Here is a 70,125-nt window from a genome sequence, read left to right as displayed (position 1 = left end):
ACAGATGGGGCTGAAGACTCTGTCTCCATCCCTCCACTTTGCGATCTATACCACCATATGGGTGGGGATTGATTGTATCCCAGGTATGGCATCCTGCAGCGAGCCAGTATGGAAGGCTGGTTAGCCAACGACGGGTAAGATCCCACCTTGACACCCGGGACGACCTAAGGCAGGCACAGTCACGATTACTTGGCAGAGTCGCTGTGGGCACTGGCTTACTTGATCATGAAGTCACGAGCTGCAACAATCATAGGACGTGCTGGGTGGGGTGTAAGGTGGAGGAGGAACAGGAGTCAGATATGTCAGCTCTGGCAGCAGAGGTGGTCTTGGAACGGGGCATGTCGCGTTTTATTTTATTTTACCTTTGTGGTATAGAAGCCCACTAACGCATGTACGTTTTTCGGTTTAGTGCATGACTTTGGAACAGCGTGGTCTCCGGCGGCTGATGGTAAACCCACCCATATTGGGCTTTGGTTTTGGACATACTGGTTTCGATTTCCCTTCCCAAAAGATTGGTTTCAGTTTGCTGATGCTTAAGGTTAGACGTTTCGACGTTGGTTGCACCAACGGCGTTCTTAGATTTGCTTATCATTTAATGCGCATGGTTTTGACCATTGCGCAAGGGGTGAGGTATTGAGGAGAATTAAAGGGATAAATAATAATAATAATAATAATAATTAGAAAACAAGGTTTTTCTTCACCATACTTGCAAACAATGATTGACATCCAGCTAAATGAGTGTGAAATACAGTGTTCAACAGATGGGTAGAAGCAGTCCCATCAAAAGGCCAAAGTGCGGCTATAGTAATCAAGTTTCTGACTAGAGAAGTCATGCCAAGGTTTGGAATTCCGTCACAAATTAGCTCGGGCGATAGGGCAGCGTTTATTCAGAAAACACTCAAACAAGTGATTTAACATCTGCATGTCAAATAAAGACTACATTACGCCCCAATCCTCAACCACAAGGTATGGTGGAAAGAGTGAATGGGACACTCAAGACAGAAAATGAACAACATTTGTGCAAGCACTAAATTGAATTGATGCACTACCACTGACACTAATGAGTTATCGCATGAAAACTAACAGAACGACGCTTCTAACCCCGCATGAAATGCTTAAGGGTCGACCCATGCCTTCACTTAACATTCGAGGGTCCCAAAAGGGACTTCCATTAGAGTAATTAGAAATAGAATTAAGGAAAATATGTTTGAACATCTAACTGTTGTACATAAGTTTGTAATTCCAGCAAGAGAAACACAAAGTTCCAGGGCCAGAGGAGGAGCCAGATGCAGACACGCCCGGAGCCGACCAACTACCCAAGGATGATGCAATCAGATTTCGGCAGGCACCGGATGGGTCGGTGGCCAGGGCGCTGGCAGGGTTACAGTCCCTCAGATTAGAGTTGGCAGAGAGCTCCGGCATTAATGACCCCTTCACAGGATGGATGGAGAGCCCAATGAGCGATGGGCGCTACAGGTGCAGCAGGTGCCATCCAAGCTTACCTGGGGATCGAGTATACACCGGAGAGTTTGGACGAGGGACCACCAGAGGGGCCCGACCTGATCCGGCTGGAGAACATGGAACAGACCCCTGCCCCACTGTCCAAGAGCCCCCACGCAATGCAGCGCACCAATACATGAAGATCATCCGGCCCCGGCGTCCTGTTTCCACCACCGTATGCTGAAACCCCACCACCACACCCCCCTCCCCCCCCCGCCTGTGACGTGCTAGTAACCTCTCCAGGTGGGCTGCCCCATTCCCGTCCCCGCCAACGGCACCACCCCCCTCCCATCTGATGCACCCACGTTGCCCGGACCAGGGATCTGCGTTCCGGTACCAGGGGCTGCGGCCCGTTCCCTTAAGGCTTGAGGGCGCCCCTGGCTGTATTCGCTTCTGTACGCTTCACTGTTTTTAGCCGCTCCCATATCTATGCCCGCGTCTACGCAACCGACGCCAGGAACGTAAATGTTGTTGTTTATATCGCTGTCCCACTAGATGGAGCTCGGGGATACACACGGGCGAGATTCCAGGGGCCTTGATTGCCCTTTTATCAGATGAGGTCCTGAGCGCAGTTGAATAAAAGGGTCTAATGCTCAGGTGGCGCCTTGCGTCCACCTGCCCGTGATGACGCTCAGGACTATTCCGTGGTTTCTTAGTTGTTCCCGTACCCCGGGCCTACCCTGGATACCCCATGCGTGTGATTGCTTATTGTTACACGACCAGTTAACTCCTCCTCACATCCTTCGTGTGTGGTCATCTAGGGATGGGTTGAGGGGGATTGCCATTCGTTGTGTACCTCATATCTTTCTATTATTATTATTATTATTTAGGGGCACGTTTCATGGTTACATTTCTTTCCTGTGATTGTTATTGTGTAGTGTTTGTGTGATTGTTGCATTTTTGTTTATATCATTATTGTTTACTGTTAGTTTTGTTGTTGCATTTTGTTGTTGTTGTTATGATTTGGTGTTGGTTTTGTTGTGTATCATCTGCTGCCAGTATTGTTGGTATTGTCTGCTCGTGATGTAAGGCCGGGGTGGATGCCATCCCCTAGGTGGGGTGTGTATGGCATACCCATGTCTGAAGCATGGGTAGCGTTTCTCCCACGTGGTTTCCCCATACACCCGGTCCAGCGAGTTGTTTTAGTCCCATGCTCATGGTTGTTTGTTTTTATGATCATTTTGCCTTCCTTCTGTTATTTCTAATGGTATTCCCGCGCTGGAGTCCTATCCCTCGTACCCCTAATGAGTAAAAGTCGTCTTGCGACGACTTGAGGGGGATATGTTGGGCAAAATAACCTGCTGAGTACATCACATGTACATTATAAATATAGCTAACTCCTACCCTAGCCTGATGAGCACATCACATGGCAGACACATTACAATATAGTCAACTCTTGCTCTAACCCAACGAACACAAACATGATAATATATAGTCACGTCAAGGCCGGAGCCGAAGGCCCCATTTCCCAGGCTGGCAGATGGTGGACACTCAGACAATGCACCAGTCATCCTCAAGAACGGGAGAGCCACATTAATTTATCACACAGGAGATACTTTGAAGCTCTCCCCCGTTAGAAGGAACCAAGAGAAACACCTGCCCATACCAAGGGCCTGAGAGCCACATTAAATTATCACACAAGAGACAGTTCGGGGGGGCACTCCCCGTTTTAATTTATAACACCGGAGACACGAGGAGCTCTCCCCCCGTTAGGAGGCATACACCAGGGCCTGGGAGCCAAGGCCAAGCAAAAACACACAGAACCACACACACCTCAAACGCACACACCTCATCGAGAGGAGGATACAGCATAAAACTGTATCACACAGGGACTCTTCACCTTCTTCTGAAGCAGACCTTCCACGGAGGCGAAGCTCTGGACGAACCATCAGCGCTGATTAGGGACTTAGACATATTCGATTTCTCACGCTTTATGACTCTGTATAACCGTTGCCACTTTACTTAATAAATCCAAGGTCCTCGTGCCGACAGACTTTATTACCTCTCCGTCTCATTTCATCTGGTCCAGTAACTAGACAGACCGTTTTTCCCCTCAGTATAGTGGTGGGAAATATCGGCCCGACCCGGCCCGCGTCGGGCTCGGGCTCGGGCTCGGGCAGAGAATCTAAACACTGACTGGAACTACTTAGCAGGTCTGTAGGGCTATATCAGGAGTTAATGCACGCACTGCAGCCAATCAGAATCAGAGTATTCCCCCAGACCGTGGTCTAAACAATATTATTCACGAGTTATAAACAACCCCTACAAATCAATATTAATGATAACCCTGTGGAAATTGCCATAAGTGAGAGATACAATTTCGCACGTTGAGCACACAGTTGTGTGACTCGTTTATTTAGTAAGAGAGAAACAGGAAATCAAAACGTGCTAATGGTGCGGCCACACCAGACGCGTATCTCGCGTAATTTTTACGCGAGATACGCGCGTAAAATGTTGCTTGACCATTTTGTGTCAAAAATGGTCACATACGCGCAATACGCGCCATACGCGCCTACGTCACTCGCCTAGATGAGTCCATGTCCATGCAAGTGAACGGAGCGTTCCCTCTTCGTCATAACTATCAAACCAAACATCCTTCAAATTCACCGAGCGAACATTACGAAAGTAAAATGCACATTTCTCGCTAAATTTTTTTCCATAAACGCATTTAATGGCGTAACTATGTTACTATTTCCACCCAGAATAAAGAAAGGTGTCGGCCATGGCTGCGCTGGAGTCCGAGGTAGGAAACCCAAACGCCGCCGTGTTTGGGTGATAGAGTTTAGATCGGGTTAGATTAAATAATCTCGGATATAAATAACAATAATCGTGTTAAATAACTTCACATGGTGTGTCTGGTGTGTTTCCAGCATTCGTAGTGTTGATCAGCAGAGAAATAGTCCGCCAAGACGTTGAGGTTGCTTAGTAACCAGAGACTCTGTCCATGCAAGTGAACGGAGCGTTCCCTCTTCGTCATAACTATCAAACCAAACATCCTTCACATTCACCGAGCGAACATTATGAAAGTAAAATGCACATTTCTCGCTAGAAATGTTTCCATAAAAGCATTTAATGGCATAACTATGTTACTATTTCCACACAGAATAAAGAAAGATGTCGGCCGTATGCTTCTGTCCAAGCTCACTACTCTCTGCCAGTGACGTCGGGTCAAGCTCAACGCTGATTGGGCAACGCGTGTCTCGTCAGACGCGTATCTCGCGTACTTCGCGAAAAAAGTTCAATTTTTTTAACTCTTGAAATGTACGCGATATACGCGATATACGCGCGTATAGCGCGTATTGCGCGTAAATATACGCACCACATACGCGCTATACGCGCGTAAAATGTTGCTTATACGCGTATTACGCGTGAAAGCGTATTACGCGTGAAACGCGTAATACGCGCGTAAACCAATGGTTCCCTATGGAAAAAATGGCGATTTTATACGCGAAGTACGCGAGATACGCGTCTGGTGTGGCCGCACCTTAAGGTAAACAAATCCCGCATGGGCTCTGACGTCATGAGACGCTCGTAATCCTTAAAAGGGACAGCGATCCCTGAACCACCAAGATAGTAAACGACATGCCTAACACAATTGAAAGAACAACACATAACAAAATACTGTAGATGAATTATGTTACCCTCACTACAACCCATTAAATACGGTATGATTTCTAGATGTCATGGCAACGTCCGCTCGCGACACTGGACTTGCGATCGAGGCATCGACGTGGACGTTCATTCACATAGCCAAAAACAAGAGAATAGATGGCTAGATCAAATAAACATCACGACATACAATTCTAAAAAGAACAGATGAAGCAGCTACCCTTTTTTCCTTCGCGGTTTGCCTACATAGCAGCGCACCTGCATTTAATATATCCGTGTATTGTCACAATTTCTCAGTATCAAAGGTGAAAGTAGAAACGGGTGGCCAAAAGCTGTCGTATTGTTAGTTATCACAGACAATTTTAAGTAGAAATGAGTGGCAAAAAGCTGTCATTTGTTAGTTATCACAGACAATTTTCAACAATGAATGATCTGTACGGAGCTCCATAAGGGACATTAGGGAGAACGCTCCCGGGCAGAACCTTAGTTTGGAAGTCATGCTTAGTGACACGAAAAATAGCCTACTTCCAATTGAAATACAAAATTTAGAAAATAGGCCTACGTGTCCCAGATCACGTTTCAATAGATTAAATAACGTGACAGTGACACGTATTTTCGTGAGACCATACCCGTACTTCCATGAGTATACTTAAAGGAAGTATACTATCCGCACTGTCTACTACGTTAATTTTTCAGATGTGAGTGCTGTTCCAAATCGAGTACTCCGTGGTGCACTAACCGGAAATTACGATCACGTTTGCCGCCGTGGCTCCTCCTCCGCAATAAACATCCCGCTTTGAACGGTGAACTCTTTACGCCTAGCAGCTATAAAAACTATAAAAACTACAAAATGACTCTATTAATGCAGACTATGTGGGAAATGCGCCGACTTTGGCTCAGCCTGGCTCCGCCTCTTTCGCTACGTAGCTAAGATGGCTGCCGTTGAGTACGGGGGGGAGTGTCCTTCGATCCACAATTCACGATTAGCCCGTTTTGAGTACGGTATCCGGGTCCTTGAAGTATACTTCTTTTCGCCGGATCTGAATTGGAACGTACTGCGTACTCAAATTTTGGCTAGTAAGTACGGACAGTACGGGTATTGGAACACGGCACTGTACTTACGTGACACAAACCAGCACCGCAAACGTTCTCTCCCGCTTGAGATGACGTCTTTCTTTATAGGTTCATGGGTCTGATTCGCCGATTACTCATGCTGATATCCCCGGAGATTCTCGGGCATCATCGACAATTTGGCTATAGATTGTCTCATTACACGCTAAATAATATAATTATAGCCTAATTATATATATAGCCTATACATATATGTAGGCAATATATATTGTCCCTAATGTTGCCTAGTAACGGGGACGCTGGCGAGTCTAACGCCGCTCTGTATGGCTTGTTTTTATTCAGTATTTCCAATTCTCACGATTGCATTGAACATTTTGTCGTTTTTTTTTGGTCTTTAGTAGTTTAGCTAAGTTTACTAGTTATATATAGTCACTTTTCGCTATTGTCAGTGCGCCAGTTTTCTTTATTTTTACGTGTTTTATACGTGAGGTCGTACAGTTGGTGGACGCTGTTGCCTTTTGAACGCTGTTGCTGCTGCTGCTCACCGGAACGTCATTCTGAACATTATTTTTTCGCGATTTTCTTTTTCTTTCTAGTCTTTTAACTTTTTATCAGTTTTCTTTTGCTTACTTTCAACACCTTCTGTCTGAAACCCTTCTGGACCTCGGGTCGGACTACAAAGTTAAGTTAAGTAACTGCGTCAGTTTTCTTGATTTATTTATTTATTTCTGAACGTTAAACGTCTGCGTGTTTTGTTTTGTGTTTTGTGCGTGGAGTCGTGCAGCTGTTGGTGGATGACACCTGCTGGCCGGCTAGACTGCTGTTAACCCCCGGCGCCGTCCAACTGGCTTCCCCGTCTCCAGCGTAGCTATAACCGGCTTGCTCCACTCCTCTGCCTCCGCTGTGCTGGCTCTGTGGCTTCACCATAATCGCCTGGATCTACCGCTGGCTTCTTCCGACTTCACAACCTGTGGATTTTAACCTGTTCCTCTGGATTGCGCTATGTTTGACTCTCACGTAACGAGTGCATCTCTGCCGCTCCGTTACTCGGTAACGGAGATGTTACGTCTACGGATCTTCTCAAGGACCCCACCACCTCAGCTTGCATCCCACCAGGACATTCTCAAACGACCAAAATACATCCACCGAGGCTCTGGACGGAATTTTCAGTACACTCACACCAGCAACAAAAACATCCGCTCCTTCTGGTCCACTGGGCCCCGCCCCCCTCCTCGCACAGCCCGTACGGTCAGTCCCGTCAATCACAGTGTACTGTCCCCTCTGCTCAAAGCAACCTGCTACACTCCACTCACCTGTCTGAAACTCTGTCTGCTGAACACCAGATCCCTCAGTAATAAGGCCCTTTTGATAAATGACTTTATTGTTGACCAGAGCCTAGATATTCTCTGCCTCACTGAGACCTGGCAACAACCAAATGACTTCTCCCATCTAAATGAAGCTGTCCCACCAGGTTTTTCGTTTATTAGTAAACCCCGGGTTAATGGGAGGGGGGGTGGCCTTGCTCTCCTCCATCGTGATAACATCAAAGTCACCACTGTCACAGTCCCCCTTCATTCCTCCTTTGAATGTCTAGCTGTAAAACTCTCAGGCCCCAAACCCACTATCATTGTCACCATTTACAGACCACCAAAACCCTCCGCCGTTTTCCTCAATGAATTCTCATCACTACTTACATCTGTATGTGCAATGTCCCCCACTGTTATCCTCCTTGGTGATTTCAACATCCACATTGACAACCCATCCTGTACTTTTGCTAATGACTTCACATCACTTCTGGACTGTCTTGGCATCACACAACATGTCAACCTCCCAACCCATAACAAAGGTCACATTCTGGATTTAATCTGCTGCACTGACATCACTCCCACTAACCTTGATGTCTTTGATTTCCCCATCTCCGACCACAAAGCTGTACTTTTTGACATTCATACCCAACTACACAAAACCAAGGAACAACGGACCATTTCCTTCAGAAACATCAAACTTATCAACACCACAGACCTCTCCACCCTGATCAGCTCCTACCCCAACCCTCCCCCAGCTTCCTCCCTGACTGACCTGGTGACTCACTACAATAACTGCCTCTCCTCCTCCCTCACCACCCTGGCCCCCCTGAAAACCCGCTCAGTCTCATTCACCCACACTGCTCCCTGGTTCACTCCTCATCTGCGCCAGCTCAAAGCCACTGGTCGTCGACTGGAGCGACTCTACAGTAAGACTCAACTCACTGTACACCGCCAAATGTATTCGGACCACCTCCATCACTACAAGAATGCCCTCACCACTGCCAAAACCTCCTACTACTCCAACCTCATCAACACTGGTAGAGGCAACAGCAGAGTCCTCTTCTCAACAGTCAGCCACTTACTTCAGCCTCCTAAATCTCTCCCTCCAGACATTTCCACCACCCAATGCACTGCGTTCCTTGACTTCTTCAGCTCTAAAATCAACACCATTCACCAACAACTGGCCTCATCTCGCACCCCCTCTGATGACCCACCCTGGATGATGACCTCTGGCCAACCTCTCATCAGCTCCCTCTCTGACTTCACCCTAGTAACAGAACAGACCGTTTCAGAACTCATCCGCAAAGCCAAAACCACCACCTGTCAGCTCGATCCTCTTCCCACCTCCCTTGTCAAAGCATGTCTTCCGTCCATCTCCCCCATGATCACCAACATTATTAACTCCTCCCTCACTACTGGTACTGTACCCCCCACTCTCAAGCTGGCTGCCATCACTCCCATCCTAAAAAAACCTGATGCTGACCCAACTGACCTTAACCATTACCGGCCCATCTCCAATCTCCCTTTCATCTCCAAAACACTTGAAAGGGTGGTTGCCGCACAACTACAGTCCCACCTCGACACTAACAATCTCCACGAACCGTTCCAATCTGGCTTCCGTCCAAAACACAGCACTGAAACAGCCCTAGTCAAAATCACCAACGACCTCCTCCTTGCAGCCGACTCTGGATTACTCACCATTCTCATCCTCCTCGATCTCAGCGCAGCATTCGACACCATCTCCCACCCTCTGCTCCTGGACCGCCTAGCTGGTATTGGGATCACTGGTGCTGCACTCTCCTGGTTTACATCCTACCTCACCGGCCGTCAACAATTTGTTCAACTAAGCAACCACAAGTCTGGGTGTTCAGGTGTCTCACTGGGCGTCCCCCAGGGGTCAGTCTTGGGTCCACTCCTCTTCACCACTTACCTCCTCCCGCTGGGCACACTCCTTCGTCACCACGGGGTCCATTTTCATTGCTACGCTGACGACACACAGGTCTACATCTCCACCAAACCCACCGCTGCCATCCCCCCCACCTCCCTCATCACGTGCCTGGAAGAGATCTGGAGGTGGTTGAGCAGGAACTTCCTGAAACTCAATGGAAACAAGACCGAGGCCCTGCTCATCGGATCCAAATCCACCCTCACTAAATCACAACACACCCCAGCTCCACTCATAATTATCGATGGATTCCCAGTACCCTTCTCCTCCAAAGTCAAGAGCCTCGGCGTCATCCTGGACAACACCCTCTCATTCGCACCCCATATTCACAACATCACCCAGACTGCATTCTTCCACCTCCGCAACATCGCCAGACTCCGCCCATCACTGACCCAATCCAGCGCTGAAATCCTAGTTCACTCATTTGTCACATCACGCATAGACTACTGCATCGCCCTCCTCACCGGACTCCCCACCAAACTTATCAACAGACCATTCAGATCATTCAGAACTCAGCCGCCCGGATCATCACCCGCACCAAATCATCTGACCACATCACCCCTGTCCTCATTCAACTTCACTGGCTCCCAGTACACTACCGCATCCAATACAAAACCCTACTCCTCACCTACAAAGCTCTCCACAACCTAGCCCCCAGTTATCTCTGCGACCTCCTCCAAGAATACACTCCCTCCCGCTCCCTCCGCTCAACCTCTGCTGGACTACTATGTATCCCCACATCACGACTCACTTCAATGGGTGCCCGGTCATTCAGCTGTTCAGCACCCAGGCTCTGGAACTCCCTCCCCCCACACATAAAACAGTCAGACACCATTTCAACCTTCAAGTCACAACTCAAAACTCACTTGTTCAAACTCGCACACAACGTCTAACTGATCACTGTTTTGATTGTTTTTTTTTTTATTTATTTCTTATTGCTTACGTTTATTTATTTATTTATTTATTTATTTATTTATTTTTTCCACAATGTCTTGCTTTTTAAAAAATGTATGATGACTATATGCTCTGTAAGGTGACTTTGGGTGTCTTGAAAGGCGCCTCTTGTGGTTTTGGCATAAACATAACTAGGGTGCACTGTACTATCTGCGCACACCCTTTCTGAAGCCTCTCTCTCGCTCTCTCTCTCTGTCCCTCCCTCTCTCTCTTTCTCTCTCTCTCGTACCGTTTTGTGGAGCACGTTCATTGTCTGACAACACTCCCATTCAGAAAGCATTGGTTTACATTTCGTTCTGTGTAGCACGCAAAAAGTCGAACTATCGTAGTCTGGAACACGCTTCAATAGATTAACGTTTGTGCGCATGAGCACGCAATCGCGTGATACCGGGTTGGTGAGCAGAAGAAGACTCACTACTGTGAGGTCAAGTAGAAGTATAGGCTATATGTTTGAACATTTGACATTTAAGGCTTAATAAAGGGGATAGCAAAATTGTAGGTCTGCACAGATCCAAGTAATGTAGACTTTACATTTTCCTAATCATACCTTTATTCACCCTTTGTGTTGTCAATTCATGCTGCTAAATGTTCAATATAATTAAGTATCAACACTGATACACTGCTATTTTCTTTTTTAATAAAACCAACTGAATCATATTGTGTAATGCAAGTAGATATATAATTAATGATAAAAAAAAATATTGCATACTGTCTGTTTACAACTTTTACACACCTCAAACAGCTCATGCATGTATAACAGTGGTTCTCAACCTGTGGGTAGACCCCCAGGCCAGGGGGGTCCACTCCCCACATGATTTTGGGGTTGTCAATTTAAGGACTTTCAATACCTAATACGTAGCCGATCTACAAGCTCACAATCCCTTGCAGATCTGCTCTGTGTATTTATGTATTTTTATTTATCTGTGAAACCATGTAAACTACATGTATTGCCTCAACTATTCAAATGTTTGTTTTGGGGGGGGTTCAAGGCCTGAAAAAGTTGCGAACCACTGATGTACAATACAGCCAGGTCAGGGGTATATGTATTTCCTATTTCATACATTATATGTACATTTATTGATTTTTCTTTTTCCATTACAGGTAACTGCTGCTGAGGTTGCTCATGTCTATCACACAGTCAAGCACAATTTGAGCTACAACTCCTCCGACTGTCAGTTCAAATTGACCTCCCAAACACTCCCTGACTCCGCTATTGCAAAGAAGATGTCCTGTGGGAGGACAAAGGCTGAGGCAGTGGTTACTGATGTCCTGGCACCAAAAGCAGTAGAAGATGTGCTCACCAAGTTGAAGGGAGATGGCAAGCCGCTCCAATTCTCTCTACAAACTGACGCCTCCAATAAGGGCAACCGCAAGATGTTCCCTTTAGCCGTTCAGTTTTTCACTCCCGAGGAGGGCATTGAAAAGAAGCTGATCGACTTTGTTGAAAATCCGGATGAGTCTTCCCAAGGTATAGTTGATTCCATCCAATGCTCTCTGGACAAAACAGGTCTAGCTTTGGATAATGTTTCTGCATTCAGTGCAGACAATGCAAACGTCAACTATGGCGTACACAATTCGGTCTTTACAAAATTAAAGCAGTCCAACAGCGAGATCCTCCGTGGCAACTGCCATGCGCATATTGTCCACAACACTATGAAGCATGCCTTGAACGAGCTGTCTGTTGATGTGGAGAATATTGTCCTCAAGGTGTATAGCCACTTTTCCATCTCTGCGAAAAGGAGAGACACACTGAAGGAGTTCTGTGCCTTCTGTGATGTGGAGTTCCAAGAAATTCTGCGCCATGTGACGACCAGATGGCTGTCACTCAACCCCGCAATCAACCGTCTGTTGGAGAACTGGAATGCGCTAAAGCCCTACTTCATCAGCTTGGGGGAGGAATGTCCAAGACACCTGCGAGCGTTGCTGAGGTTGCCAGAAGATGCGGCTGGGGTTGAAGAGGAGGAGGCTGATCTTGCTGAAGTGTATCTCCTCTTCTGCAGCAATGTCCTGACCCTTTTTGAAGAGGTGGTCAAAAAACTGGAGAGGGATGCCACCACATCAGCTGACCTCTATGCCATCATGGACTCTTTTCAGAAAAGACTAATTAAGAGAAGGGATGATAAGTTCTACGGCTACCTCATGAGGGGAAAAACGGTCTGACTAGTTACTGGACCAGATGAAATGAGACGGAGAGGTAATAAAGTCTGTCGGCACGAGGACCTTGGATTTATTAAGTAAAGTGGCAACGGTTATACAGAGTCATAAAGCGTGAGAGATCGAATATGTCTAAGTCCCTAATCAGCGCTGATGGTTCGTCCAGAGCTTCGCCTCCGTGGAAGGTCTGCTTCAGAAGATGAAGAGTCCCTGTGTGATACAGTCTTATGCTGTATCCTCCTCTCGATGAGGTGTGTGCGTTTGAGGTGTGTGTGGTTCTGTGTGTTTTTGCTTGACCTTGGCTCTCAGGCCCTGGTATATGCATGTGTATCTCTTGTGTTCCTCCTAACGGGGGAGAGCCCCTCGAAGTGTCTCCTGTGTGATAAATTAATGTGGCTCTCAGGCCCTGGTATATGCATGTGTATCTCTTGTGTTCCTCCTAACGGGGGAGAGCCCCTCGAAGTGTCTCCTGTGTGATAAATTAATGTGGCTCTCCCGTTCTTGAGGATGACTGGTGCATTGTCTGAGTGTCCACCATTTGCCTGGTTGGGAAATGGGGCCTTCGGCTCCGGCCTTGACCTGACTATATTATCATGTTTGTGTTATGTGTTCGTTGGGTTAGAGCAAGAGTTGACTATATTGTAATGTGCCTGCCATGTGATGTGCTCATCAGGCTAGGGTAGGAGTTAGCTATATTTGTAATGTACATGTGATGTACTCAGCAGGTTATTTTGCCCAACATATCCCCCTCAAGTCGTCGCAAGACGACTTTTACTCATTAGGGGTACGAGGGATAGGACTCCAGCGCGGGACTACCATTATAACACCATTAGAAATAACAGAAAGAAGGCAAAATGATCATAAAAACAAACAACCATGAGCATGGGACTAAAACAACTCGCTGGACCGGGTGTATGGGGAACCACGTGGGAGAAACGCTACCCCTGCTTCAGACATGGGTATGCCATACACACCCCACCTAGGGGGTGGCATCCACCCCGGCCTTACATCGCGAGCAGACAATACCAACAATACTGGCAGCAGATGATACACAACAAAACCAACACCAAACCATAACAACAACAACAAAATGCAACAATAAAACTAACAGTGAACAATAACGATATAAACAAAAATGCAACAATCACACAAACACTACACAATAACAATCACAGGAAAGAAATGCAACCATGAAACGTGTCCCTAAATAATAATAATAATATCAGAAAGATATGAGGTACACAACGAATGGCAATCCCCCTCAACCCATCCCTAGATGACCACACACTAAGGATGTGAGGAGGAGTTAACTGAGCCCTGTTTCAGGTAGCTGGTTTTGAGGCAACCCCGAGTTTGTTCGCTCTGAGTTAGTGGAAACTCTGGGTTTTCCGTTTCAGGTAGCAGGTTCAGCGCAACCGAGAGTTAGTTGCTGCGGCAACATAAGCCGTGGGTCTAACCTGCTCGGGAGGTGGTTAGACCTACTCTGAGTTTGTTGTCTATAAGGCTGAAGGCAGCTCTCCGACAGAAGGAAGTGTTAGAAATGGCATGTCCTTTTCAACCCAGTCTCACCAAAATGCGTACAGATCGCACGGTTTGACACTTTCAAAATGCGTGCAGTACATAAGCCAAATGACCTTTTCGCGTGCATATGATACGAAAAACCCAGCATTAACAGACCTGCAAACTCCTCAGAGGAAAAAAGGTGACAGTGTCACGGGGGGATTTTTTTTTTATTGTAATATACAAATGACACTAGTCTGAGCGTGACTTAACAAAACTCAGCATACTTTATCAAAAATCAATGTCAAAACATCCTTGAGGCTTATAAAAATATTATATTTACAATTTTTTTATTATTATTATTTTTACTTATTATTGGAGAGACAAAAAACAATTATTATTCTGTGAAGTTGATGAATTGTTACTTTTAGGTTTTCTACCCAGTTACCAAAAAAATAAACACTTGGAATAGTATGCGCTGTGGCAAGCACATGGTTTGCATGTGTTACTTCGAAGGCAAAAAAAATCTAAAATACAAGAAAACACAAAAACCTACATTCAACCAGTGGGGTATGGCCCCTGACTCTCTGAGGGAGGGGGTAGCTACCTCCAGGTACCCCCTCCATGCCAGGGCGCCCTGAATTTATGTTTATTAACAGCTCCTCCACCGGGGTCAAGACAATTTGAGGGCCAGATCCAGTCTGCCGACTGTCGGCCTTTTCACGATTGGCTTAAAAAAATTGCTTATTTCAATTTATACCAATACGATGGTGGGAAAAGCTTACCAGTTTGTATGTTTTTTATACTTGATCCGCTGACCGCTTGGAAGCCATCGGAGCACATATTTTTTTAGAAGAAAGGGGTTATGTGGTAGGATCTTTAAGAATGCTTAACTGGGATATTTATATATTCATGGCTCAAATATAAACGATCATGCTTTTGACGTGTAACTAACGCATTTACGCGGTCAGCGATCCGCTGCCAGGCTTTGGTTCTCCGGGTTGCAGAGGCTTTAGCGTTCCCTTTTCTTGTGATAATGTCCTTCTCCTCGTCATAGCTCCCCAGGAGAACCTGAAGTTCCATTTCATTGAAATAAGCGGCCCGTTTCGCCATTTCGATCAGGGTTTCCATGATCCATACATCACGTCTTTTTAGGTTTGGCGGTAACGCGCACAACCCTGTGTTAACCAACCCCGAGTTGGTTGAACTAATGCATAACCGCTGCTGTGGAACCGAAAACTCTGGGTTAGTCGGCACTGGGAAAACAAAACTCTCCGGTTCTACACGATTCACGTGAATGACCAAATTGACCAAGAAAACGGCGATTGTCGCCGAAAAGCGACAAGTTTGCAGCTCTGCATTAACTACTGTGGAGGGCGGATGCGTACACATACCACGCATCACTTTATACCCATACCGACGTCACCAGCGAGGCATGCTGCATTCAACTATACTCAGAATTCGGGAATTTCCGTCTTCCGATAAGGAAAAGTGCAATAAAATGGTTGTTAAAGTCTGAAATTCGGTAGTACGTCGCAGCCACAATTTGACACCGTTAAACTGGCAAGAAAAAAATATTTTCAAGTCTGTATGGGGAGTCGCGGCCGAGCCTCACATGATGCAGTCTATTGGGTTGGGTCTACCGGTACCTGGCAACGGTAACTTGCTGTACCCCTAACGTTTACGTTATTTGGATGAGAAAGGAGATGTATGAGGATTGATTTACATCATACACTGGTTGCTCTCAGCGCTACGGCAAATAATCTGGGGTTCAGAAAATAGCAATAAAAACATCCGTCCGCTGTAGGTCCATATTTTCCCAAGAAGATGCACTGGAACACAGTCAGGTACAGATCTCGGAACTACAGAAGTCGAAAATTCCCGAGTTCCAAGTACAATTGAATGCAGCATCAATCCATTCAACGCTGAATATCGGCAAGGAAAAGGTAAGGTGAAACGACCGCCGCATCACCGGTAATATATGCTACCTATTTTTGATTTTACCTTACGTGATCACTTGTCTTAATTACAGCGGGCGTGTTTGAATTGATTTCAGAAGTGTTTGCATTACGATATTGTAACGGTGGGCTGCTTTTTTGCTTAGCCTGTAGGCCTACCCAAACCCTTTCCCCATTGACATAAACCTACACTTATTAGTAGGGCCTACTTTATCCAGTATTGTTTCAGTTTAAAGTCTGTTTTATGCAACTGTATGACATCGTTGTCTCCTTGTTTCATGTTTTTAGCTAAACATTAATTATACGCGCGATCGGGGTCCCAACCTCTGTTAAAGGTTGGGTAGGTGATTTGCGAAACGCCAGCAGATTTTGAAAATACACAACTCAAATGGTCCTACCCCCTCTCCTTCAACGCTGACTCTGACTCCACCCATTCCAAGTACCTGGACGCGCAATCATGCACGAGCGCGAACAGAGATGCGCGAGAGCGAGCCAGGCTAGAGTAGGTTTTCGTTTAACAACATGGCACTACATTCAACTGTAAGTTGCACCCAGTACCGCGGGAAGTAGGAGTGCTGGGGGTGCTGCAACACCCCCTGTCCGAGGCCCTGTCTTATCACAGAAAACGATCATTTCTAAAAACTCCGGCCAAAGTGGAGATTTCTGAAAACGCCGGTTATGTGTTGTCGTGTCAACGGGGAGAAACGGGATTTTAGGTTCTGAAGCGTCACATTATGCACCAGGAAATGCTTAACGTCATGTGAGCGCCCGCTGTACCGTATTGGTCCGAATATAAACACAAACCCCATTGTAAGACGACCTATATTTGGAAAAAAGGTTTGAAGACCAGATCCGTTTTTTATGAATAAATAAATTGTATTCATTGAAATAATATACGAAAATAAAAAGGCATCGAATAAAACACTGCATTGCCACTAAACAGTAGTGCAAATAGGCCGTACTGATGTGTACACCAAAGACTATTCCTGACACTCCTCTGCCCCGCTGTGTTCGCTCTGGCTGTGGTCACTCCGAACTGTTTCGGCCCGTGGCAAAGCGAGTCATCCTCGCTGCTGTCCAATGCATTTTGGGACGCAGCATTTATTTAATGCTCATATGACCTAGTGCTGAAAAAAGGTTATATGAAAAAGTGTGAGGGTAGCGGTGGTGCGCTAAACTTGTTCTGTGAGCAGCTGGATGTGAACGATCGATTTTCAACTGTCCGCGCATGCACTGGTGTAATTGAGCTGCGCTGCTATACATCTTTTTTTTATCAATGTAACGAGTTGCGAGTCTAGTGCAGGCTGAGTTTTTTTTTTTCCCAGCACCCCCTGCTGAGAATACGTTCTCGCTGCAATGGTTGGACCAGATGTTATAAACATTAAACGGTCACATAAATCATTACTATTTTTAGAAAATGTATGTTTGTTTCATATAATTGTATTGGAAGTCCTGGTTTTCACTAGGGTTGCCGCGGTGTGGACATTTTCACACCGAGTAATACACTCGTCTCCACACCGGTATTACCGAGTATAAACGGTATAAACTTTGAAACTAGGTCAACCGCCACACAAGCATCGGTTTTTAGACCCTTCTCGTCCTTCAGTTGCCGCCAACGTTCGAAAGCAGCGCCTAGGATTATTCTTGATTTCAGTTTTTCTCTTTCAGCGTTTTTATTATCAATTACTCTCTGAAAAAGAGTTTTCCTTCTCTTTGCTGGTGGTGGTGGTGGTGGTGGGGATGGTGGCGTCTTGTCTGCCATGGAAATTGTCTTCTACTGCTAGGTCCAAATGTGGATTAACTATAGTTCCAGTAGCTACCGCAGGATAACAACAAACAGGAGCTTGCTCTGGGTCACGAGCTCTAGGTCACGAGTACTGCACGAAGGGGTCGCGCGCGGGGCGCGGGGGAGGGGGAGTGCAGTACGACCGTTTGATTGACGTACTTACTGTCCAATGCAACTCGGTGGCAATGGAAATGATTGGCTGGAGTTTTTCGAGCCCTGCCCGTTCCACAGATGATTGACTTGTTTAATTTTCATGTCAGTACTTCTAACTCAGTGGCTGTAAGCGGGTTATGATAAGGATTTCAAGTAATTTTGCAAAAATGGCCAAAAAAGCAAATCACCTATACAACCTTTAAACGATCCAGGGGTTTTAAAAATGGTGGGGACCAGAGACTACTTCGCGCACTTCTTTTCCGAACTGGAGTGGTGAGGTGACCATATGAAACCTGTGAACTCCCTTAACATCATGAAAACAAAAAAGAGGCTTTTTAATGCCCACATCTATATGTTTTATGCAATGCTGTACGCCATCGTGGTCTCCTTGTTTCATGTTATAAACTACACATTAACAATCCCGCAGTTGGTGACTTGGGCTGACGCCAGATCTGTTTAGGAGTATACTGCTCACATACATTCACTGTTCAAGCCGATCTGAAATCAGCTAAAATATTTGGCTGTGGTTTATTTTAGCCAGACATTACTAGTTGCACGCAGATGCACTTATGTGTTGGATCAAGGCTGCATACACAGTGAAATTAATGTAGTTGGCCGACTTGTATTATACAAATACTTATCAATAATTAAAACAACAACCGAACCTACTCATATCTATGATGTGGATAGACAGAAAGTTGGGGTTGATGTCGGATCTACCTTTTCTCCCCCAGTACAATGTCAAGTGAAAGCGAAAAAAAAATGGAAGCCCTTCTTCTGCTTGGAGATGCTTTTATTGAAGATTTACAGGCAAGTTACATTGTTTTTTTTACAAAAATACATCATATATTTTATACCAATTAGTTATTATTACCATGTCGGGTCAGCAGTTGTCTTGAAACCGAAAGGTTGCTAGTTCGATCCCCAGCTTCTCCTGGCTGAGTGTTGATGTGTCCCTGAGCAAGACACTTAACCCTAACTGCTCCTGACGAGCTGGATGTCAATGTGTGTATTAACCGATGTAATTACCGACTTTAAATTTGTCTGTGTGTCGTTGCATGATATATAGAAATCCAAACCAGGGAGTCGGAACGAGGTTTCTGAATCTCCATCCGCAGGGGGATCTAATGTGACCTGGAGTAAGAGGGACCTTGATGGGCAACGGGTGTACAGCAGCAAGCGGAAGAAAAGGGATTCATCTGCTGGTTAGTGTCCATCGTATAACATTTATTTCAGTGAGTTTTTATTTGTGGAGAGTGATGGGATTTTGTAGTACTGAAAGGTACTGGCTTGATAGCAGCGTTACTACTCACAAATGGTTATATATTTGAACATTATCTGGGGACTGAAGGCAAAATACATAAAACTAATTTAGATTACATTCAGGGTTGGGCTAGTTGCTCAAAAAAAGTTATATATTAGTCACTAGTTGTTACTGTTTTATTAAGTAATAACTTTACGTATTACTCCTTGCCAAAAGTAACTTGTTGGTCGTAAGTTGCTGTTACATAACACTAAATTGGTCCTTAGCCTATTCCTCAAACTATGGACTTTGCATAGTATGTGATTGGGTTCGCTTGGCAGTCAGGTTTGCCTGTGAATGCGCAGTTCACGCTTTTTTCACACACTTCTTATCACCAGGCAAAGAGTTTGATTAAAATTGGTCTAATGTTGTCCATGTGATTCTTACTTCAAAACAGTTGGCACACGTCCATGCGCTATTCAGACAACTTCAGCACGTCCAAGCTCCCTAGATCCGGGTAAGTAGACAAACCAATTTTAAAGATATGCTTCATTAATAAAGTTAAGTAAAAAAGGAAGCCTCAGTACAAATGCATTTTTGTGATGTTATACTATATTGATTTTCCGCTGTAGCTAATAGACTAACTATCCATGTTTTTGTATTTATTACTCTCTGTGAAGATTTTAATTTGCAGAGGCTGAAGGACCTTCTTCAGGACTCGGAGGCGTCGAGGAGGAAGATGTGGGTCACCAGCCACCATCCAGTTGGAGCATGAGACAGAGGGAGGTCGAACAGTGTTGGCAACAGGCGAGGCCACATAACGTGGACAACTTGTTGTCAGCCCAAACCCTGTACCAGGTGAAATGTAACCACTGTCAAACGAGGGACGCTGTCATCCGTTGTGGGGAATGTATGCCCTTAGAGTGGTTTTGTGCAGAGTGTGATCAATTGGCACATAAACGCCACACTCTGCACAGTAGGCAAACCACCATGGCTGGGTTTTTACAGTACATTCCTCCAACGGAGTCTGTGAAACTCGTTGATGGCAGGTATATTGTCAGTGAACAAGGTGAGCATCTCTTTTTTAATCGAATGGCTCTTATCTTTCCTTCCCAGACAATATTATTACCTCTTGAAATATTTTTTTCAAAGTACTTGCGACCCAAACATTCCTACATTTCTTCCTGATTGTCCTTCCAGACTGTTTCCTGCCAACTGCTTTTCCCAAGAGCATCTGCTCTTGTGAAACAAATGATGTTGCCATCTCCGTTGGTAGATCAGTGACACTGGTTTGCATAAATGGTAGGATTTTGTGAAATATAAATAATTTAAAAAAAAATGTATAGTTCGATGTTAATTATTTTTCTTTCTCTTGCCCTCAGGCCGGTATGATTTAAGTCTTCCAGTGCTAACATGCCGACATTGCAGCAAGCAGTGGGGTCCAGAGGTCTCTGACTTTGTTAGGAGTGGGTACTGGCCCGCTACTATGCAAGCACAGACCCTGTTCCACCAGGATCTGTTCAGTTCATTTGAGGCAATGAAGACTGCAGCTCCAGGAATGTCTAGGCAGGCCTTCACTGCAATGTTGGACCATAGAACCAAGCAGTTTGGACGAGTGAGTCAAAATGTGAAGCTAAAAACCGACGCTTTTATAATTGTAATTAGTATCATTAAGGGTGGAAAGTATGGCCAAAGGAGGGATTTAGTTGGGTATAGATTCAGTTTATGCAAATATGAAGTCCAGGGTCCACAAAAAGCTGTAACTTGATGGTCAATCAGATTATTGTTATTGAAACCTGAACTATGATTTTTTCATTTCAGACCGGAAACGTGAATGCAGACGCTTTTCAGAGGAGCTTCCTGCAGTACGTGTACTGCAAGTCAGAAGAAAGCAAACTTCTGGGGAAGGATCCTTTCATCTGTCCAGCCTGTAGCCCTGAAATGGTTGCTGTTTCAGTTGATGGCAACAGGAAACTCTACAGGTTCCAAAAAACAAACCAGTAAGTTTTTATGCATGTTAAAAAAACCTGTATAATATGCCCTGGCTATATACCATTATAGTGCAGATCTTATTTTGGTATTTGAAATTGAACAGTTTAATATAATATCTGTATGCTTGCAAAACCTTGTTTTGAAAAGTGCTACATAAATACAAATCTTATTATATAAAACATCTTACAATCATTATCCATAATATTTTTTTCTTGCAGGAGGGAAGAGCCTGGGTTCTTCGATGGCGTTTTTTTAGCCAAAGACTCTGACGTGTCTACTTTTGTTGAGGAGGTCCGGGGGGCTGTCAAGAGTGTAAGTTTTAGATCAAGCTGAGCAATATGTATCTTTAGTTTTATGGCTAAAATGAATAACATTGTTGTTATCCTTCATAGAGTAAGATTGGGGAAAATGGGTCATGCAATCCGAGAAAAAATCTTGACTGTGATAGTTGGTGTGTTTGACTTTGCAGTCCTGCTATATACTGTCTATAACTTAACTACTGATATGTTCCAATGGTTGACTTTTGTAGACTTCAGGAAAAGCAATGTGCGGAGAAACCCACAGGTCAGCAGCAAGAGAGACATCTAGACAGAGCAGCAAGTTAGATGAAGAAGGCGTAGAAGTAGCGGTGTGTCGGCATGGATTCCTCCTCAAAGGTTTTTATTGGTCTTGATAATTTAAATTCCAAAATATGTTTTCTAAAGCCTCTTTGGTGTTCATTTGCTCACTACTTTTCTTTTTTTTTCAAAAGGTCTGAATATGTATCGAGGAGAAATCTTTGCATATCCAATGTTTCTCCAAAAAGATCTCCAGAGCGCAAAGTTTTTGGCAATGGACGTGACCTGCCGATACGTGCCTTACATGAATAAGGTGTCAGAGGCACTGACTCATCTCAAACCTCTTCAGGAAATGAGGCATTGCCTGTCTGTGATGCACGCCAAAGCCCACAATACCAAATGCGAGGTGAAGCTTTTAAGTAATTGACCATAACATTGTAGAGTATGATGTAGCAAAACAGTAAAATTCCACAATTGCTGGCAATAACTACAACCCAAATGTATCATCTGACCAAAACCAAAACACAGGAGTGTGTTTCAACCCATGTTTGCTGTCCTATACCGTTTTTGACTTATGGTTATGCATCAAAATGTATCACCTTGGTATTCCCACTGTTAAACCAAACTACTTTTTCCCATAGATTCTTTGGAGTGCAAGAAACCAGGAGGGTGTCGGCACCACTCTTGGTGAAGAAGTTGAGCAGATCAACAGCTATCTCTCAAGATGTGCCCTGACCACCAAGTATATGGCCAAGTCAGGTTTGTAAAATTGTTTAATCCCAGTGTTAGTTAGCAAGTTTTAGACCTTTCACATTTGACAGATTTTCATTTTGTCTGGTTTTTTCTAGTAAGAATTGACATGCTTGCTGTACATGCCATGGGGTGGAATCAGCGCAAAGAGGATGGCCTTCACATTGCCCTGTCTTCCAGATTTAAAAAGGTATGTTCATGTTTTGCAAAAGGATTAACAACTGTGAGAACTGAATTTCATCTAAATGCCCACCCAAAATGCATCCCACTGTTACCCCTAAGTTGACATTGTAGTTGTGCTGGACTGCTGTTAGGAATTTGTAATTTGATTTGATCAAACAGAGAATATACACTCTTTGTTTCTTTTTATTACATTTAGCAGAATGATGATTCAACTCCAAATTCTTTTGATTAAAAAAAACATTCTGTATGCTTTTTTGCAGACAGTGGAAAAGACCTCTGAAGTTTCTGAGAACCTGAAGAAGCTGCAGGACCAGATGCATTGCTGTGATGGCATGCTAAAACAGTGGGTTGCTGATGTCAAGCAGTGGGCCAGTAGCGGTGAGAACGATTTTTAATACATGAACACTGTTATAGTTATTTGGTAGCAATACGTAAGTTGTAGTCTTGAGTTCTTCGATTGGTATTTTGACTATTTAGAAAAGTAAACCTTCTTTCAAAAATATTAAAATATAATTTAAGGTATACAAATAAGAGGAAAAAAAGTAAGACCAATCATACTGAAGACAAATTACTGTCTTTATTAGACATTGACCTAAAATATGCCTGTCAACGTACTATTTGCATTGAATAATTTAGGTGGGTTTGAAACATTTTGCTTTGTTTTTTATCTTTCATTTAGGAAGTGCAGCAGCTAGTGTTGATGCTGTTCGGGGTCTGCAGATCTCGATCGAATCGCTCTTCGTGAGCATACGGCACAAGAAGCATTTCCTCTACATCCATAATGGTATGTCAAGTGTAAACACAACAGATAAAGATGGAACTTGAACTGGTTCCGTTCATGAAATGCTATTATAGCTCTTTTTTAATACTATAATTTTTACTCCTGATACAGATCGCAACAAAAGGCGTCAGAAAGTAACCCAAAAGATAGCCAAGGAGAAGAAACGGTTGTTAGAGGAGATTGTTCGGTACAACCAAAAGCCTGATGTGGACCTGGTGGATACCAGCTCTGTTGTGCAGAACCTCTCCAGCAAGGCTGATGAGCGCATGATCTGGCCATGGCAGGAGCAGAACAAAGGTTTTTTATCAATTATTATTTTTTAGTATGTATTTACAAATGATCATCATCTATGTTCATCAGTGTTTAATGTTTTCATTGCTTCACAGACGGTGTTGACATCCTGACCAAGAAGAAGCTATTTGACCTGCATATGCTTGCTTCAAGACTGGCAGAGGAAAAGGAGATCCTGGTGAAGGAGATGATGCAACACTGTCAGTACCTCAAGGAGGCATGCACCAAAGTCCAGTCCCTGATGGCCACCATTTCAGGGAGCATACAGACAGGAAGTAGGTCTATATTAAACTGACTGGCTCTATGCACTTAACAATTTAGAGATCAAACAAATATGTAGGCACAAGAACTAAGGCAAAATGTACTAGATGCTTATTTACAAAAACAACATACTATACAATTGTTTTGTTTTTTCAATTTCAATGTTTAGTTTGACAGTATTTACATCACTGAACTTATCCCTCTATGTGTGGATTCTGTTACTTATAGGCTATCCGAATGGCTTCACAGAAAAGGGGTCCAAAGGCCTCATCTGTGTTCTTCAGAGAAGGTTGAAAGACCTAAAGCTTAAACAGAGGACTGTTGCAGGCGCCTACAGAGGCATTCTCGAACCAGGTGTCAGACTGGTGGAAGAGGAGGACGGGGAACTGGAGGAAGACATGGATTCGCAGAGTGATGACAGCTCGGAGGATGAGGATGATGGAGAGGAGGTGTAGGGGCTAATATGAATATATAGCCAGTTTTTTTGTTTTTTTTAGGTTGCTCATACTGTTTTGTTTAATTTCTGTTTAGCTTTTAGACATTTTCATCTTTGATTTTACTTGCCTAACGCCTTATTTCCATCTGGGACGTACTCGCGCGGAACGGCTGTGAACCCTGCCCTGCGTCCATTTCCACCGGGATGGTAACGGCAGCGTAGCGCTGCCTTGCAAGTATTCACGCGAGATGACGTGATAATCCTCGTTATGCATTGTCCTTAATGTTGTATGTTTACTCATGTGTTGTTCCATGAATCAGAATAAATGCTTTTTTCCGAAGTTCTTGAAGCTCTTGTAAAATTGGTTGTTGATTGTTATATTGCTCTTACAAGTACTTTGTTACAGTAGGCTACTTAAATAGATGTGAATGTGATGGTACACCAGTACAAACATCTGAGGCTGGTAGGGCTATAACCTTTCAGTAGTCACTTAATCACCCCCAGTTATTTCAATAAACCAATGTTATTATTTAACTTCACTTTTTGACTTGATTAACTCAATAATTTGGACAATGAATTTGTTTATTAATAAAAACATTAAAGGGTTGTTATAATGATTGAAAGTCATGTTTAACCATACTAAAGCGTCAAATAATGACGTACATGCATTTCGACGTATTCACACACACACACAAACACACACACACAATGCATTGTGTGTGTGGCCAAAATGGAATATATTTTTATTTGGGCTGCTTCTAGGACATTTTGGGTGGATTTTGAACGGTATGTGGGCAGGACGTTTTTTGCAGGACCTGGCAACCCTGCGCTGTTGCCCGAGGTGCTAAAATGATCCGGAACAGACCTGGATCCTTGGCCAAAAGACTTGTATGCCCCCCCCCCCCCCCCCCCTTTCAATAAATACTATGGCAGAATAAATTAATGCATTATCATTCAACTTGAAAATGTGTTTTTACAGTATAGCGTGGTGGAGGGATGACGTATGTTTGTTGGCCAACCCGGAAGCGTCGCCCTGGGTTCCCTTGACAAAAAGCCAACGGGTTTTTCCATTGGATTTTGGATTATTGCAGAAAAATTAGCATCTTTGAAGCACCCCCTCAAAAACTGAAAATAAATAAAAATATCCTTGCTCCAAAGAACGAAATGTAAACCAATGCATTATGAATGGGAGTGTTTCTCCGATTTTTCCATGCTACACAGAACGAAATGTAAACCCATGCAAATAAAGACTTCATGGTCATAATAATTTAAATATCATTAATCTCCTGAGGGTGGTATTCTATTTTTTTCAATGGGGCTGCATCCAGTCACTTGACCGTCATAGTTGCTATGGTGGTTGCTATCGACCGTCCCCTCTAATCCTTACATGGCTCTAAAAAGCACGCGGCAAAGGAGCTGCCGTCAATTGTGTCTTGTTTTTGTCGTAAACTAGGGTCCGATGGTTAAAAAATAGACAGATATTCCGAGGTATCCTTAAAAGGCAGCTTGGATGTTTTTTCTTCTATAACCTATTTTTGAAAGCAAAACACCAAGCTCTTTGATTTAACGAGGCAGGGTTATTTGAAACAATTTATTAAATAAATATTTGTGAGAGGTCATTCCTTCCCCTGAGTTTGCTTCCTATTTATGTCTAGTGTACACCCCTACTGTCCACAAGCATCCCCCCCCCCCTCCCCATATGGATTTGGAGAATTGTTGCCACGTCCCAGTGGTGGAGGTATCATATATATGAAAGAGGGCATTCAATTATACTACAATGATCAATTAGGAGGCCGAAGCCCTAAAGGAAGTGATGCAATATAGGTGACTGAGTCGAGAACCTTTAAGTAAGCTTTACCTTGGGGACTATATATCAAAGGGGGTCTCAAAGGACGCATACGCTTCAACCTGTGGCTCCAGCCCTAGGGTAAATGACTCAGCAAGTGCTCCATCTCGTTGCACCTCACCCAGCAGCTCGCTTGCAAGATTTTGGCCTGAAGTTCTACCCAGACCTACACCCTAGCCATCCAACATGCATATCTGAGAATCAGGCCTTTCTTCAATAATGACAAAAAGTTATGAGAGAAATACACATTAACTTTTTGTTATCTCCTAAGCGGCGTGGTGCCGGCTCCTTTTGACCTTTTGACCCCAGACTTCAAAAACGTGGCCATAGGCCAGCTGTGTCTACACACCTTTAGCAACAAATGAACACCTCCATCCCACAAAAAATGGGGACTATAAACTAACCTCTGTCTTATGTACATTTACTGTACTGTTGGAGGTCACGCCCCTTTTCCGGCCTTTTCGAGATATCTAGGGATGCTAAAATGATTACACACATTTCCCGGGGCCCCTTGAACGACATATCCGAGATTTGGAGTTCTAGACCTTAGAGAAAAAAGGTTTTCCCAAATGGACTGTTATTTGGACAAAGCCCCTCAGAAGTGTTGCCTGCAAGACCAAATGGTCCAGAATGTGGTGGAAAAACAGTTTTTGAGATAGGAAGGTCCTACCGCCCTGAAATTTGAATACCTTATTCTAGGGCCTAACTGGGACCCCCGCACCGAAACTTGGCCCGGTCGGACCCCGAGGGCAGGAAGGGGGGGCCCTTCCTGCCCTCGGGGTCCGACCGAGGGCAGGACTTTCATAATCTTCGCTCGGTGAATGTGAAGGATGTTTGGTTGGATAGTTATGACGAAGAATGATAAGGTGAATGGGAATATTCTATAAATGTCTGTTTGTCTCAACACTTCTGCTTCAGCCACTTAAAGTCTCACTCCGAGAACCTTAAAATATGAATCAATCCATTAGAAGTATGAAAATACTTCCCCGAGGGCAGGAAGGGGGGGCCCTTCCTGCCCTCGGGGTCCGACCGAGGGCAGGACTTTCATAATCTTCGCTCGGTGAATGTGAAGGATGTTTGGTTGGATAGTTATGACGAAGAATGATAAGGTGAATGGGAATATTCTATAAATGTCTGTTTGTCTCAACACTTCTGCTTCAGCCACTTAAAGTCTCACTCCGAGAACCTTAAAATATGAATCAATCCATTAGAAGTATGAAAATACTTCCCCGAGGGCAGGAAGGGGGGGCCCTTCCTGCCCTCGGGGTCCGACCGAGGGCAGGACTTTCATAATCTTCGCTCGGTGAATGTGAAGGATGTTTGGTTGGATAGTTATGACGAAGAATGATAAGGTGAATGGGAATATTCTATAAATGTCTGTTTGTCTCAACACTTCTGCTTCAGCCACTTAAAGTCTCACTCCGAGAACCTTAAAATATGAATCAATCCATTAGAAGTATGAAAATATCTTCCCGGTGGCGTAACCGGGCAAACAAGGTGTCCGTTGACATCTACGTTTCGAGCCGATTGCAACAGTGCCACACATGATCATATTTGAATATGTTTCGGGGTAGTAATTAGCTGTCGATTTTGGAGGCCTTTATCAATAATGACCAGCTATAGATTTGCTTCCCGATGGAGATTTGAGTCCAATGAGATCAAGCTCGCCCTCTTGCCTCGCCCGCTTCACCAAAATCATGTCCTAGACCATAGGTCAACTATGTAAAATACATGTTATCATTTTGCCAGAGTGTCATGCTTGGTGTCATTGGACTCAGCTCAATGTGTAGATGCTAAATAATATGTCATTTGTCACAAATTTCTTTTGGGAAGCAAATCAATAGCTGCTCATTATTGATTAAGGCCTCCAATTTCGACAGCTAATTACTACCATTAAACATGTTCGAATATGCTCATGTGTAGCACCGTTGCAATCGCATGGAAGCGTAGATGTTGAAAGACACCTTGTTCGCCCTCTTACGCCACCGGGAAGATGTTTACATACTTCTGATTGACTAATGAATTGATTCAGCTAATTTAAGAGACCACTGTTGTGTCAGGCAGCAGCAGTCCAGGTGCAGGGGGGGAGGGGGCGAGGGGGGGGAGGGGCCCAGAGTTTTCTCCACTGCTGAACTCTGACTCACAGGCCCAGTCCAGTGTTACAAATACATAAATTGTATTTATAGATTTAATTGTATTATGGAGAGAGAGAGAGAGAGAGAGAGAGAGAGAGAGAGAGAGAGAGAGAGAGAGAGAGAGAGAGAGAGAGAGTACATTTGTGGCTTAAGGTGTGTAGACACAGCTGGCCTGTGGCCACGTTTTTGAAGTCTGGGATCAAAAGGTCAAAGGAGCCGGCACCACGCCGCTTATGAGATAGCAAAAAGTGAATGTGTATTTCTCTCATAACTTTTTGTCATTATTAAAGAGAGGCCTGATTCTCAGATATGCAAGTTGGATGGCTACGGTGAAGATCTGGGAAGAACTTCAGTGAGCGAGCCGCTGGGTGCAGGTGCAACGAGATGGAGCACTTGCTGAGTCATTTCCTGCAGGGCTGGAGCCACAGTTAGATGCGTTTGCGTCCTTTGTGACCCCCTTTGGGGTCACAAAGGACAAAAGAGACCTCTTAGGGTCTCTTTTCAAGAGACCCTAAGCTTACTTGAAAAGGTTCTCGAATCAGTCACCTATTGCATCACTTCGACCTCCTAATTGATCTTAATTGAATGCGCTCTTTCATATGATACCAACACCACTGGGACGTGGCAACATTCATCCAAATCCATATGGGGAAGGGGGGGGGGGGGGTACTTATGGACAGTAGGGGTGTACACTAGACATAATTAGGAAGCAAACTCAGGAGATGGAATGACCTCTCACAAATATGTATTTAATAAATTGTTTCAAATAACCCTGCCTCGTTAAATCAATGAGGTTGGTGTTTTGCTTTCAAAAATAGTTTATAGAAGAAGTCTAAACGGCAGAAAATAAAAACATCCAAGGTGCCTTTTAAGGATACCTTGGAATATCTGTCTATTTTCCATCGGACCCTAGTTTACGACAAAAACAACACAATTTATGGCAGCTCCTTTGCCGCGTAGTTTTTGGAGACATGTAAGGATTAGAGGGGGCGGTCGAATAAGCAACCACCATAGCAACCATGACAGTCAAGTGACGCGGTCGCAGCCCTGTTGAAAAAAATAGAATACCACCCTACACACATTTATTATGTTTAAATTATTATGACCATGGAGCCTTTAATTGCATGGGTTTACATTTCGTTCTGTGTAGCATGGAAAAATCGGAGAAACACTACCATTCAGAATGCATTGGTTTACATTTCGTCCTTTGGAGCACGGTTATTTTTATTTATTTATTTATTATCAGTTTTTGAGAAGGTGCTTCAAAAATGCAACATTTTCTGCAACAATCCAAAATCCAATGGAAAAACCCGTTGGCTTGTTGTCAAGGGAACCCAGGGCGACGCTCACTTCTGGGTTGGCCAACATACGTCATCCCTCCGCCATATATACTGTAAAAACACATGTTCAAGTTGAATGATAATGCATGAATTTATTCTTTATTCTGCCATAGTGTTTATTGAAAGGGGGGGCATACAAGTCTTTTGACGGCAGAACAGATTCCGCCATGTGGAGCAGCAGAGGGGGTTGGCAACCATGAGTCACGTGCATGTAACATGTTTAAAGCCGTTATTTAATTTAATTAATTAATTATTAAAATATCTATTATATACATAAATATACAATTATTTAGTTATAATATTAGAATTAGACGATAGCGCTTATTCGATTATCGTTATAACAAGATCTGTATCTGAAGACCATCATCTCGGAAACACGCCTGTTCCGGTAGAGCCCATGGGACCTATGAGATCGAAAAATTGAATGGGTTTCAATGGAGAGAAAGTAATTATTTTCTGGTGCCAGTCTTTATATGCCTTGGATTACACATATGTTGATTGTGGATTTAATTGATAATTTTTCATTGCCAAGAGTTTGGCAGTTTATTGTGCAATTGCTCAGTTAAAGGCTCTCGAGAAAACATAATGGTAATGGTTTTCACCTCTTTCGATGCTGTTAACCTCCCCTTGGAATAAAGCAGTTAAGTAGAGCAGAGATCGCCAGGTCTGTACCTGGTGGTGCTGGTTAGTGAGGGTCCCCCCTTCACTGTAAAGCGTATTTGAGTGTCTAGAAAAAGCGCTATATAAATTCAATCAGTTATTATCATTGTACCAGAGTGCTGAGGACGTTATTACACGGCTTGCCGTGGAACGCTCCGTTCACTTGCATGGGCCTTCCTGACTTCCGGCGGTGAATAATCTTTTCCTACAGGGCTTAACGTTTCTTTTTAACGTTTTTAAATAAAATAACATCATTACACGGTTACGTAAAATAACATGATCAGCAAAGACAATGGTTTTATAGCCATGATTTAAACGGCATGGCTTTTAAATCATCTTCATGATTTAAATGAAGTGGTGCCCACGTTTCCTGGTTTCAGTGTCCATGGCAACCATCATAACAAACCATGTTTTCCTGTCGAGATCTGAAATATTCTTCGTCATAACTACCAAACCAAACATCCTTCACATTCACCGAGCGAAGTAAAATGCACATTTCTCGCTAAAAATGTTAACATAAACACTAAGTATAATAAAAAACAACATTTAATGGAGAAATACATCACTGAAACATTATCTTAAAAAATACCTCATACTTTCAGTTATTACAATTTTTATTTTGTGTCCAAAGTTTTCATTGATTTCAGTGTCCATATTGCCAATAAACAACTGACAATATTTCAACGAAGATAAACCCTTAAAAGCAGACGGTGAAAATATATAAACAGGATTATAATTAGATGATTAGACACTGTCATGATTAGAGTGGTCATTGACACCTAGCCATAATGAGCAAATTATGAAACAGAGATTTATAAACAAATACTTTTTATTAACAACAATCTGACACAAACTTACTCTGCTGTGGAGACAACTTGGAACAGCTTCTGGATACTTTGGAAAAAGAATTGAACAGGATGAAGATCTGGTTTGATGAAAACATGCTCACATTGAATCTAAGTCGGAAAATATCTAAATCAATAGCAATACTAAATAAAACCAAAGACCTACAGAATAAAATCTCCCTGTATACATTGTACTGCTCCTTCATACTTACCTTACATAACCTAATGTGTGGAGATATGGGGGAACACACACAAAACAAAAACTAGGGCCCGACCGATATGGTTTTTTCAGGGCCGATACCGATACCGATATTTATGAAAATGGGAGGCCGATAACCGATATGTGCAACCGATAAATAGAAGAAAAAAATTCTCAAATAAATTAAAAATGGCACACACTGACTCGAACTTCCATTAAGTGTTTTTAATAGTAAACATTTTAAGTACAGGGAGCTGCCAGCAGCATTTGTAAAATAAAGCCGAACTTAACTTAGAATAACTTAACATAGAATAATAGCATAAGCAGTTGCAATCTAATACAGACATATTTAGAAAATAAATATTTGATACAAACTAAATCTATTTTCAGACATTGTAAAAAAACAAACATAATAATTGTACATATAAATTGTGAATAATTTATAGTATGTCTCTATATAAAAATAGTCAAAATCATATAGATAAGCCTGTATATTTCTGTAAATATACGGCACTAGTAGTTTACTTAAAGTAAAAAAAAAAAATGCAAACTACAGCACGTATAACCACCTCCTGATTCAAGAGTTTATTTTACGTCTAGTGGCTGTGCTGGGCTGCTTGTCTGCCTCTGGGTGGCGAGGTGAAACGAAAGCATTTAGGTATAATGTTTTCATGTCACAAATAAAGGCGAATTACAAAGAAGTATTTGGATCATTGTACCTAGCGCACATCAAATGCCAGCACTTTGAGATCACACCAGGCGTGATTAAATGGTCAAAGGGCCTGGGAACGCACAATAAAGAAACTAATAGACTGAACGTACAATGTGCCTTTAGGGCCTGAGTCGCGTAGCGTAGTGTTCATGAAGTTGTTTACCTAACACCAAGTTAGTTAGCGCAAGCCAAAATTAGCTACCAGAGATGCTGTCGTATCTCTGTAGCTACTTGCTGCTAGCTACTGCTAGCCTGTCTGTCTACCCGTAACAAGATGTTACACCAGTTTGAAACGCAGCGACTGACCAAAACTTAATTCTATTTAACTTAATTTGAGGGACATTGCGACCAATCACCGTTGGTTCTACCGTGCTGGGTAACTTGTTAGGGAACAAGGCTCTCACCAGGGTCCAGTTGCACCAGCAGAACGTAAGGTCCCACTTAGGCTACGTTGAACGTAAATCACCCAAACGTTCGACTTTACACTCTACTAAAAAAATAGCAGTTGCACCAAGCAGATAGTTTTAACGTAACATTAAGTTATAACTTATCTTTTACACCTCCCCTCTAGCTGGTGTAAGTTCCATACTAACGATAAAGAACCGTTAAAAGAAAAAAACGTAAAAAGATTTCAACACTAACGCAGGGTAAAGATGGCTATTCGTTTTGAGCAATGGGAAGAGGAGTTTCAATGCGATATGCGCCGGGAACGGATTGTCCGTGACCGTATCGATCCATTTCTTTATTATGATGATGTTGAATTATATGCGCGATTTCGGTTTTGCCGGGCGGAATTTTATATTTATTTATTTATTATAAAATCCGCCATCAAATAGCTTAACCTCACGCCTATACCGTCCAAGCAAATTTTAGAGAATAAATGACTGAAACTGTTTTGTTTGCCCTCTCATTTGGGTGCTAACGCGTCTTCACTCCGGTAAGGTGGAAACTTGCCGGTATTTCCTGTTTACATTGTTATCTGTCAATGATTGGCTTGAAATGATCTAAACGTCATTAAAAGCGACACTAGTACACTTTATGCACTACTAGTAACGTTACAACTTAAGTTATGGTGGTGCAACCAAAATTTAGAACACCTTTAGTTTGACACTAGCTACGTCGAGCGTAGGGTTAAGGCAGACTTTACACCCGAACTTATGATCGGCTTTACGTTCTGCTGGTGCAACCGACTGCAGAGCCGTAAATGGGAATGTATATATGGCTCTGGCTGCAGATACTCGACCCTCTATGCTGGCTCTTACTCAGGCAGGCTATAAAGTAGCTAACAGGCTATCAAGTAGCTAGCAGGCTCTAAATGGTTCGTCTCGGGAACAAACACAAACACGTTTTATTTGGTCTTCATTGACCATGGCTTTCAGTCCACCTTTCGCGTAGAACTACAGACACGTTCACGTTTCCATGTGGGGTTTTAACAATAACTGTAGTAGGACTATACACCATGTTGAGACTGCTCTATGTACAACCTTTTCAGTGAGGAGTATTCGCTGTCATTCTGGTTGTCCTTGCGTGAGCTAAGGTTTGTGTCGTTATTACACAGATCAAATGGATCGGTTTCACAAATTAATAAACACCTTGTGGTGCCGTGCTTCTGCAACGTTGGTGTGTTTGTGACATATTGCAGGGGATATTGCTTCGTATATGCTTACCTCGAAGGAAATGTGTTTTCTCTGCTTTAAGTTGAATTCGCAGCACCGTCCTTAGCCCCACTTGGCCGTCTAGAAACCGCTCACGAGTCACAGGGAGCGTGAAGGCACCCCGCCCCGCTTGCAGCCTTGCGTGTTGATTGGTTGTATTCCGTGTGCCAAACAAATCAGATGCTGTGACGGGCGGGGCAACTTGGCAAGGCTCATGAATTCCAAGTGGCAAGAGCGGAAGGCGCGTTCAGAACGAAACGGCTGCAAAATTGGTTGTGAAAATTATATGAACTTATCGGTGGGAATTTATGGAAAGTATGGCCGATACCGATATCCCCAAAATGTTAAATATCGGCCCGATATATCGGCCCGATATATCGGTGCGGCCGATAATCGGTCGGGCCCTAACAAAAACACATCCACATTCATCCGGCAAAAAAAAGCTATACGAATTATACATAAAACCACTTACCTATTATTATATTTTTAACTTGTTCAATAAATGACTGTGTCCTTATGACAGGGCCATGGTTACATTATCTTGGGGTTCCCAAGATGGGGGCCAGGTCTTTTGGCTGAAACAAACCACAAAAGAAAAGAGTATTTCAGTTTTCAATTTCCAAAACATGTCATTTTTAAGGATACTTTCATCATTTACTATACTAAATCCTGGTATTTTTATTTTTTTAAATATTGCAATCCTACAATATGTTCTGAGTTATGGTGGGGAAAAAAAATAATGGGGTTATCAGTACCATGTAATCCTGGAATTCCCATTTCAAATGACAGTCTTCATAATTTTGAACTTACATTTTTTTGTTTGTTTCATCTACAATATTTGGTATACTCCTTAACCAGTATACATCCGTGGTATACTGGTTAAGGAGTTGGACTGGTAACCGGAAGGTGGCCAGTTCGAATCCCGAACCCTTACCCTAACCCTTGAGCAAGGCACCTGAAACCCCACTGCTCCGGGAGTGCCGGTGTGCCCCCATGTGTGTAACTGCATGTGTGTACCTGCGTGTGCACCTGTATTTGTGTACCCCACGTGTGTGGACCTCTGTATGTGTATGTGTTCACCGGCTACCCGGATGGGTCAAATGGAGAGAAAGAATTTCCCCCTAAAAAGGGATGAATAAAGGACTTGTCCTTACTTACTTAATATTTAATCATACCTCATATTTCCAATCTAAATCTACTGTTAGTCAAGCAGATAGATCCCTACCTATTGAATAGAAAAGTGTGATTACTGTTTTTCTAGGGGACTCTTTAACCCTAAGTAAATCAAAATGTGGCCTACCAATTATGGCTCAGTCATCCATAGCTTAACCTCACTAAAAAGTGAAATCTCTCACACAACGTGGAGATTCTTCAGACCATCGTAATTGAGTAGCAGTAGCAGGGGCTTCCAACCTAAACTGAAATAGCTCCTTATTTATTTTAAATTTGACAAGCTACCTAACTCGGTCTAACTGTCTCTTTAAGAAAAACACATCAGATAAACAATTAAATTGAAATTACCATGAGGGGCATGGGAGCCAATGGACAAGTACCTCTTTGCAGCCCTTGGGGAGAGGGTATAAATAAGACACACACACACACACACACACACACACACACCCACCCACCCACACACACACACACACACACACACACACACACACACACACACACACACACACACACCCACACACACCCACACCCACACCCACACACACACACACACACACACACACAAAATTACCACTCCAGAACCCTCACAATACTATCACCATAACATTGTTTTTTCTTTTATTGTTAAATTCCTGCACCAACAGTTCAACTGGAATGTTCTCACATCCTACTTACCTTTCTTTCACGTGTCTTCACTACACATTTGACAGGGTAGATTTCTAGCCTGTGAAACGGGCAATCTGTAAGGAAAAATTAACAAATATAACAGTAGTACAACAAAATACACAAAGGAGGTGAGAATCACCAGAGTACATTTTATAATCACTTGGGGCTTACCTGTATTATATTGTTGTATTGCCCTTTTACTAAACTATAGACTCACAGAGGGACAACCTTGAATTGCAACTGTAAGTGATAAATGTATCCAGGAGACAGAAAAGGCTGTCATTATTCCTATTTGAAATGTAAGGGGCGAATCCAAAAAAGTGGCTACGAGGAGCTTTCAGTTGTTGATTTAAGCTACCCTTTGGGCCATAGCAGGAGTGTTTTACCACACTAGCGCCTGCAGAACCTAAAGATCTTTGCTAGGGTGTGGTAGTATGGATGGGATTAGTTAAGGATTTCGATTTTTTTTATTCATACCATCTTCCTTGTTCGTCTTTCTGTTTGCCTTAGCCAAAATTTTGACAGCTGGATTCCTATATAGAGACACAAAAAATGTGTACATTGTAATAGAGGTGTGTGTTGCTTTCCTTGCAAGCCAGTATAAGGCACTCCGAGTGCCAAACCACTGCCATGCAAATAACTACAAGTTGTAAGAAAAAGTAGATAAAGATCAACTCATCTTGCTTGTGAGTGTGGTGTGCTTGTGTGGTGTGCTGTACACTGAGACTTTTGTTGCCATTCTGTATTTCATATTCTAGTAGGTCAAGATTGCCCTTATTGCTCAGCATCTTCTAATTTACATTGTCACTTACCCATTTGCTCCCCTTCTCTTCTTCTTAAACATCGGTTTTTCTGCATCCCTTTTCTTTTCGATTTCTACATCATCTGTCTTCTCCATCTCTCCTTTCTCCGTCACTTCAGACTCTTCTTGCTCTCCCTCTTTCTCATCTCTCGTGTCTGTCATGGTTTCTATCTCCCCCTCTATCTCCATCTCTCCTTTCTCCATCACTTCAGGCTCTTCTTGCTCTCCCTCCGTCTCATCTCTCGTGTCTGTCAGTGTTCCTCTCTCTACCTCTGTCTCCATCTCCTCCTCATCCCTCCTCTCCTCCGTCCCTACTACTTCACCTCCCTCCCCCTGTTCTCTCTGGTCATCTTCTGTCCTCTCTTGCTGCCCCATTTTGTCATTTTCAGGCTGCCATGCTTTGAAAAAACAACAACCAATCAAAACATTTGGGATGTAGTCCATGGTTTAAATGTGCGTAAACAAGGGGTCAGGTTCTGTACTGAAATGTATATCTTATTAGAGGCATACATGTATTGCTATTTTGTCATACCTTCAAGCATGCCTTCAAAAAGGCAAATGATCCTCTCCAGGACTGCATGTGCCATTGGTGGCAGCTCATATGGGCACTGCAGCTGAGCAGACCATTTGTTGGTCCTTGGCGTGTACTTTCCCCACATAAGTAAGGGAAAGTACCCCAGAGCCTTCATTTTCTCCATCTTAAGACAAATATATGAATATTACCTTAGAAAGATTTCCACGGATCTAGTGTGAAGATACTGAAGATGCAAACTGAACATTTGCTACAGCTGTAGCATTATATTAAAAGCATTTCACTGGTCAAGCGTGAGTTGATGTTTATTTTGGAACAGACAGGAATATAGCATAGCGTCAGTCACTATAGCAGCATGCCTTCAGTGTGAAGTTCTACGTTGTGAAAGAAGACCACAGAAAACTTGGAACTGTGGGTTCACACCGAAAGCTTAATGACAATGGCAGCTGCCAGTTATTCATTTTATTTTGAATGGAGTTGTAAAGTAGGCAGGATCGAATTCTGTGAGATATTTTACTATTTATACATAGACTAGCTCCTTACGGTCTGAAAAATTGGAAATGCATTTGGGTTGATTGCATCATGACACACCATTGCATGAAACTGCCATAGTCAATGCTTCCCTGTACAATGTAAATAACATTTTTTTAAAAGACAAACACAAAATTGTTATTACCATCAGGGCTGTGTGATCGACCACTTTTGCCTGGTTGCGGGACTTTTTTGTTTTCTCCGCCCATTCCTTAGCCCTGGCTCTGAAGCCTTTCATCCGGGCAGTCTGCCTCGACTTCAGCTCCAAAAGCTTGCCACACTGAATAAGAGAGAGAAGCAAAAAAAAGCATAGTATGACAAAAATGACTAACAGGTTATAAGCTTTATCCCGGCGGAATGATAATATTATAGGCAGGGTGCTAGACAGCAAGTTGGGACATCCAACAAACAGAACCATAGGACTCACTAAAACTATCCATATCTATAACATTTGAATGAAATATAAGAATTCCCATTGGCTGTCTAGATACATAATGCAATATTGCTTGCTTTTGAGGAGATGTTGAACGGAATTGAATGATAATGCAAAACATGGATAATCGAATAATTTGCATTCATTATTGCAACAGAACTATTTACTTTTCTTTAATAGACCTTTGTAACAGGGTGTTATTTAAACAAGCCAAAAGTCTAACATCCAATTGCAACAGATAGTCTCCCATCATGTGGGAAGTAAAATGTTCTTAAATAACATAATAAGAATTAAAATAATAAAGAAAATTGAAGGTGCAACAAAACTGAGTATTTGGTATGATGAACCTAATGTCCACTCTCCAAACTCTACTTTTATTGTCAGACAAAACAGACAGTATATATGACTACAGTACATTATGTACCTTGGTGCATCTTTTATTCCCACAGTTGCATTGCTCCATGCAATGGGGGCATTGTCTCGTCGTTGACCCTGGCATTTTCTGTACTATACAAAGAAAATAACAAAAATCATTAAATTATTGAGGCAATTGCTTTCTAAAAGTCGGCCAACTACATTAATTTCACTGTGTATGTAGCCTTGATACAACACATAAGTGCATCTGCGTGCAACTAGTAATGTCTTGCTAAAATAAACCACCGCCAAATATTTTAGCTGATCTCAGATCGGCTTGAACAGTGAATGTATGTGAGCAGCAGTATACTCCTAAACTGATCTGGCGTCAGCCCAAGTCACCAACTGCGGGATTGTTAATGTGTAGTTTATAACATGAAAAAAGGAGACCACGATGGCGTACAGCATTGCATAAAACATGTAGATGTGTGCATTAAAAAGCCTCTTTTTTGTTTTCATGATGTTAAGGGAGTTCACAGGTTTCATATGGTCACCACTCCAGTTCGGAAAAGAAGCGCGCGAAGTAGTCCCTGGTCCCCACCATTTTTAAAACCCCTGGATCGAGAGAGGTTAGGACCCCGATCGCGCGGATAATTAATGTGTAACTAAAAACATGAAACAAGGAGACCATGATGTCATACAGTTGCATAAAACAGACTTTAAACTGCAACAGTACTGGATATAGTAGGCCCTACTAATAAGTGTAGGTTTATGTCAATGGGGAAAGGGTTTGGGTAGGCAGGCTAAGCAAAAAAGCAGCCCACCGTTACAATATCGTAATGCAAACACTTCTGAAATCAATTCAAACACGCCCGCTGTAATTAAGACAAGTGATCACGCAAGGTAAATTCAAAAATAGGTAGCATATATTACCGGTGATGCGGCGGTCGTTTCACCTTACCTTTTCCTTGCCGATATTCAGCGTTGAATGGATTGATGCTGCATTCAATTGTACTTGGAACTCGGGAATTTTCGACTTCTGTAGTTCCGAGATCTGTACCTGACTGTGTTCCAGTGCACCTGCTTGGGAAAATATGGACCTACAGCGGACGGATGTTTTTATTGCTATTTTCTGAACCCCAGATTAATTGCCGTAGCGCTGAGAGCAACCAGTGTATGATGTAAATCAATCCTCATACATCTCCTTTCTCATCCAAATAACGTAAACGTTAGGGGTACAGCAAGTTACCGTTGCCAGGTACCGGTAGTCCCAACCCAATAGACTGCATTATGTGAGGCTCAGCCGCGACTCACCATACAGACTTGAAAATATTTTTTTCTTGCCAGTTTAACGGTGTCAAATTGTGGCTGTGACGTACTACCGAATTTCAGACTTTAACAACCATTTTATTGCACTTTTCCTTATCGGAAGACGGAAATTCCCGAATTCTGAGTATAGTTGAATGCAGCATGCCTCGCTGGTGACGTCGGTATGGGTATAAAGTGATGCGTGGTATGTGTACGCATCCGCCCTCCACAGTAGTTAATGCTGGGTTTTTCGTATCATATGCACGCGAAAAGGTCATTTGGTATGGAGTCAGTTTCCTGCCATAATTCAAACCTGAAAAAAAAAAGTTTCAAAGGCTTGTAAGTCTGGGTTTGAAAACTCAACACCTTGTAATAAAGGTTTTGCAACACTGAAAAAAGAGATTATAACCTGAAAAAAAATAAAACTAAAATTCAAACATCTGTAAACATGATTTTGTGTTCTATTTTATCTTCTTCATCATTTTCACCAACACATTTTCAAAGTTCAAACAATTTCACCAGCGCATTTGCAGAGTTTCAAATCTGGCACTGTTCTAACAGTGTATTTCATTGTTGCCCGGTTTTGAAACCTTGTAAATGGGATTCTGCAAACAGGTGTTCATACATTGAGAAATACGTTTTGAAAGGTTGAATATTTAGTTTTAAAAACTTGTAAAGGTGTACGTTAACGACATTACAACGTATTTTTTCAGAACTGACTTTTCAGCACCGACTTTTCAGAGATTTGACCACACAGGCGCAAGCTTTGAGTCACGTGAATATTGGCAGTGTTCTGACGCCACTCGTTTTGAAACTCCTGACAGTCGAATCTGAAAACGTTCCTGGGGGCGGGACCATTTAGCTCTAAACCTATTGGTTGCTCTCGGCTGACGTACATTCCAATCACATGTGCCGTTCACCGGGCTGTGCGTGATTGACAGTGCTCTGCCGATGACACAAATAACAAGCGACTTTCGCGGTTGATTTTGATTTCCATTTTCTGGAACCATGGCTGTTTCCCAAAGTGAAGGCTGCAGCCTTGCTAGGACGCGTCCTTGCTAGTCGCGTCCTATGGAGATGAGACTCTGGTTCCAGAAAATGGAAATCAAAATCAACCGCGAAATCAACCCGTTGTTATTCGTGTCATCGGCAGAGCACTGTCAATCACGAACAGCCCGGTGAACGGCACATGTGATTGGAATGTACGTCAGCCGAGAGCAACCAATAGGTTTAGAGCTAAATGGTCCCGCCCCCAGGAACGTTTTCAGATTCGACTGTCAGGAGTTTCAAAACGAGTGGCGTCAGAACACTGCCAATATTCACGTGACTCAAAGCTTGCGCTCAAATCTCTGAAAAATCAGTGCTGAAAAGTCAGTTCTGAAAAAATACGTTGCAATGTCGTAAACGTACACCTTTACAAGTTTTTAAAACTAAATATTCAACCTTTCAAAACGTATTTCTCAATGTATGAACACCTGTTTGCAGAATCCCATTTACAAGGTTTCAAAACCGGGCAACAATGAAATACACCGTTAGAACAGTGCCAGATTTGAAACTCTGCAAATGCGGTGGTGAAATTGTTTGAACTTTGAAAATGTGTTGCTGAAAATGATGAAGAAGATAAAATAGAACACAAAATCATGTTTACAGATGTTTGAATTTTATTTTTATTTTTTTTCAGGTTATAATCTCTTTTTTCAGTGTTGCAAAACCTTTTTTACAAGGTGTTGAGTTTTCAAACCCAGACTTACAAGTCTGTGAAACTTTTTTCTTCAGGTTTGAATTATGGCAGGAAACTGACTCCATAATTTGGCGTATGTACTGCACGCATTTTGAAAGTGTCAAACCGTGCGATCTGTACACATTTTGGTGAGACTGGGTTGGTCCTTTTCTACGACAGCCTGTGTACGTAGAGGCTGCGATCCTCAGAAGGAATCTCCGTGAGGAACGATTATTAAGACCCCGGTTGGATATACTTTATTTTCCTGATAATTTTCTTCACGAGCGCTATCGTTTTTCAGCGCAATCTATCATTTATTTAGACCACCTTCTCAGCCCCCATGTTAACTGTCAAACGCACCGGGGGCATGCTTTAAAGGGACTCTCACCTTTGTTGCCTTTGAGAATTACAGCACATTCAAATCATCCCGCCTTCCTCCAATGCCCCACCCCCTAAGCGTTATTTTTTAGAGTACAAAACTACCTCGCCGGTGACATAATGATGTCGAGTCATTAGTAGTTGAAGGTAGTTTTAATGAACCAAAACCAGGTCACTGAAACCCGTAACATTGTAACCAACGGCAGAAAACCGACACAAAACAAACCCCGGTTACCCCGGCAACCCCCAACACGGTCTCACTCGCGTGCAGGCCCCCACCCTCCTGTTCTTCCAAGGCCCTCCCCCAGCTGACCTAATGATTCGCCCCCACGCTGATTGACAAGAAGAACATTACAATACATGCACATAGAACAACTGGCATAGCGGACAACGAAATATAATGTAACACATAACACACAAACTATTTAACTGTCCCAGGGTCGCTACAGTACAAAAGTTCTAGACTCCCATGGGTTATGTTTAGACTCCCATGGGTTATGTTTAGACTCCCAGGGGTCATAATATCTACCAGGGGTCTAGTAAACAAGAAATTTAGCAGGTGGCTCACTGTAATTTTATGGGCTTCGTGTGATACCGTTTTGAGGCCCCATGTTGAAGGACAGTGGTCCCACTGAGTATAAGAAAGGTGTATGAGCATTACAAACAGAGTAGCAGGACAACGTAGCGTCTGAGGCCAAAATGGCCTCAGACGCTATTTAACCCCTAATCGGACTGAATGGTGCGGTTGGGTGCCAACGGTCTGGAGGTCTTCCTGTAGCTCCAGAGTAGCGGGACAACGTCGCGTCTGAGTCCGAAATGGGTCCCGTAATCGGACTGAGTGGTGCGGTTGGGTGCCAACGGTCTGGAGGTCTTCCTGTAGCTCCAGAGTAGCGGGACAACGTCACGTCTGAGTCCGAAATGGGTCCCGTAATCGGACTGAGTGGTGCGGTTGGGTGCCAACGGTCTGGAGGTCTTCCCGAAGCTCCAGAGTAGCGGGACAACTTCGCGTCTGAGTCCGAAACGGGTCCCCTAATCGGACTGAGTGGTGCGGTTGGTTGCCAACGGTCTGGAGGTCCTGAGAATCATCCAGGGGAGCGGGACCACTTGGCTTCTGAGGCCGAATCGGGTCCCCTTGTCGGACTGAATGGTGCAGTTGGTGGCCAACAGTCTGGAGGTCTTCCTGAGGCTCCAGAGGAGGGTAACTCTGTGAGTCTGAGTCCGAGATGAGTCCCCTAATCGGACTGAATGGTGCAGTTTCAGTACGCCGTGGACCACTTTGGTCTGCCATCGTCAGTCGCTACGGTCGCTACTCGCTACTGTCTGCCGTGGAATCAAAACAAACCCTCTAGTTGAGGACGCGCCTTGATGACGCGGGCCCGAATGCGCCACAAGAAGCAGACGGAAAACCTTATATATCCATGCAGCAAACAGACAGGTCTGTCGGCCAATAAGGTCATTCGGTCCGAAGAATTTTATTGGTTGATGTTTTCACTAAATATTATGAGAGTAAAATAATTGTTTGTTTTTACTCCTGGTTGGTCTGTCTTGCATATTAGAGTGTTATTACCTTATTAATACCAATTTAACCTTATCCAAAAAAAGTGTAAAAATGCAACAAAGGTAAGAGTCCCTTTAAGTTTATTTTTTTATTTTTTATCGCAATTAACGCATGTGCAGAATGATCCGCCCCGTGCATCCCACCCGCTCTGTACTACAGTCACTTCAACGTTGTGGCTTTCCCATGATCAGAGTAGCTGACTAACAACGGAGCTATAACTGCTGCAAGTCAAGAAACTCATTTTAAGAATGCAAGGCAGAAAAGACCCTGGTACTGCTTTTAACCAGATGCTGTTCTTCTCTACATGCACATGCTCAGCATAATCGTCTGCATTGTTCACTGAAGTAAAACCCTTTGAGTAAACTGTTCAACAAAATAACTTGTCCCACCACAGCCCGTGTTCTAATAAAGACAATCTACTTATTATGAGGATTTTTTTATTTCCTGAAAGCACCAAAAGAAAAAAGTCATTTATATTGGGTATGTTTTTAGAGCAGGGAACAGTATCCTTTCCCAGTTTGCACCTCACCCACCTATAACTTATGTTCCAAAATGTGGATCTCCAAAGCATCCTTTTGCATCTTTTGAATTGTTACAATTGCATGGAGGTTGGTGAGGGCATCTGGTTCAAGTAGGGCGATGACGCCATCAGTAACTGGAAGAAGATGATTAGACAGTGCAATTATTACTTGAGCCAGAATATTGCCCCATCTAATTAGCAACGCGCTGGGTTGCGTGTACATATTTAATTATTTTGAATAACCAACCTCTTATACTGTAAAGGCACTTCTATCCTGGGGGGTGGGGGGGATCAGAGGAGCTCCCCCCAGGGATGCCCTCAGCCACAGGACGCATACTTTGTTGGCTGAGGGCCATCTCCTCAGCCTCTGTGAGGGCTGCAGGTGGTGGACCCCCTCCAGTCTGCCGGGCCTCTGCATTTTTTCGATTTGCTAACATGGAGGAAAATGTTACCCTAATATTCAATAAGCGCTATTTTGAAGACACATATATATTTATAATGCATTTTGCCTAGGTGTAGCCTTCTAATATATCTAAATCCTATTAAATATTGGCAGCGTTGGGGTGGCTGGGAAATGTACTACTTACATTTACTGCTTAAATATAGTATACAAATATATAATACATGTTGAACATAGCTGTTAAATTAGGTAGAGCAGGCAAAACAGCACAATTGATTTGATTTCAATTAAACATTAGTTTACCTGTTTAAACTATATTTTTGTACTTCATTTGCTGCCAAGTCCTCGTGGGGCAACTCGGGGTTGCGTGACTTGACACACACACACACACACACACACACACACACACACACACACACACACACACACACACACACACACACACACACACAATTTACATATTGAATAAGTGGAAGATATTAAACTTTCCTCTGGCAAAACCTCAATACTAATGCTACTAGACCTCAGTGCTGCATTCGACACTGTAGACCATACAATACTTTTGGACAGGTTAGAAAACTGGGTGGGGCTTTCAGGCACAGTCTTAAATTGGTTCAGATCCTACCTACAAAATAGGAACTACTTTGTTTCCATCTGCGACTTTGTATCAGAATCAACCAACGTGATGTGTGGAGTCCCACAAGGTTCGATCTTAGGACCCTCTTTATTCAACATCTACATGCTCCCACTAGGGCAAATCATGCATAATAACAATATTGACCATCATTGCTATGCTGATGACACGCAAATCTATGTATCGCTATCACCAAATGACTATCGGCCCATGGATCTGCTGTGCCAGTGCATTGAGCAAGTGAAAGACTGGATGTGCCGAAATTTCCTTCAGCTAAATGAGGATAAAACAGAGATAATTGTATTTGGTGCTAAAACGGAAAGGCTTAAAGTAACCCAACACCTTCACTCTCTGTCCCTGAAAACCTCAATCAAAGCCAGAAACCTAGGGGTTATCATGGATTCTGATTTACATTTCGAAAGTCACATCAAATCAGTTACAAAATCTGCATATTATCACCTTAAAAATGTAGCAAGACTTAGAGGGCTCATGTCCACCGAAGACTTACAAAAACTTGTACATGCCTTTATCACTAGTAAGCTTGATTACTGCAATGGTCTCCTTACAGGTCTCCCAAAACAAACTCTAAGGAAGCTTCAGCTTGTTCAGAATGCTGCTGCTAGAGTTTTAACAAAGACCAAAAAATTTGAACATATTACACCAATTCTTAAATCGTTACATTGGCTTCCTGTAGGTCAGAGAATTTTATTTTAATGTTGCTAATTTTAAAATCATGTTGCTAACCTATAAATCCCTACATGGTTTAGGCCCAAAATATTTAACTGATATGCTTCCACTACATAAGCCTTCTAGAACACTAAGATCTTCTGAGACCAATCTGTTAATTATCCCCAGAGTAAACACGAAACATGGGAAAGCAGGATTTAGTTACTATGCAACAAATAGCTGGAATAAACTCCCTGAGGATTTAAGACTTGCCCCAACTCTGAGCACCTTCAAAACAAGATTGAAGACTTTTATGTTTGCTTTAGCTTTCTGCTAAATCTTAAATACTTTACCTTTATTTTACTAAAATGCCTTTTTAACTTTTACTAAAAAGCCTTTTTAACATTCTATTTTACTAATTTCTTTGCATATGTTTTCTTTTACTTATCTATTATTTTATTTTATTGTATAACAATGTTTATGTGTGAAGCACTTTGAGTCTGCCTTGTGTATGAAAAGTGCTATATAAATAAAGTTGCCTTGCCTTGCCTTGCCTTATTTTATTTTATTTTACTAATTTATTTGACTCACGCATTTCATCTATTTCCTGCCAAGCTCTCTCTCGCGCTCTCGCTGCCGCGGCGGCATTGCTTTTTTTTGTTAAAATGGGTAGCTGCTCGGCATACACGTTCATTAGAATTTCCAATTCCGTGGGGGAAAAGTAAGTGGATCTACGCTTTTGGTCCATGTTTGATCATGTTATCAGAGATCCATTGATGATGGCTCTTCATAGTCAACAGGCACGCCCTCAACCCAGAGTGAACATACTCAGAGTTGATTAACCCAACGCTGATCACCAGAGCCCTGTTTCAGGTAGCTGGTTTTGAGGCAACCCCGAGTTTGTTCGCTCTGAGTTATTGGAAACTCTGGGTTTTCCGTTTCAGGTAGCAGGTTCAGCGCAACCGAGAGTTAGTTGCTGCGGCAACATACGCCGTGGACCTAACCTGCTCGGGAGGTGGTTAGACCTACTCTGAGTTTGTTGTCTACAAGGCTGAAGGCAGCTCTCCGACAGAAGGAAGTGTTAGAAATGGCATGTCCTTTTCTACGAGAGCCTGTGGACGTAGAGGCTGCGATCCTCAGAAGGAATCTCCGTGAGGAACGATTATTAAGACCCCGGTTGGATATACTTTATTTTCCTGATAATTTTCTTCACGAGCGCTATCGTTTTTCAGCGCAATCTATCATATATTAAGACCACCTTCTCAGCCCCCATGTTAACTGTCAAACGCACCGGGGGCATGCTTTAAGTTTATTTTTTTATTTTTTATCGCAATTAACGCATGTGCAGAATGATCCGCCCCGTGCATCCCACCCGCTCTGTACTACAGTCACTTCAACGTTGTGGCTTTCCCATGATCAGAGTAGCTGACTAACCACGGACCTATAACTGCTGCAAGTCAAGAAACTCATTTTAAGAATGCAAGGCAGAAAAGACCCTGGTACTGCTTTTAACCAGATGCTGTTCTTCTCTACATGCACATGCTCAGCAAAATCGTCTGCATTGTTAAAAAAACAATGTAAAACCCTTTGAGTAAACTGTTCAACAAAATAACTTGTCCCACCACAGCCCGTGTTCTAATAAAGACAATCTACTTATTATGAGGATTTTTTTATTTCCTGAAAGCACAAAAAAAAAAAAGTATTTTATATTGGGTATGTTTTTAGAGCAGGGAACAGTAGCCTATCCCAGTTTGCACCTCACCCACCTATAACTTATGTTCCAAAATTTGGATCTCCAAAGCATCCTTTTGCATCTTTTGAATTGTTACAATTGCATGGAGGTTGGTGAGGGCATCTGGTTCAAGTAGGGCGATGACACCATCAGTAACTGGAAGAAGATGATTAGACAGTGCAATTATTACTTGAGCCAGAATATTGCCCCATCTAATTTGCAACGCGCTGGGTTGCGTGTACATATTTAATTATTTTGAATGACCAACCTCTTATACTGTAAAGGCACTTCTATCCTGGGGGGTGGGGGGGATCAGAGGAGCTCCCCCCAGGGATGCCCTCAGCCACAGGACGCATACTCTGTTGGCTGAGGGCCATCTCCTCAGCCTCTGAGGGCTGCAGGTGGTGGACCCCCTCCAGTCTGCCGGGCCTCTGCATTTTTTCGATTTGCTAACATGGAGGAAAATGTTACCCTAATATTCAGTAAGCGCTATTTTGAAGACACATATATTTATAATGCATTTTGCCTAGGTGTAGCCTTCTAATACATCTAAATCCTATTAAATATTGGCAGTGTTGGGGTGGCTGGGAAATGCAGGCCTACTACTTACATTTACTGCTTAAATATAGTATACAAATATATAGCCTAATACATGTTGAACATAGCTGTTAAATTAGGTAGAGCAGGCAAAACAGCACAAATGATTTGATTTCAATTAAACATTAGTTTACCTGTTTAAACTATATTTTTGTACTTCATTTGCTGCCAAGTCCTCGTGGGGCAACTCGGGGTTGCGTAAATTGACACACACACACACACACACACACACACACACAGACACACACACACACACACACACACACACACACACACACACACACACACACACACAATTTACATATTGAATAAGTGGAAGATATTACACTTTCCTCTTATTTTATTTTATTTTACTAATTTATTTGACTCACGCATTGACTTGTTCAGCTATTTCCTGCCAAGCTCTCTCTCGCGCTCTCGCTGCCGCGGCGGTATTGCTTTTTTTTGTTAAAATGGGTAACTGCTCGGCATACACGTTCATTAGAATTTCCAATTCCGTGGGGGAAAAGTAAGTGGATCTACGCTTTTGGTCCATGTTTGATCATGTTATCAGAGATCCATTGATGATGGCTTTTCATAGTCAACAGGCACGCCCTCAACCCAGAGTGAACATACTCAGAGTTGATTAACCCAACGCTGATCACCTGTTCTGAAACCGAAAACCCAGAGTTGCTTTTCAACCCTGAACTCTGAGTCAACCAACTCAGAGCGCAGGATTAAACTCAGAGTATGTTAAACCAGCTACCTGAAACAGGCCTCTGTTCTGAAACCGAAAACCCAGAGTTGCTTTTCAACCGTGAACTCTGAGTCAACCAACTCAGAGCGCAGGATTAAACTCAGAGTATGTTAAACCAGCTACCTGAAACAGGCCTCTGGTCGTGTAACAATAAGCAAACACACGCATGGGGTATTCAGGGTAGGCCCGGGGCACGGGAACAACTAAGAAACCACGGAATAGTCCTGAGCGTCATCACGGGCAGGTGGACGCAATGCGCCACCTGAGCATTAGACCCTTTTATTCAACTGCGCTCAGGACCTCATCTGATAAACGGGCAATCAAGGCCCCTGGAATCTCGCCCGTGTGTATCCCAGAGCTCCATCTAGTGGGACAGCGATATAAACAACAACATTTGCGTTCCCGGCGTCGGTTGCGTAGACGCGGGCATAGATATGGGAGCGGCTAAAAACAGTGAAGTGTACAGAAGCGAATACAGCCAGGGGCGCCCTCAAGCCTTAAGGGAACGGGCCGCAGCCCCTGGTCCCGGAACGCAGATCCCTGGTCCGGGCGACGTGGGTGCATCAGGTGGGAGGGGGGTGGTGCCGTTGGCGGGGACGGGAATGGGGCAGCCCACCTGGAGAGGTTACTAGCACGTCACAGGCGGGGGGGGAGGGGGGTGTGGTGGTGGGGTTTCAGCATACTGTGGTGGAAACAGGACGCCGGGGCCGTGCACCTTCATGTATTGGTGCGCTGCATTGCGTGGGGGCTCTTGGACAGTGGGGCAGGGGCCGGATGATCTTCATGCATTGGTGCGCTGCATTGCGTGGGGGCTCTTGGACAGTGGGGCAGGGGCCGGATGATCTTCATGTATTGGTGCGCTGCATTGCGTGGGGGCTCTTGGACAGTGGGGCAGGGGTCTGTTCCATGTTCTCCAGCCAGATCAGGTCGGGCCCCTCTGGTGGTCCCTCGTCCAAACTCCCCGGTGTATACTCGATCCCCAGGTAAGCCTGGACGGCACCTGCTGCACCTGTAGTGCCCATTGCTCACTGGGCTCTCCATCCATCCCTGCCGAAATCTGATTGCATCATCCTTGGGTAGTTGGTCGGCTCCGGGCGTGTCTGCATCTGGCTCCTCCTCTGGCCCTGGAACTTTGTGTTTCTCTTGCTGGAATTACAAACTTATGTACAACAGTTAGATGTTCAAACATATTTTCCTCAATTCTATTTCTAATTACTCTAATGGAAGTCCCTTCTGGGACCCTCGAATGTTAAGTGAAGGCATGGGTCGACCCTAAAGCATTTCATGCGGGGTTAGATGTGTCGTTCTGTTAGTTTTCATGCGATAACTCATTAGTGTCAGTCGTAGTGCATTAGTCCTTTAATTTAGTACTCTAATTTAATTTTGTTAATCTTTGTCTTAAGCGTCCCATTCCTCTCTCCACCATACCTTGTGGTTTGAGGACTAGACACAGACTAGTCTTTATTTGACATGCAGATGTTAAATCACTTGTTTGAGTGTTTTCTGAATAAACGCTGCCCTATCGCCCGAGCTAATTTGTGACGGAATTCCAAACCTTGGCATGACTTCTCTAGTCAGAAACTTGATTACTGTAGCCGCACTTTGGTCTTTTGATGGGACTGCTTCTACCCATCTGTTGAACACTTTTTTCAAATATTTAACACTCATTTAGCTGGATGTCAATCATTGTTTGCAAGTATGGTGAAGAAAAACCTTGTTTTCTAATTTATTTTTTCTAATTCTCCTCAATACCTCCCCCCTTGCGCAATGGTCAGAACCATGCGCATTAAATGATAAGTAAATCTAAGAACAAGTCTATAAAACAAAAAGTCATTTATCAGAGTTAAAATTATTAAAGTGTTGCAGCAGCAGTAGTGGCATTTGAAAGGTAAACCCACTACTTCCGAATCCAAATTGACAACATAGCATGTAGGATCCATTCCCAGCAGATGTAGCGCTAATCCACCTGTCATCCTTGACCAAAGAGATATACCCCATATTTTAATAGGTGTTGTCCTACTTGTACAGTTTATCAATATTACGTTTTATTTTTTTATTATTATTCTCATCTTTATCATATCCATATTTATTCAATTATTCTTTCCTGTGTGAAAATAATATTAATCACTTAGTTAATAGCAACACCTTCTTTAGTCCAATTGCATTAGATTAGCATCACTGTTGTCCTATTAAAGTATCAACGTTATGGGGGATTATCACGCTGATACATAGTACTTCCGCATTCGGTGTTCATTGTGCACTGTGACATCCGGTGAATCACTCATCACTCTGGCGAACTGATGATGGAGGACCGGCAGTTCACTTTCACGACATCCCTGGTAAATGTACCCAAAGTCACGTTTTCTGAAGTTCACAGACTTACCGAACAACACTCCATAACAGCCCGCTCCAAACTGGACAAGGGATTGTTTATTTTTCGAGAAATATATCGACTACGAATGTGAGTGTCTGCTAGCTAGCTTACGCTACGTAGGTTGGCTTATGCTAACGTCAGTTTGGCGTCAGCTCAGTCTGGAGGGATGAAATGATGAGATGAAAAATAAGGTAGACTTGTACTTCTTTGGTACATATATGAATGTGTATCTTCAGCAGAAAGTGAAATGAATGTGAAATGAACTGAATGAATAAAGGAACTGAAAGAATAAAAGGATTTAATTCATTCCCTTTTTCTGAGTACATCATTTACTACATTATATATTAACATTATTTTGAATACTTTCAGGATGGAATGACTGGACTTTAAAATTGATTATAGATGAAAGACTTCTCATTCAATTAAATACATGTCATTCAATATATACAATGTTTTCAGTGTACAAAATTACAGCTCCGGAAAAAATGAAGGGACCACTCCAAATGTTCAGTGCCTCTCGTTTTAATATTGACATATTATATTTAATATTTATAGGTACATGTTTGACTAAACACTATTCAACAGGGATGTAGCCTTTTAAAATCAAGTGGTCCCTGGAAGTTGGTCATCACACAGCAGACGGTCCACAGCTGATTGACTGTCGCAGACAAGGTGAGAGGACAGTGCGTTCCCAGATGCGTTATTCCTTGACTCTGCCTATTGCTCTTTCTACGAGGATTCGAAGTCGAGCGATTGCTTGTGTTTTCAGAGCATCCTCTTCAGTGAACTGCGCAGTGGTTAGAGATAAATTAATTAGTAATATTATTATGAGTGCTTCAGTCCATCTTAAACATTTGTCTACATATCTTAATGGTCACATTTGGGTCAAAGTTTTAATTTGAAATGTTCATTCCTTTCATGCCTATCTGTCATCTTGAAGGGTGGTATAATCAACGTTGCCCCACGATCAGCTAGTGGCTTCTCGATGGTGAAACCCTTGTCTGCCATGCAGCCATCTCCTGGCTCCAGTAAATCCAGCAGTCCACTTCATTCAGTCAGCTCTGGGTCGGAGATGGAGCCGGTGAAGAGACTTGACACAAAAGTCACAGCACTACAAGGGGCAATCCCAATCAAGGCCTTAAAGGTTGTTGTGTTCTTGTAAGATGATGTTGGGTAATCATCGACTGCACCTCGGTGCAGTCGATGATTACCCGAACATCTGGACTGTACGGCACAAATTTGCTTGGCATGGTGTTCTTGACTTGCTGTTTACTCATCCAGATGGGGAGGGAGCCAAGGAGCAGGGGAGGGAGCCAAGGAGCAGGTAACGGTAGTTGGCCCAAGGTATAACAACATGGGAGACAGTGGACACACTGACCTGAAACATGTCAGCCAGCACCTTCTCTTGCAGGCCTGCAGCAACCCGGCAGCAGAAGAGAAAAAACTCAACCAGTTGCAGTCTACACGTTGGACTGGGAGAAATGGGTTCAAATGTTTGTTTCTTTTTCTGAGCTTTCGACAAATAAACCACAATGGAGGCAGATGGTTGAATAACCTCCCAGAAGTCACAAAAAACATCTCTTGACGTGAATCTGGTGTAAAAAAGGATGTCCTCGTCTGAGACACAAAATCTGTGAAAAGGCACTTGAACCACTTTCAGCTGTGACTGCTCTCATCAGCTCCTTGACTGTTTCTTCCAATTGCTGTATGTGTACAGCAGCAGCATCTAACCCAGACTTTGGCTGTGACTTGCATATTGGAAGCAGTTTGGACCTCTAAAGAAATTGCTTTTTGTAGCTCAATTTTGCTTTTATAATTTGCTTTTTATAGCTCCATATTCACCTTTACAATTAATTAAGTAAGATATAAAATGCAACATTTGTACTTTTGATGAAGCTTTTCACATTGTGGTTTGGTCAAATGCTGGGACATTAATAAGACTAAACATTTTGTGCCCGAGTTCTGAAAAGTTGACCTACCTCCTCGGTATAACCTACTAAGAGCCCATTCTGTGATTAAACCATAGGTAGCACATCCTGTCAGGTAGGTGGTTTAAGAAGAGTATGGGGTACTAGTATGCCAATATTTCAGAACACTAACAAACACTGACAAACCTGGTTTAGGAGCAGAAACAAAATCATGTTCTGTCATCACCACCGAAGCTGCGATCTCCTCCATCTGCTCTTATTCACAGGGCAGCGGTTGCTCCAGAGGAAGGGCTGGGTGAACGTCATGGCCTAAGCGAGTTGATGCTCTTTTATAAACAGACCCCCTTCTTGGCAGTCCCCAGTTGTTCCACTGGAAACGGGAGGGTACAGACCCGATTTTCAGTCGCTTGTTGTGACCCCGGTTGGTTGCTAGCTGTAGCGTTTGTAGTCTGATTCACTAAAGTGCCGGCTACAAACAAACGTGCTACCTTGTTTTATTTTAAAGTTTGGCCCTTCATCCCGGCGAACCGCTTGAATCCACTTCTTCCTTAGACTAAATTCAGTCGGGAATCCATGAAAACTTAAGTAGGGTTGGTGTTGTTTGTTAGATGTACAAAGTAGAACAGAGCAGTGACATCTAGCCTTTGTTTCAGCCATTGTTGAAGTGCGCCGGAAGTGTTCATGCACAACAAAGACAAATCCCGCCACCGGAACCCGGAAGCGTGATAATCCCCTATTGTCCTTATAACCTCCTCATGAACTTCGATGTTCATCATCATGAATGATAACTTGTCCTAGGAAGACAAAAAACAAAACTAAAACTAAAACAAATTAGCCATAATGTGAATATCCACTGTGTGTCTCCCTGTGACTCTCTCCCTCCTTCAGGAGAACACGCTCTCTCTCCCTCCTCAGTATGGGGTGCTGTTTGGTGCAAGACAACAGATAAGAGTGGAATGTGGCTTCTCTCTCTCTCTGCGTGTCTCCCTCCCACGTTGGGTGCGGCCATAACGCCTTGAGAGCGCGCGTGCTCCGGGGGCTGGGTGTGGGAGAAACCAGTGGTAGTTCCTTTTCTCGGCCAGCAGAGGGGTTGTTCAGGTGAAACCTATGGACAGAGACTACAGAGAACTTCAAACATGGCAGACGGGGAACTACAAATTTATCAAAGCCTGAAAACTCAACAGAGCTCTACCTGTATTCCTTGGATATGTGGTATTTTATGGCGTATGGCCACCACACGCTTTCAGTTGAACACACTCTCTATTTCCTTTCTCTGTACTGTGTGTTAGTGTGTCTCTCTGTACTGCCTTAATGGTGTAGGTCGACAAATGGGGGTGAAATGTGTTCTCTCTCTTATTCTTCCTCACTCCCCTTAGGGTCAAGCAGCACCTAGGACTGTTAAAAGATAAGCCTGGAATGCAACATCCTGAACTCCCCATCATGGAACAAGGCCTAATAACTATCTCTCACACACAAAAATATCCTTCTGTCCCTTCATTCACAAATAACTTTTCACTTTATTATAAATAACTTAAAGGTCCCATGACATGAAAATCTCACTTTGTGAGGTTTTCTAACATAAATATGAGTTCCCCTAGCCTGCCTATGGTCCCCCAGTGGCTAAAACTTGCGTTTGGTGTAAAACGAGCACTAGCTGTTCTGCTCGCCTTTGAAAAAACGGAGGCTCAAGCGCGCTGATTTGGAATGTCTGTGCTCATGACGTCATGAGGAATCTCGGCTCCTCCCCTTACTCTGCCTGGCCCGCCCAGAGACGTTGGCCCGCCAATGAGACTCGACCGTGCGAGCGCCACATGTGTGTGTGTGAATACACACACTGTAACGCAAGTGTTTCTTGTCGGTTCTTTGACGTGTCTTGTATTTCCACAACGAGTTTGTCGTGGGGGTTATCTGAGCCATGTTTGAGAAGGAATTGGGGGAAAGGAACTTTGGTTTGACTCGCTGAAGTACATGAACTGCGACATGCCGCCGGTTGCCGCGAGGCACCATCGCCCGGCAGCGGTCAGCTGGCAGCAGGCAGCGCGCGGTTCAGTCGACTTCAGGTTGATGTGAAAGTGGAAGAACCAGAGACGTCGCAGAACCCGACAAAGTCGTTTGTGATTCATAATATCGTCTGGAGGCGCACACAATATATTATATGATATAGATATCTATGTATTATATGATATTATTTAGATATAGAGCTCCAGGACTGTAACGCAAGTGTTGTACACTTCCTTGTTATTTGGCGCATAACGTGTCGGACTCTCGTCTCTGGTATTTCTACAACGAGACTCGTATTGGGGGTTATCTCAGCCAAGGTTGAGAATGAATTGGGGGGAAAGAACTTTGGCTCCCTCGACTCCCTCAAGTCAAGAACATGAACCACGACAAGGAGGAGAAAGGGATCTTTGCCGGGCAGCGCTTAGGCACCTCCGCCTCCGGCGGTGGTCCCTCAGCGGGGCTCAAGCGGGAGACATTCGCCGCCAACAATCCCTTTCTCCTCCATGTCGTGGTTCATGTTCTTGAGGGAGTCAAAGCCAAAGTTCCTTCCCCCCGATTCATTCTCAACTTTGGCTGAGATAACCCCCAATACGAGTCTCGTTGTAGAAATACCAGAGACGAGAGTCCGACGCGTTATGCGCCATCACACCAACAGCAGAACGGTTATCCAAATAACAAGGAAGTGTACAACACTTGCGTTACAGTCCTGGAGCTCTATATCTAAATAATATCATATAATACATAGATATCTATATCATATAACATATTGTGTGCGCCTCCAGACGATATTATGAATCACAAACGACTTTGACGGGTTCTGCGCGTCTCTGGTTCTTCCACTTTCACATCAACCTGAAGTCGACTGAACTGCGCGCTGCCTGCTGCCGGGCGATGGTGCCTCGCGGCATGTCGCAGTTCATGTAGCCTACTTCAGCGAGTCAAACCAAAGTTCCTTTCCCCCAATTCCTTCTCAACCATGGCTCAGATAACCCCCACGACAGTCTCGTTGTGGAAATACAAGACGTCAAAGAACCGACAAGAAACACTTGCGTTACAGTGTGTGTATTCACATTGATGTGGACGTTGAAGAACCAGGAACGTCGGAATATCGGCTCACACAGCTTTTGGCCGTGATAATATGTATTATATGATATAGATATCTGTGTAGGCTATATGATAATATTTAAATATAGAGCTCCAGGACTCCCGTGTGTTCTAGAATATTTACAGAACACGGCTAAAGGCTGTGTGCGCCTCGCCATTGCGATACATCCACTGTAAACAGAGCGCATGGTACCGTCCCTGGCTTCAAGCTGCTCAGGGCCACACCCCCACCCTCCTCCTTGACACGCCCACCGAAACAGCGCATTTGGGGGAAGCTCAATGTGCGACTGGCTCGGAGTGGCTGTAACTCTGCACCACGGCTGAATTTCAGGAACGTCTTTGAATACTGTGTTAGTTGCCCACTAATACCTATATTAAAGAATACATAAAATAGCATGTCATGGGACCTTTAATACTGCTCCCCCTTTCCAAATTTCTATATACACAAAAATACAAAGCTGACCACCGAAATTGGTACAGGCCTCGTCAGGCCGAACCAAAACACCCTCACAGGTTCTAACTTCCATACAATTCTAGGGAGGGGAACTACAACATGAGGTGGAGTAGAGGACTTCAAATATGGTGGACGGGGACCTCAAATGGGAGGACTACACATATGGGAAAGGGGATTACACTCGGGGCCTGAAAACCATACAGAGTCCCTTCTCGTGGTCCTGAAACAACCGTTCATTGTTAGAAAAACACGCACTCTATCGCTACCTCCAACTGTCCAGAGGGAAAATGGTCCCTCTCGATCGTCCTCCGACTTTAGCTCTCCTTGCTATCTCTCTCGCTCCCTCTCACACAAATGCACATTCACACTGACTTCACACACGGCTCCTCTCATTCTGTCTCCCGCAGACGCACACACATGAACATTGCCTCTTGCGTACACGCGCACACACAGAATCGCTCACAGCTTTTCTCTCTCTCTTTCTGACACACATGCACAGGGAGTCTGGACAGAGATATATGCCCAGCCGCTCACACCTTACTAGTGAGGGGCATCAGGTGTCTACTATTCCCGTCCGCTGTGGTCAATGCAATTATCCGTCTGCTACCGCACCCACAATCATCAGACACAGCAAAATAGCGTTGAGCATAACAAAGCAAGCAAGCGTTTCACACATAGCAGGGTTATCATTGATTTATTTATTTCTATATTTAGCCGGCCCACACATACGCTCGCTCTCTTTCTTTCTCTCTCTCTGGGCCTCTTACACACACACACAGCCACCCTGTCTCTCTCTCTCACGCGCATACACACACTGTCTCTCTGTCTCTCTCTCACCCATGCTCTCCTATTCTTCCACCCACGCTGACTCTCGTTCTTGACTCCATACACACGCACTTGCTCTCTGGTCGTGAAGGTGGAGGTGAGAGGTCTCTGCTATCCCTAGTCTGCGTCAGTTCAGGTGTCTGTCCGTCAGTCCCCGCATATGCAATGAATATATGGCCAAGAAATCGTTGTGCTTCTTCGGGCACCTCAGATTCACTTATCAAGGGCGGCGAGCCTTAGGCCTTGAGGGTGTTCTTTCACCACGCAACGAGCCTAGTTTATCTTATTCTCCTTTACCTTTTTCCTCTGGGTGCCACTCATGGCCCAGGCATACCGTTTCCTCTGCAAAGGGACTCTAACCCTGATAAAGGACTCTAACCTTCTTACCACATAGAATTATTGAATACACATCCATTACTTGGCCATCGGTAGTCTTGTATCACTATGCCAGATTCTTATAGGCCCTATGGTCTCGAGGGTATTCCTTCACCATGCAACGAGCCTAGTTTATCTTATTCTCATTTACCTTTTTCCTCTGGGTGCCACTCATGGCCCAGGCATACCGTTTCCATTACTTGGCCATCGGTAGTCTTGTATCACTATGCCCGATTCTCATAGGCCCTATGGTCTCGAGGGTATTCCTTCACCATGCAACGAGCCTAGTTATCTTATTCTCATTTACCTTTTTCCTCTGGGTGCCACTCATGGCCCAGGCATACCGTTTCCATTACTTGGCCATCGGTAGTCTTGTATCACTATGCCCGATTCTTATAGGCCCTATGGTCTCGAGGGTATTCCTTCACCATGCAACGAGCCTAGTTTATCTTATTCTCATTTACCTTTTTCCTCTGGGTGCCACTCATGGCCCAGGCATACCGTTTCCATTACTTGGCCATCGGTAGTCTTGTATCACTATGCCCGATTCTTATAGGCCCTATGGTCTCGAGGGTATTCCTTCACCATGCAACGAGCCTAGTTTATCTTATTCTCATTTACCTTTTTCCTCTGCGTGCCACTCATGGTCCAGGCATACCGTTTCCATTACTTGGCCATCGGTAGTCTTGTATCACTATGCCCGATTCTTATAGGCCCTATGGTCTCGAGGGTATTCCTTCACCATGCAACGAGCCTATATTCGATGTGTCACGCGTTCAGGGTCAATCGGGTTTATGGGGTTTGCTGGGATGCAGTCCTATTCGACCCCACGAGATATCCCGTAGCGAACCGCTCTCCCAGTCTCACCTCCTAATGTGGTTCCTATATAACTATGCAGAGTTTGGATTTTATCAACAGGTTCTGCCTACCTTTTGTTGGGCGTACGCGAGGTGAGACTGCAGGAATCGGCCCGGTGCTCCGGGGTCCCGAGGTCGTGCCGCTCTCCGTCTCTCGTTTCCCAGTTGCGGTTCAATTCAGAAAAAATCACGTCGGGGTCACCAATTTGAGGGGAAAAACGGACTGTCTAGTTACTGGACCAGATGAAATGAGACGAAGAGGTAAAGTCTGTCGGCACGGTTATACAGAGTCATAAAGCGTGAGAGATCGTATATGTCTAAGTCCCTAATCAGCGCTGATGGTTCGTCCAGAGCTTCGCCTCCGTGGAAGGTCTGCTTCAGAAGAAGATGAAGAGTCCCTGTGTGATACAGTCTTATGCTGTATCCTCCTCTCGATGAGGTGTGTGCGTTTGATGTGTGTGTGGTTCTGTGTGTTTTTGCTTGACCTTGGCTCTCAGGCCCTGGTATATGCATGTGTATCTCTTGTGTTCCTCCTTACGGGGGAGAGCCCCTCGAAGTGTCTCCTGTGTGATAAATTAATGTGGCTCTCAGGCCCTGGTATATGCATGTGTATCTCCTGTGTTCCTCCTAACGGGGGAGAGCCCCTCGAAGTGTCTCCTGTGTGATAAATTAATGTGGCTCTCCCGTTCTTGAGGATGACTGGTGCATTGTCTGAGTGTCCACCATTTGCCTGGTTGGGAAATGGGGCCTTCGGCTCCGGCCTTGACCTGACTATATTATCATGTTTGTGTTATGTATTCGTTGGGTTAGAGCAAGAGTTGACTATATTGTAATGTGCCTGCCATGTGATGTGCTCATCAGGCTAGGGTAGGAGTTAGCTATATTTGTAATGTACATGTGATGTACTCAGCAGGTTATTTTGCCCAACACTCACAAGACGAAAGCTTCAGCTTCTGTCTCCACACGATGCCAATCGTGTCAGGCAGGAGTTCACAGCCTTCTTAGACACTGCCATTGGTTATGTGCGCAAGTGGTTCAACTTTTCTGACGACAACTGGCACTTTCACGTGCAACCACTCTGTCTGACATCTGGGAAGATCTCCTACGACGACATGGAGAAGATCATTGAGAAGCTACACCTAGTTGACAGGCTTAACCTCTCTATGGATGAGCTCTACGATGAGTGTGTTACAGCAAACGGCGTCCTCGGTCACCTCAAAGGGCGTCAGGATTGGCCGTCAAAGGGAACAGCTGAGAAGTGGGTGGAAGTGCTCAGGGGCCTGGCAGCTGACCTTCCAAACATCCTGGCTGTGGTGTCCTTTGTTCTCAGCATCCCATCCTCTACTGGGTACGTGGAAAGGGTGTTCTCTTTCATGAAAAACAAATGGACAGATGTGCGGAACAAATGCTCTGTTGCATTGATTAAGAGTGAGATAATTGTCACTCAATTACGAAAAGTCTTGCTCACAGTTTTACACTGAGGCTGTGGTGGATACACAACTGCTTGCTGCTGCCAGAGATCCAAAAAAATACAAGTGGAAGAAATAGGGTTGTGTGATCTTTTCTGGTTCCATACGCAGTATTAGGAACCGTAGGGTTGGCACAAGTACATTATGTGCCTTTTGGATTTTTTATTTTGTTGTATTTTTATTTATGTTTATGCCTGATTTAATGTGTACACACATTACAATGTATTTTGTATTTGCTACTAGAGCTGCAAAGATCAAAACAAAGAAATATGGTGTGTGATGTTCTATACCTGTTTTAGGGTTTGCCAACAGGGGGTGCAACTTGCCATGCAACTTGTATTTATGTTTGTTTATTTTGTTGTTCGACCGGCTGCTTTAATGTGCATACTTTTGCTGGCTACACTTTTGTTGAAATGGCTTTGAAGGCCCAGCAAGTTTTATGTTTACAGTTTGATATTTCTTTTGCACTAAGTGCTAGTTTACATTTCATGTTTTTGTTCCAATTTGTGATCATATTGCACTGTTTTTGTTTAGTTAATTTAAGTTCTTACAGTCTGTGATAAATCTTGCACTAGGTGTTTTTATTCTTTTGTTAGGCCTAAGAGGCCAAATGTTTGCAATACTACTGTTCCAAGAAAAATGTTGTTTTGCACAAAATAAATTCTTCAATGTTAATCTGTTTCTTGTGTAATCTGTATATACTGCAAATACAAAACTGAAGTTAAGGTATGTGTCTTTAGTACATGCTTATTATAGACGTTGTTGAAGAATACTTTTTGGATAGGACGGATAGGACTTGCTACAGGTAAGTCTAGCACAGTAGTAACACAGTAGTAGTGGTAACACAGTAGTAGAAAATGCATGTGTGTACACATTCATGCGCGTGCATGTGTCCCTTATTTACATTTCTGATAGTTGGCAACCCTAGTTGGAATCTACACCGAGACTGTTACGCGATCAACAATCCTGCACGCATCACCAACCAAGGCAGGGCACCAGCAGGCACCAGCAAGCAACAGGCACAAGCGCTGCAAAGCGACCAGTGTGAAAAAAGTAAATCACCATGCTACAAACAAATCAGAGCCAGAGCGTCCATAGGAAAAGCATGCGTACATACCGGTAGCAAGTTGCCTGGAGGGGCGTAGCAGGAAGTAACGAGGAGACAAATTGTGGCACCTCCCGACACAAAAGCTACCTCAGAATAAATAAGATGGAGACGCAAGCCATTGGCGGTGACGGCCCTGATCATTACAAAGGGCTCTGCCCCTGCGTCTCACCACACAGCTACCCTTTTTTCCTTCGCGTTTTGCCTACAGAGCAGCGCACCTGCATTTAATATATCCGTGCATTGTCACAATTTCTCTGTATCAAAGGTGAAAGTAGAAACGGGTGGCCAAAAGCTGTCATATTGTTAGTTATCACAGACAATTTTAAGTAGAAACGGGTGGCCAAAAGCTGTCATTTGTTAGTTATCACAGACAATTTTCAACAATGTACGGAGCTCCATAAGGGACATTAGGGAGAACGCTCCCGGACAGAACCTTAGTTTGGAAGTCGTGCTAGTGACACGACAAATAGCCTACTTCCAATTGAAATACAAAATTTAGAAAATAGGCCTACGTGTCCCTGATCACGTTTCAATAGATTAAATAACGTGACAGTGTCACGTATTTTCGTGAGACCAGGTTCGAGCGTGTGCATGGGTTGAATTGCCTGTGTCTCACGCCGAATGCATGAGACATGAGAGCCCTGTACTTACGTGACACAAACCAGCACCGCAAACGTTCTCTCCTGTTTGAGATGACGTCTTTCTTTATAGGTTCATGGGTCTGATGCGCCGATTTCCCATGCTGATATCTCCGGAGATTCTCGGGCATCTACGACAATTTGGCTATAGATTGTCTCATTACACGCTAAATAATATAATTATAGCCTAATTATATATATAGCCTACATATATATATATATGCAAAATATATATAATTAGGCAATATATATATATATAGCATTTGTGGTTTTGGCATAAACATAACTAGGGTGCACTGTACTATCTGAGAACACCCTTTCTGAAGCCTCCCTCTCTCTCTCTCTCTCTGTCTGTCCCTCCCTCTCTCTCTTTCTCTCTCTCTCGTACCGTTTTGTTGAGCACATTAATTGTCTGAGAACACTCCCATTCAGAATGCATTGGTTTACATTTCGTTCTGTGTAGCACGAGAAAAGTCGGACTATCGTGCTCTGGAACACGCTTCAATAGATTAACGTTCGTGCGCATGAGCACGCAATCGCGTGATACCGGGTTGGTCTGTCTGCCTCCCTGCCTACCTGTCTTGGTCTTTGCAGGCTCATTGGCAGCAGTCAAGTTGGAGAACATAATGATGAGGACTGCCTTACTGAAAGATGTTCGACAGCTGTCTCCACAGCACCAGACCTTCTCCCTTGAGGCTTACCACTCCCTGTGGCGTTTGGCCCCAACAGGGAGGCTAACTCGCCCGATCATGCTGTTCGCGAACGTCCAGTCTTTGGGAAACAAAATGGATGAGCTTCGTGTGAGGATATCCACGCAGAAGGACATCCAGGATTGCACCTTGTTGTGTATCTGCGAGACATGGCTGGGGGAAAAGTCACCTGACGCGGCTGTGACACTGGACGGATATACGGTCTTCAGGGGGGACCGGAGCGCTAGGGATAGCGGTAAAACCCGGGGAGGTGGAACGGCCATCTACGTCAAACAATCCTGGTGCAAGGACTGCAGGATATTTCCAAATCCTGTTCGGAAAACGTGGAATATTTGACGGAAAGGCTAAGGCCGTTTTATTTACCCAGAGAACTGCAATGCATAATTTTGAGCGCTGTGTACATCCCCCCCTATGCCAATGAGGAGGCTGCACTTAAAGAACTGCACGGCTCGATCAGTGAGCATGACAACTCTTACCCTGATGCTGCTTTCATCATTCTGGGAGACTTCAACCACTGTAACCTTCGGAAATATATTCCAAAACTGACTGTATAAGTCTGTGACTTTCCCCACCAGAGGAAACAAAACACTGGATCAATGCTATAGCAACATTAAAAATGCTTTTCTCGCTGCACCTTTACCACATTTCGGCAAATCTGACCATCTAGCAATAATACTAAGGCCTGCATGCATCAAGAGGCTCAAGGCGAGACCAGTCACAATTAAAACTGTTAACACCTGGACTGCACAGGCGAGTCTGCAGGGCTGCCTAATTCATCCACGCTGAGTGACTTAAGGCCAGTGGCGCTAACTTCAGCCCCCATGAAGTGCCTAGAAAAGCTGGTTCTTACCCACATAAACGACACAGTATCGGACACTGTCGACCCATCCCAGTTTGCCTATCGCCCCAACCGATCAGTGGATGATGCGGTGGCCATAGCCCTACATCACACTTTGCAACACCTGGACAACAGCAGAACATATGTCGGAATGCTTTTCCTGGACTATAGCTCTGCCTTCAACACCATCCGCCCGGGCAAGCTGATTGGTAAACTGACGGACCTCGGCGTCCCGACTCCCACCTGTAACTGGATCCTAGATTTCCTGATTGAAAGACCACAGGTGGTGAGAGTGGGGAGGCGGGTGTCTGCTGAGCTCATAGTCAGCACAGGTTCACCACAGGGCTGCTGCCTCAGTCCAAAACTCTTCACCCTGTACACGCATGATTGTGCCTCCACACATGATAAAACCATTGTCATCAAATACGCTGATGACACCACCATCCTGGGACTCATCAAGGGGGGTGACGAGTCAGGCTACAGGAGTGTGATAGAGGATATTCTCATCTATGGAGAGGAGAATGACCTCATCCTCAACGTAGCCAAAACAAGAGAGTTGATAGCAGACTTCAGGAGGCGTCCTGCCCCCCTATACAGCCCCTTACCATCCAAGGGACTGAGGTGGAGAGGGCGGACAACCACCGATTCCTGGGACTGCAGGTGATGTCTAACCTGAGCTGGTCTCTAAACACTGCTGCCACAGTGAAAAAAGCCCAGCAGCGGCTGTATTTCATCGGACTGCTCAGGAAATCGTGACTAAACCAGCATCCTCTCACCCTGGCCTACAGTGGACTTGTAGAGAGCATTCTCACTTCAGGTATCACTGTCTGGTATGGGAATACCTACACAGGCAGAGAGGAGGGCACTCCAAAGGGTCATAAAGACTGCTGAAAGGATTACTGGGACCACACTTCCCTCCATGGACTTTATTTACAGTCAGCGCTGTCGGAAAAGGGCAGTGAGAATCATTAGAGACTCCCTCCACCCAGCTCACCCTCTACTCAATAACAAACTTTGCAAATACAGACTCAGACACAGTAGAGCGGACAGTGTCATCACACACACAACAAAATTCTTCAATAGCTTCTTCCCTGCAACAGTGCGACTGATGGCATTAGAGAACATCTGAAAAAATACAATATGCAATATTGTATTGTATTTTTTTATTTTATTTATTTATTTAAATATATACTCACCCACCCTACCCCCACTTCCTACGTGCAATAACGCTGATACATGTTGTTACACAGTATGGTTGCTCTGCTGAATTCAATTTAATTTAATATGTATATTTTTAATTTTTTAATTTTTAATTTTTAATTAACCCATCTACTGCGGTGCTCTCTGAAATGCAATGCACAACATGCAATTTGTCCTTATCTCAATTTTTAAAACTTTTTATATATTTTATTATTACTTTGTTTTGTGCTGCGCCCTCTCTCTCTATCTCTCTCTCTTTGTATTAATACTGTACTTGACTTGGAAAGCCCTGCACAAGAATTCCAATGTGTTTGAACTGTCTGGTTTATGCACAAATGGCGAATAAAAACCTTTGAACAATATTTCTACTTTGCACTACAATTATACTGCTTATTTATAAAAGAATTATATGACATTTTATATTGCTTCTTTTTTATATATGTCAAGGTTGTCTCTCTGTACTTGTGTTGTTACTGTGTTTGTGTTGTCACTGTGTTTAATGCTGCTGCTACACTGCAATTTCCCAGCTTGGGATCAATAAAGTATATCTATCTATGTATCTATCTAATGTGTCACTATATCTCATTCTACCACTGTAGGTCAGAAGAGTGAGAATCCATTACACCCCGACTATGTGCCAAGTTTGTTTGATTATCTTACACCTGAGCAACGCAAAAGAAAAATAAATAGCTACAGCAAATTTGAGCAAATCCAAGCTGTCAAAAGAAAGAGAAGGACGCATGATGTTGGACCTGTGGCACCCTGTGATGACACCTCAGCTCAGGAGGGTAGAGGTCAGACAGCTGATCAGAACTAATGTAACTCCACAGTCTATGCTGAGAGCAGTGTACCATGCTCCAATGAAGCCTGCCAAGAAACTGTGAGGAAACTGACAGAAGAGACTGCACTGAGGTCAGAAGTTTATCAGCTCAGGGAAAAGGTTAGCAAGTTATCCTTCAGCCAGGAATCCTTCAAGGACAATGATGACATGGTGCAGGACTTCACTGGAATTCCATCCTTTGCCAAGCTGATGGTTGTCTTCACTTTTGTGTCAGAGTTCCTCAAGGTGGGACCTGGACTTTCTCCCTTTCAAAGCTTTTTAATGACTCTAATGAGAATGAGACTGAATTTACAACTGCACTTTGTTTCATTTATATTTCATGTGGCAAGGCCTACTGCGGGCAGAGTTTTTAACAGTACATTAAATGTCTTGCATGATAGGTTGTCTAGATTCATACTGTGGCCCAGTAAGGAATAGATTCAAATTAGTTTACCCATGTGTTTCAAAAATAGTAGTTACAGAAATTGTACATCCATAATAGACTGCTTTGAAATTTTCATTGAAAGACATAAAAACTTAAGAGCCCGAGCACAAACATATTCACAATACAAGCACCACAATACTGCGAAGTACTTGACATCAATAACTCCACAGGGAGTCATATCGTTTGTGTCTCGTGGCTGGGGAGGGTGAGCAAGTGACGGGCACATTACAGAGAACTGTGGCTACCTGGAAAATCTGTTACCTGGTGATTTGGTCCTAGCAGATCGAGGTTTCACAGTAGGATATGCTGTGGGATTGTACAGTGCTCATCTCAAAATACCTGCCTTCACTAGAGGTAAAAAGCAACTGCATCCAAGTGAACTTGAGCATTCAAGGGGGCTAGCAGCTGTTCGAATTCACGTTGAACGGGTGATTGGTCTTGTGAGGAACAAGTACACCATTTTACAAAGCACAATACCCATTTCTCTCTGCCAGACTGCAACTCCAGGAGAGCTTACTTCTCTTGACAAGATGGTCAGAGTGTGCTGTGCTCTGTGCAACATTTGCCAATATTTTGTCCCCTCGCAATAGCATGGGTGTCAGTAACATTGTTTTCCTTAGTGTCACAATGTTAAACAATTGTGTAAAAATTTAAATATATCTCAATCTTTCTTTTGTTATACAAGGCTACTTATGAGTTTCCTGTAAAATTGTGTCTACTAGTTTTGCGATGTAAACTATCAAGGGTGTGTGTATATATATTGTAGCGGGCCAGTGGGTGTGGAGTTTCCACGCTACCAAGTTGAACAGATATGACACAGCACACAGCAGTTCCAGTGCAGAATGGTTTATTTACCGAGTAAATGAAATGACCAGGGTGGGAAAAGGGTCATCCACCTCCTATGTGTTCCAGTCCGTCCAACACCTTCCACCTGTCTTGTCTCTCTCAGGGCGTTCCGTGCTTCTAGGCGATCACACAGATCCTGCCTGTCCTCTGCTAGCCCTAGCTCCTCTTCCAACTCCAACCTCCCCTGTCTGTCGTTTGCTACCTCCTTTAAGCCCAAGCACCCCTGCTTAATGATCCCCAGGCTCGCCTCGTTAAAGGGAGGAAGTCCATATATGGCTTGGGGGTGGAGCCAGCAGGTTGCCAGACCTACCACTCCCCTCACTCCTCCCTGGCGTCTGCCACACACCCTTCACCTCAGTCTCCGGCTGCGGCCTCGTCTCTGGCGGTGGCGGCTTCCCATGCGGCGGCAGCCTCGGCGGCGGCATCCCTTTCTGCGGCTGCGGCTCTTGCGGCGGCGGCGGCGGCTGCGTCTCTTGCGGCGGCGGCTGCGTCTCTTGCGGCGGCGGCGGCGTCTCTTGCGGCGGCGGCGGCGTCTCTTGCGGCGGCGGCGGCTGCGTCTCTTGCGGCGGCGGCGGCGGCTGCGTCTCTTGCGGCGGCGGCTGCGTCTCTTCAATTCAATTCAATTCAATTTTATTTGTATAGCCCTTAATCACCATTACAGTCTCAAAGGGCTTAACAGGCCAAATATTTGTGACACCCCCCTTAACCCATGCCCCCACACGGGCAAGAAAAAACTCCCTTGAATCAGCAAGGAAGAAATCTTGAGAAGAAACGCAGTGTAGGGGATCCCTTCTTCCAGGGATGGTCAGGAGTGCAATGGGTGCCACAATCAGTGTTGTATAGTAGCGAAGTAGAAATACTTCGTTACTGTACTTAAGTAGTTTTTTTGGATATTTGTACTTTACTTTACTACTTATATTTCTCTGTACTTTTACTTTTACTTCGCTACATTTTGCGAAGAAAACGGATACTTTTACTCCGCTACATTTCCCTTGAAACCTTCGTTACTCGTTACAAAATCAACTCATCTTTAGAAAAAAAAAAAAGAATCATGAGAGATATGAGAATAACGTTGGGGACTGTGGTAGAACACAGACTGCGAGCCTGTTTGGCGAATCAGCTGTCCCAGCGCACGTTCGCAAAGCCCCCTTGCTTAGTTACTGTTGCTACGTCGATCAAAACTCCTACGACTGTCAACACACAAATGCATGGCTAGGACGAGGGCAAGGGCAATCAAAATTCTACTATTTGTATCAGGCTGGTTTGTACACGCAGTATTACAACACTATCTTATACACTTCAATACGCTGTATATGTGCCATTTTTGCTACAAAGCTAATTTAAATACCCTTTTTGGGCAGGGACTTAAGTTTTCCGAAAATCCGCGATCCTGGATGACACCAAAATCAATATTAAGTAACGTGTACCAGCGCACACACACACACGCACACGCACGCACACACACGCACGCACACTAGAGATGCGCGGTTGGCGGTTGCAACCGCGGATCAGGCGGGTGACGTGACAAAAAATAATATTTTAATTAAATTCGGGCGGTTGGCGGTTTAACCAACGAAATTCAAAAATATATACACATTGTTAAATGTCGTTACCTACTTCCAAGCACATTTTGAAATAATCCAATTCTCATCAGGCAGTAAATTGGCCTCTCTAACACACACACACACACACACACACACACACACACACACACACACACACACACACACACACACACACACACACACACACACACACACACACACACACACACACACACACACACACACACTAACGGAAGCAAAAAAGTTTAAATTAAGTGACGATCCGTCCCATGTCGCGTCTCCACAAACCTGCAAGTTATGAGACAGCTGTCAGTATTGGAAGAAGCTTTAACGTCTCGTAGATGAAACTGCCTGGGTTATTTTGTTTCGTATAAGTTATATTTTAAAACAGCCAGTCATTGTAGCCTACCACTCGTGGAATATGGAATTTCAAAGAGATGATGGAGTGATTTGACTCAGAAGTGACATCAGGCATTGGCAGCGCGAGATGTGCAGAACAAGTTAAACTTCGAGCTCAGTAACATCAACACCTAAGAAAGAAGGTAAGAAAAATAGTCGGAAAACTTTGATTTGCAAGGCAAGCAGGCAAGTGTTGGGCTTGTTACAGTAGCCTATATAGCCTTCAATGCGGTGAAATTTCGGAATTAATAGGCTCGAGTCGGCGTTTCCTTAAAAGGCTATCTTTCAATTTGCAAAAAAAACAACACAGTAGGCTATATTACCATATTAAAATGGTGTACCAAATTGCGTTTTATTACAATGATAAAAAAAAGTGTAGGCCTACTAGCCTATGGTAAGGTCAGGTTTGCCGATGTGCTTGGCTATTTTAAAGTTTCTCCCTGTGCATCGATCGGAGACAGACGTCACTTCACTGATAATATTCTGGGGATAGGCTACAACATAGCCAATAGGCTTTCATACTAGGGACTTTATCCTTTAAATATCTTTGCGGGATTGGATCAGTCTCCTTTCAAGAACAGGCAAGAACTTTCTAGCCTCGCGTCAGCAGCGCATATACCTAAAAACAACAGGCGGATGGCGGGCGGGTGCGGTTTTGAAAATTGGTCAAAAAAATTGTTGCGGATGGATGGCGGGCGGATCAAGCGTTTTGTGATGCGGTTGCGGATGAAATAATAGCCCATCCGCGCATCTCTAACGCACACACGCGCACACACACGCACAGACACACACACACACACACACACACACACACACACACACACACACACACACACACTTTCGGTGCTGTTTTAATAATGATAAATAATTAATTTAATTTGTATAGCACACTTTAACACTGCAAGGAGGTTTGAGTGTCCTTGATTTAAAATGAGCGGTGAGGAGGTCCTGGAGGTAGGTTGGACCGGAAGTGTTTATGGCCTTGTGGAGTTTTGCCTATTGTGTTTGTGTTAGTTGAAATAAACTCCATTATTCTCAAAATTCTGACCCTTTGCTTTTTTATTAACAGCAGTTACTTGTACTTTTACTTTCAGTACTTAAGTACATTTAATATCAGAAAATTACTTTTGATACTTAAGTACAGTAAAGATCAGATACTTTAATACTTTTACTTAAGTACTATTCTAAAAGGTGACTTTTACTTTTACTTAAGTAATTTTCCAGTAAGGTATCTGTACTTTTACTTAAGTATGGCTTTTGAGTACTTTATACACCACTGGCCACAATTGACATACAGGTGAATACATGCACATCATATTAAAATGGTGATGGGGTTCTGGCCGGTTATCCATGAGGAGAGTCCAGGCATCCAGTCCAGTACCCGCAACACGCTAGAACAGACAGAATAGTGAATTAGAACGGAAAAGTACATAGTGGGAATGTATAATGTAATAAGAAAAGCACAAGCAAACAGAGTAGTCTTCACTTCACATCTGTCGTTTTCACACTCCAAATGCAAGATTATAGAGGAGCGTTTTGAGCTTTCCTTTGAATAGCTCCACAGTCAGCTTCCCTGATCACTGATGGCAGCCTATTCCATAGGAAG

At 43.7% G+C, this 70,125-nt stretch overlaps 1 protein-coding gene and 1 long non-coding RNA gene across 2 annotated transcripts; one reads left to right on the top strand and one right to left on the bottom strand.

The window, feature by feature from the left end:
- The first annotated feature begins 19,019 nt into the window (after positions 1 to 19,019).
- On the top strand, positions 19,020 to 24,789 carry LOC115541712 (uncharacterized). Its single transcript, XM_030353558.1, has 15 exons — positions 19,020 to 19,142; positions 19,638 to 19,697; positions 19,861 to 20,482; positions 20,563 to 20,795; positions 21,002 to 21,180; positions 21,391 to 21,484; positions 21,702 to 21,828; positions 21,924 to 22,135; positions 22,371 to 22,488; positions 22,578 to 22,669; positions 22,923 to 23,040; positions 23,342 to 23,446; positions 23,555 to 23,740; positions 23,830 to 24,009; positions 24,224 to 24,789. The coding sequence occupies exons 4-15, from the start codon at positions 20,667 to 20,669 to the stop codon at positions 24,448 to 24,450; spliced, it is 1,767 nt and encodes a 588-aa protein (XP_030209418.1). The 5' UTR covers positions 19,020 to 19,142; positions 19,638 to 19,697; positions 19,861 to 20,482; positions 20,563 to 20,666; the 3' UTR covers positions 24,451 to 24,789.
- Positions 24,790 to 33,881: 9,092 nt separating this feature from the next.
- LOC115542142 (uncharacterized) lies at positions 33,882 to 36,284 on the bottom strand. The gene is made up of 4 exons (XR_003976472.1): positions 36,140 to 36,284; positions 35,672 to 35,736; positions 35,345 to 35,388; positions 33,882 to 34,398 (listed from the first exon to the last, which is right to left on the bottom strand). It is a non-coding gene; the product is annotated as an uncharacterized LOC115542142 (long non-coding RNA).
- Between the last annotated feature and the right edge of the window lie 33,841 nt (positions 36,285 to 70,125).

Source organism: Gadus morhua, chromosome 4 (genome assembly GCF_902167405.1).
Source record: "Gadus morhua chromosome 4, gadMor3.0, whole genome shotgun sequence".
Lineage (NCBI taxonomy): Eukaryota > Metazoa > Chordata > Actinopteri > Gadiformes > Gadidae > Gadus > Gadus morhua.
Note: the sequence above shows the minus strand (reverse complement) of the source record. Positions and strands in the feature narration are given on the sequence as shown.

What these genes read in the sequence shown, in the direction of transcription:
- LOC115541712 (XM_030353558.1), top strand. Translation starts at nt 20,667, where the DNA reads ATGCAAGCACAGACCCTGTTCCACCAGGATCTGTTCAGTTCATTTGAG. An exon ending in CCCACAATACCAAATGCGAG is followed by an intron (nt 22,136 to 22,370) that starts GTGAAGCTTTTA and finishes TTTTTCCCATAG; the next exon opens with ATTCTTTGGAGTGCAAGAAA. An exon ending in AGGGAGCATACAGACAGGAA is followed by an intron (nt 24,010 to 24,223) that starts GTAGGTCTATAT and finishes TGTTACTTATAG; the next exon opens with GCTATCCGAATGGCTTCACA.